Below are 72,089 nucleotides of genomic sequence, written 5' to 3' on the forward strand. Positions count from 1 at the left end.
TGTAGACTTTTCTTAGTAGTAAATTTGTTTGCAGATGTGTATGATGTGATAATTATGACTATGATACAGGGACTATGAAGCCTATAGAGATGTTATGAAGAAAATCTAATTTTTTGGAAGGATAGAAATATCTGTGCTAGTGAGACAAGTCTATTTATTGTAACATTTAACTTTGGAAAGGGAGAAACGAAGAAGATTTCAGAGAATTTTTATGCATGGAATACATATGTCACTATAGACGTTGCAGCCTATGGACTACAGATTGAGAATAAGCGTAAAGATAAAAAGCTAGAGAATTGAACCTATGCCTTGCAGACTATAAAAACGCGCAAGCTATTTCAAATAGATTCAACCAATATAATATGAATTATTAGAACTCAATCTGGAAGGGAATCTCCCATAGATACCTATTCAGTTTATGCTTTTCCTAAAGTAAGATTCCAATGCTTGCTACATCAAAATTTTTATTAAATAGTATTTTTTATCACACAAATCCATTCAAATAATAAGACTTTAATTCTAACGATCACATCAAGTTTTTGAATTAGGTTACTCCCATTAACCTTTGAACTATATATATTTAAAAGATAAATGATAATACTTGTTGTTATAATAAAAAAATTAAATAATCAAATTTCTTGGATTTGTAATGTCAAAAACATATGTCAACTCTAGATCTTGATCGCAAACGTAATGACACTAATAGATCTATAACTAGTAGACTCTTCTATTGCTCAAGACTTGACTATGATCTTAGAATCCTATTTTTTATTTTTTGCATATCAAAATCTAGAATCTTGACTATTTAATAAGCATACAAGATCAATAAAATATAAACTCTTTATTATTACCTCAATGATGCAAGACTAATAGGATCTAAAACACATATTCTCAAATTGCAATATGCATACATCAATTTCTCTCAACTCTACTTTGAACAACCCAATTGTGCCACACATCTTGATCATTCTAGCACCAAAAAGTTAATCTAGAGTCCTTATTAAGATTTTCAGACAGTAACATGAAGAAATCACTAGTTTCTTTTTTGTAGACAAATAATTTCAAGTGTTTCTCAAGGATAAGTACCTGAGAATCAAAATCTTTAGTAGAACAAGTTTGAAAATTTTTCTTGTAACAAACAAAAAAGAAATGATTTGCATTCAAGATCTCATACTTGAAACTCAATATTTTTGTGTGAATAAAAATGAAATTGATTAATGATCCATGATCAAATTTCTCTTTATCTTTGTTAGGTAATAGTCCTCTCATGCATGAACTAGTTCTACAACATAATCTATTTATTTATACAAGATTAGGCTTTAATTCACACAAAAATAATCCACCACTTTAGAGTTTCACCAAACACTAGATAATCCTATCTCCAATGGAAGTGCATGGATTCTCATTCAAGTATACAAATAATCTTACCATTTCACTTGCAAATCATTGTTTCCATATAATAAAGTGATGCCTCATCATGAGGTTCACTTAAGAATATGTAAGTATATCATGTGGGACTATGGGCTCAAAGAAGTGTATTTCTTATATCCCTTTTGAGGACCTCCTATTTAAGAAAGGCTATAAGTTGTATCTTATTTCATTGCACACATGTATCCATTTAACAACAAAACCATCATCTTATAATATCACTAAGAACTTGTGGGCCTAATCTAATAGCATTCACATAGTTAGTAGGACTATGATTTGAAAGCCCTGGCAATGAGACCAATCAACCTTGTTATAGTCGAAAATGTTGTTTCATGGAATCCATCGCCGTAAAACATCCTCAATAGTATAAGGCCTTTCCAAAATTCCCAAATTGCATTGAGCCACATTACGACCACAAAGAATGGAGAGAAGTAGTTCTTATTTGGTTTTGACTGCATTGCCTACAATATCATCAATAGCGAACAAGTCAAAGGATGATGTGAAAAGTCTTGTTAAATGGTTATGAAGCACACAAATGTATTAATTTTAAGAATGCATTCAAAACTATGCGACATTATCATGTAATAAGAGTGACGTAATTTGTATGAAGAAAAAAGAGCACTTGTAAGTATTTTTATATAAATTATCTGAAATAAAGCAACTCCTATTTTTATATAAATTATCTAAAATAAAGCAACTCTTAACGATGGCTTGCAAAATCAACTTCTTTTACAAAATAGTAATTTTTTGTCACCTAATCATTCATAAGATAAATATACTTATATATTGATGAAAATATCCAAGTAGAACAAATTTAACATATAACATTGTTCTTAGTAGAGTATTATTTTGTTATGTGTTATGTGGCACTTAGTATAGATGAACATTGTGTCCCATCACCCCCTAAGATCATCTTAAAGCTCCATTGTTGATGCACCTACCATGATGATAAACAATTGACCAATACTTTGGCCTAGCAAAACATGAAGTGAGAAATTCATAAAAAAGTAGTTATACTACCCCAAACCTCACCTTCAAGGTTGAAAGCATGGTGGCACAAATCTTCTACCTTTAGTAGTACTAGAAATAAAAAATGGGATCCTAGTAAAATTTTAATAATTACACTCAAATGTTCTTAGAGATGTGTATCTTTCAATTGTTATCTTCGAGATCTACAAATCAATACATAACACGGTAGGTAATTTTTGGTTTGACCTATGAACACCAAGGCACACATACATAATTAATGTCACAAGAATGCTAATCCTTTTCACAAAAGTGCCCAATGTGACATGTTTATTTCAACTTGGAGCATTAAAGAATAAGATACCTACTTTTAAATTCCAAAAGAGCCATTTTAGTTTACAATCCATATTGGATGAATTTAAGTTTGGTTTCAAAAGTAAGAGTTAGTCTAGATTACCATGTGCATTTCCTACCATCTCTTCTTAGACATTAGGTATGAGCCCACATCTAGCTACTACTAGGAACTATCCCATGTCAATAAGTGATTTTTTCCAAAACATGCCTTTTCAAATCCAAAGGATCAAGTAATAACTTGACTCCCCATTTGATAGCCCTAACACTTGAGATTCAAGATTAGTAGCATTGATAGGATGTTGTGAGGGTCTTCAATTGAATGCACCATAAACATCAATCTAGAAGCAACAGTCAATGCTAAAAGTCCTAATAATATTTGAAAATGGTTCTCTTTCTTGAAAATTTGATGACAAGTTGTAACTAGTTCATTGTTTGCTTGGTGTCCCTAAATGATTCTATTCAAGCACAAAAGTCCAATGGTGTTTTCTAAATAGTTTATTGTTTGCTTAGTCCATAATAAGTGATTCTATCATTTCTAAGAGTGCACCCACATGTAGACATGCCGAACATTTCAAATGTCAATAAGGTTGGGTTCACATTGAGCGACAGAAGGAAAAATGAAAGGAATGTCATCCAAATGTGTGTACAAATCTTCTACTGGACTCACACCCTCGAAAGAAAATTTTGGTTGCACTACAACAGAAACGAGGCATAGATGCACATGTTAGACACGCAAAGTCGGGCGCATCTATCAGAGCGTCTATAAGTGCGTGTAAATAGACGCGAATTTTGCGTCTATATATCCGCGCAAATAGACGCTAATATAGATGCGCCAGCAGACGCACAATTATTTAACCACCTAAAATTAGCAATTCACATAATTAAAAAACCAAAGTTAATAATTATTTAACCACTTGAAATTGATTCTTGAGCATGCACATGTGCGCATGATAAAAACCATAGAATTAAGAATACACATTGAATCATTGAATTAAAAAAATAGAGTCAATAATTACTTTTTCATTGCTCTCTAATGAATGGCAATTCCTCCAGTTGACAAGCCTGATATAAGTAATTAGCGGCAAGCGACAGAAACCTTACAATTAGTAGCAAGCATTGCAATATGTATCTCGTAATTTCTCTACGTACTTGAAGATGATAAAAGATACTTCCTTTTTATTAAGGAAAATTCAATTTAGCTTTAAAATTGACTATTGATTCTTGAGTATGCACGTGTGCGCATGATAAAAAGCATAGAATTAGGAATACACATTGAATCAATAAGCAAATTAAGTACGTTACAGTGAATGATCCATCTCATCTTCAATGAGATCAGCCCTTGCTAAACTATCTACTTCTAGGTCTATGTTACCAAGAGGTAACGAAACAAATAAGTCTATCCCACTATCAGATGTGTTGCTATATTGCTCAATAACTTCATCAATATCATCGACAATCACATTATTGTCTTCTTCTGCGTTTCCTTGAACATCCTCGGGAGGTTCATCTTGTACTATATCACGCATATCATCCATAATGATGTCATAATGCACATCATCATTAATTGTTGGATTATCATCTGCTATCTCCATGTTGGTAATATTACAATATATTAGTTTTGAATGATTAGATATAGGGATGACATACCACCATCGGTTATTGTTTACCATTGGATGATACACAACTTGTATTTGAAAAACAAAAGCAAAAAACTTAAGTACTTATTATATTGTGTATATGTATCACATGTATACATATAAAAAAATTAGCCTTTGCATATATACATGCTCGCATTGTTGAGGCAGTACTAATGTGTCATTCTTGTTTTGGTGAAATTTTGTAGAGTCAATGATTACAAAACCACTTGGATGACGTCTGATTGTGCAATGCTCACCATTTGTTACCACTTCTTTAAACCACTTCACATCCAGTACATATATAAAGAATCGTCTGAAGTCAAGCTTCAGAATATCTTGGATCAAGCCACAATAACCTTCCATGGTACCATTGGCATCCTCGAAGTGAGCAAGGACACCACAATCTTGGGTATTTCTCTTTCCATCTATACGTTGAGTTCGAAGATGTTTACCTCACACCAAAGTGCATTGAATAATGTGCACTAGTAGTAAAAGATAAAAGATCAAACATGTCAATTATTTATATAAAATAAAACTTATAGAAACAAATTAATTGATAGTATGTCTCACCTTTGACAAGCAACCTCGTGCGTATTCCCACTCTTCTTGAGATATCTTAATTTCCTCCTCTTTTTCCATTCTCTCCATTTCCTCATGTAACCAATCTATATCAATATGACGTGGGAGCGCATTTAGATGATCTAGAAATGAGACATTATGTCCATATCTAGTGCAAAATTCTTGTCTTTCGCTTTTTCTTCTTGCCCTTGCTTCATTATATAGTGTCACCCATTTACTCATTACATCACTATTGAGCACACAAAAACTATTTAACTTACTAAGTTCTTCTTTTGTTAGCAAAATACTCATTCCTTATCCTTGAGGTACTATAGAGGTCATCCTCAAGTCTTCATCATCTTTCCATAGTCGTGGTTGAGAGGGATCCACTTCAGCAAGATATTCAGAGATATAAACAAGGGATGATTGCACTAACCAATCCTCAGCCATGCTTCCCTCAGGTCGTGCGTTTTGCCTCACAAAATCTTTCAAGGTTTTCATGAAGCGCTCAAGAAAAAACATCCACCTTACATGAACTGCCCCACAAAGTGCGATCTCATCAATCAAATGTACAAGTAAATGTAATTGAGTAGTCAAAATGGATCGAGGAAAAATTTCCTCCACCAAACAAACCACCTCAACAGATAATACTCGAGCATCTTGCAATGTGTTTGGATCAATTTCCTTCGAGCTCACGTATCTGTCAAGATGTATTTGAGAATTGTTTATTTTTGTGTAGAAATTCAAAGATATATAATGAAAAAATACAATGTATAGACACCTCACAAGCTCTCCCATCTTATAAATGATATCACGTACATCTTTGGATACACAATGGGATATGCTAGTAGGAAGTACGAACTGAATGTAAACAATATTCATAGATCAAATGATTAGTTGAGAAAAAAGTCATCATACCCCAAATTTTACACATAGTTACTCCACCAATTACTATATTCATGGTTAGAGATACCCTTACTTGAATCATTTTGTACCAACCGTGGGACTTCAAACCAGATAGTTGCTCCACACCTCTTTTCTTTTTCTTTATGAAGGCTCCCTTGAGACATCTCATACATCCTGTGGGTGTTCGAAAGCTATATATTTGTTCCTTCACTATTTTTTCCTCGTTCTTTGACAACATCCAAGGTGCATGGGGTAGCTCAATCTTTCCTTTGGGTCCAATGCGTGGCCAGGCTCGTCTCATGCGACCAATGTTACGTAAATCCTCCCTTACATTAACTGAATCACGAGCCCCTATCAAGTGATCCCATAATGTAGATACAACATTTTTGAATATGTGCATGGGGTCCAACATGTGATTGATCTTGAGTTCAGACCAGTACGGAAGACGAAAAAATATAGAGAACCTAACAAACAAACAATATATTATGTAAACAATTCATCATGCTAAATACTTTAAAGTCAATCGAGAGAAATGCACTTCTTACCGACTCATGCCGAGTCGAGGGTGGCTGTCAGCATTAATCCATCTCTCCTTCCAATCTCGAATGGTTAGAGATTGTGGAGTCATTCCACTAGTAGGGAGAACGTATTTGGGATGGTCAATAGGAAGAAATCGATGATGATTGTTGTAGATAACCTTCTTTAAACATGCCCGCCTAGAGGAAACTAGAGAGGGACCGCAAATAGGACATGCATGATATCCTGACGTGATTAAACTTGAAAAAACAAGTGAATTAATAAAATTCAATTGATTCAAGTCTCTATTTCCATGCACTTCCACTGTGAGTAGGAACACCCATGGTAGATCTACATCTAGGTTGATAAAACTTCCATTGCTGTAATGTGAACCCGGCACAAGTCGAGGTTTCATTGTGTGGCATGCCCTTTGCCTCTCCGACTTACTAAAATTATAATCACCTTTACTTTCAAATACAAGTAGTGAATAAATGTGTGACACGATTCTAAGCATAAAATCCCAAAGGTGGCAGAACCTAAGGAAAGGCCACACAGAAGCGATGATCAAGGTGAGTCTCAAATTTAGACAAAATGAAAAGAAGATGGAGGAGATACCCATTCTCGGTAGAAGCTGTCAAAGTAGTAGCAACAGTGCCCGCAATGCTTAAACCCAAATATTGTATTGTCAAAGGGAATCCTAGGCACAATATCATTGCAGTACACTATCCAGGCTGCCATGCTTCTGTTCATGATCACAAGGCCTTTGACAAGGAAATGCAAGAGGGATTTGTGATGCCCATCCCATTTTTCCGTTATGCCTTGCAGATTGCACACAACCAAGGGACGGAGAGGTTCAACCGAGTGACACTCCTTCCTCCTCCTCCATCTAGTGGGGTATACACAAGAAGATGCTGGATAATTCGACCTTCCTAGCCAACGTGCCTCGTATGTAATCTCCTTGTAGGTGGATGAGAAGACCTTCAAGGCATACCCAAAAAGGTGCTAGCCAAAGTCGCCGTGCTCGAACATTACCAACGATATTGTGGTGAGAAGACTATAGAGGGCCTGGATGCGGGGGCAAGAAGAAATGAGAGAAGATGAGCAGTATTAACAGACCTTCTGAATGACCTCCGCAATTCAGTCACTGCATGGTTGCCAAATATGTATTTTCTTGGACGCCGCTGAAGTCATTGGCAGTATGGTGCAATAAGCCACTTAAGCCGTCTTCTCGAGGGCACTAATGACATTAATGTGGCTCTATTGTGGCACGATACTAGGACTGTTGGCAGGGTCGAGGACTGCCATACAACGATCAAGTTGGCAACACTCCAGGCTGCCATGCTTCTGTTCATGAAGTTGGCAAAGGACTGGCCGTCACCCACCCGCGGCTGCCCAAAAGTGTGAATAGCAGAAAGCCTGTGCAGCATGCCATTCTCCTCCTTTTGCTTGTTTTCCTTGAACATCAAGAGACCTGCAAACACCACTGCCAATGCCCCTCCTAAACTGTGCCCTGTAATCACAAGCTTTGCTTTTGGATGCTGCTGCAGCAAATATCCGAGTTCTCCGCTGATCATATCAAAGGCTATATTGCAGCAGTCGTGAAACGTCGGTGTCGTGGCGACAGATACATCTTGCCTGCTATCATTGACAAAGTGCATTGTGGGTGTTTCAACATGCAGTAGACTATCATTGAAGTCAAGGCCTGTCAATGGTGATTGGATGCCTGGGAGCTTCTGATTCACCCATGTGTGGCTCTTCATGCAGTTTTCTGTGAATTTTACCAATGACGGTTCCTTCTTCCTGTTCACAAGCCCAAGTGCCTCCAGGAAGCCCATGTGAATCCTACCCAACTCTGGAGCAACCTCGTACCAAGAAAAATCAAAGTCTGTGCTCCAGTCATCCGTATTGAATGGCTCGGTGCCTCGAAACGCCAAAACCACGAACTCTGCATCCTCAGGCTTGTCTGAGAATGTGAAGGCTTGTGTTGTATTACGTTGTGCATAGTCTGGAAATTCAGCAGGCTCAGAAAAATCAGCGAAGTTTATGACCAACATAGTACATCCAAAGTTGTGATACATTAACTCCATAAACATATTACTATGACAGTCAATGTGATATATAAGACTGCATGCCACTAACACATAATCTGCATATACATATTACTATGCCAGCTGTGATACATGAAAAGTTCTGCACAACAATGTTACAATTCCTAAACCTGTTACTGCAGTTCCAGTTAGTAAACAAGAATTGGCTTGAATTATAAGATTCCTGGGATGAGATGTTATACCGTTCCAGCAGCTGTAAAATTTTTGGAAACACATCTGCATGCACACAAAATTTGATCCTGATCAGACTCGCATATGAATACACCAAACTTACTCATCACAACAATATGGGACTTCATACACACACAACTTAAAATTTCAGATGGCTACACTGTACAGTTTTATCTGATTGACGTTCAAATGCCTGAGAGTGATTTTGTATGTTGCATCATATGATGCTAAGATTGCTTACATTCCATCGATTAGTCAAAACATCTTTCTGTACAGCTTCTGACTCGTATGCCAACTTAGATGCCATGATACACAGGTCAATGAACATCTTTGAATTGAATTCCTTGAACTTTGCTGTCGCATCTATGAGATCCACCCTTGGATCCAACCAACCAATGGCGGAGTAGTATGATGGTGAGTCCTTCGGAGGAAACCATATGATATCTTCCAAAACAACAGGGAGCGACAGTCAGATAACAGTGTTTCTGTCAGATTAGGAATTAATATTAGAGAGCATTTCTGCTAGTTTAGCAGCTGATATTGGTATGGAATCCAATGAGGTAATCTCTACATCAAACACATAATGACACCATAACGTATTGTGGCCCTCATGCTGCTCCGGGGCATCACTGTCCCGATCATAATGTCCAAATCCATGTTCCTCCATTGCCTCCAGTACTGATATCAAGTAGCTAGTTTGGATAGCTTAATCCAAGCTTATAATCCCCACCTGACGGCTTAGAGCAACCGTGTGATTTTGAGTTGATGATTGATCTCTTCAAAGATTTCTGAGAGCTGATAAACAAATTCTTTCTTGCAACGTCCGATCGATCAAGCAATCTGGCTTTGCAGAATCATTGGCTTATCCCTGTCGTTAATCATACTATCTAGCAGGAAGTATATGGGCTTTCTGAGCCTGCAGCAGAATTTGACCCAGTAGGTACAAAACCATGGAAGGAAAGGCCGCCGTGTTCTAATTAGAAGCTGGAAAATGTCAAATTTTCTGTAGGCCAACATCATCTGCAATGGATGAAGTCTATTGGGCTTATGCCCCACCAAAAAGACAGGGCATGCACATGTTCACGTATTCGCATAATGATTATGAGCGTGGGTCTATCTCGAATTTGGAGACACGCAACTAAGGTGAACCCCCACGTGAGACCGACCCGGTCAAGCAAAGGCAATCCTTAGGCGTGCCGACCTTACCAAGTCTCATAAGTTCAACCTTCTTGTGATTAAAGTTGAATGTTTTCTAGAAGCACACAACTCATACACATTGCCCCACCAATCTCTCACACTAACATACAACAGAACAAGGGTCCACGGCTACGCTTCAACATTCCTTGACAAGTAACTTTGATCGGTTTCTTACAACCACATACGAAAACTAGGTATCCCAAGTGCATAAAACTAGTGATTGCACACATATAACACTAGAAGAGAGGAACGACATAATGGAATAGACATATTCCATAGATACTACTAAACCTTACTAGATAGAAGAAGCATGTCAACTAGGGTTGCTGACTTCAAAAGTGCAATTTTGTGTGCTCTTACCATTTACCCTACTAGTTACTATCGCTAATATCCTATAAGGGGTCGAGGATTGTATTCAAGTTCAAGAAGCTTTGCACTCTAAATGTCTAAAGGTCCAATTAAAAGCCAAATGTATCACATTGGAGATGCTTGGAGAAAAACTTTGTTGCAATGATTTAAATGGTAAACAATAGAGGAAAATGATGGTTTCTATGGAATATGCAGCTAATGGGTACCTGATGTATTTAGGTCCCTTTGGTTGTTATTATTGGTTAGGAACACACAAGGGATTCAAAATACTCTATGTATTTAGGTCCCTTTGGTCATTATTGTTGGTTAGAAATGCACAAGGGATTCAAAATATTGTAAAAGATTGGAAGAGCTTTTAGATGTGGTTGTTACCATTTATTGAATGAGTGCTATCTTGGGCCTAGATAAGCCTTCTCCCCTTAAGGGGAATAGCATCTTTGATCTTGACATGGTTAGTAAACAAAACTTTACTTTAGTGAGAAGGGACATAAATACAAATTATGACTAAATCACTTAGATGTTTATCATGGGGGTGGTGAAATTGTTCAAGTTTGTTCAAGGTATATATGATGCTAAGTTGATCTAGGTATCGATATCAATTAGAGGATTGTGTAGACCATTGGTAAGTTCCTATATAAGGTGAAGGATTACAAAAATCCTCCATTGTCTATAGCAAGCAACCTTGAAGTGGCTTAATGTATCTTGCCTTAGTTTAAATGTCAATTACCTATTCTTCATTTACATAAGTCTTATTGGAAGAAAATAAACAAGGCCTTTAGGTTGGATTCAAATAGACCTGCATGGACAATTCCTTCCTTGAGAAAATGGGTTGTGGTGGTTTCACACTAGTAGATTGAACGATATTATGTCAATAAGGCTTTATCTCTCAACATGTAAAGTCGATTGGCACATGGGCTAGAAGCTTGCCAATTGCTTGTGAGACCACTTGTTCAATTGTCGATTAGTTCAACTATCCGTGCATTGGTGCCATGGGCGAGGCGTTTGGGTCAGACAACTCTTTTCTTTGCGATTGTTTTTTTCTTCCAACAAAAGTTTGCCACATCATCTAAACGACCTTGTTGTTCCCAACCATCCAAACTATTGTGTAACGGTCCTTTGTATGGACCTATGGTGGATAGAAGATAATAGGGCAACTGTCTCAAATTAAAGGAGTGCGAAGGGGGTCCCTTAGCAAGTAAAGGGCATGTGGCACATTTTTGCAACCCTGTTAGGTACCATATAAAAGCCAAAGGGGGTTACTTGGCATCCGAGATGTTAAAAGAGTGGAGATTGTGAAGTGGAGTGATGACAAGGCTAAAATGTGTAAGTAAGACAAGGGGTCGTACTCGTATTGCCAAACACGATGATGGAGGCTGCCCCATATTTCCGTGCCCCTGCAGGGCGGCTCAAGGCAACTGCACATGATCTTTTGGGCAAGGAGGGAGTACATCACACTTTAGAGCCGCCTATGAAAAGAACTCCTCTCGCGAAGGCCTGAATTTGCCATGTCATTCGACATGCCATGTTATGGATTTTACCTTTCATTTTTCTTAGGTCACTCTCGAAATAAAAATGAATATGATATGTATATATATATGTATATATATATGTATGTATATATATATGTATATATGTATGTATGTATGTATGTACGTATATATGTATGTATGTATATATGTATGTAAAGCTTTAAGGCTAGAAGTTAGAATGTAAGGTTAAGTTAAATTATAACTATTAGTAGTTACAATTTAATTTTACTAAAGTTGAGCTTGCTCGTATTTTTTATTTTTAAATATGTGAACCTTTTAGTTCTTTACCCGCAGGTGAAGACTCACCAGTTGCCACTCTAGCATGTTGTCACCTAAAACTACCGCCACCATCAGCTCAAAACGGCCGCCGCTGCTACTACAATTGTTAGGATTCAAAATAGCCACCACCGACCTGTTATCTACTAACCTTTGGCGCCTTTCTATTGGGTGGGTAACTACTAACAACTCCACCTACTGCAATTATTGTTAATCATATTCTAAAGTTTAAAAAAAAATTCACTAGTTTTTTCTATTATTTTAACTATTTTCTTCACTTATTCTTCAATGGAAAATTGGAATGCAGGGTGCAACATTTAGAGGAAAGAAGCAAGATCTTGAGGACCTGCCATATGCACAATTTGAAATGCAAGTTGGTTGCAGCATCAAACTTATGAATCAAAGGTAAACTTGGAAGCTAGTGTCTTGTGATGCATTATCATAAATAAATTAGGATTTAATGGAAATAATTAAGTGATGCATTTTCTATAGATACTATTGCATTTGAGCTTGGGATTCAAGACTCGAACAGCTTGAGAGTTACTTGTGAATTCATCTACGACGTTGATTGTCAGTTATCAGATTTCAAGTACAAATTTATAGTTCATTCTCTTATTGTATTGTATAATATCTATTCTACAATGTTTATACAAAATTTGATACAAATAATTATGTGACACATCCTTTACTTACTTCAAAACCTAATTTAGACATAGTCCCTTTCATAAGACCGAGGCTTTGGTATAGGTCCACACTATCTTAAGGATATTTTTACAACATCTTTATGTAATAATGGACCTAAGGCAACTAAACTACCCTCTTCTATGGTATTAATATGTGGGAATATCTCATTCTCTTCTTCTATGTATGAAATCTATTTGGAATTGCTTACATGTATCCTTCGAATGTAATACTTCTACTATACGCTTTGGTGGAAATAAAAAGGTAATGCATTAGGTATATGTTTTTCAAGATTTGAACCAAAATTAATCTAAGTGCCTTGCATAAGACCAAGACTCTGATATAGGTCCATGCTATGTTAAGGATTCTTATGATATATTTTTCTAATAATAGATCCAAGGTATCTAAGCTATCCCCTTATTTTATTCATAGATGGAAATATCTCATTCTCTATCAAGTATTCTAGGCTTATGATTTCTAGTTTGGGAATCTTGGTTCAATGTTTTCTTTGCCCATACCTTGGGCAAGTGATACATTTCCCCTTTGATAATCCTCATGATTCAATGGTTATAGTTATGGCTTCATATTGTAGCTCACATTATGTACAAATGCTTTTGGATTTTGAGCTTGGGATTGAGACTCTTTAGTTTCTTGTGGATTCACCTATATGCACATATATTTGCTTTCTAGATACATAGTTACAAAGTTCTCTTATTATTGAGCATGAGTTCTAGTTGAAGTGTTTATATGTATCATCAAAATGTAATATTTATTTATATGGTTTGTTTATGTAAAAATAGATAAATCAAGGATGGATACATCGGGACCTCAAAAGGGTGTGGCTAGAAAAAGAATGGCAAATCCTTCTATCACATCTTTCTTTTCTAGAAGTCAAAATATTTTTGCAAGGCAAGAGGGTACGATGTTGGGGGACAATAATGACAAACCTCAAGGGGAATCTAGTGTCAATATAACTCAAGAAGGACCTAATATAGAGAATGAAAATGTAATTGTGGAAAATGATCAGATGAAGAGCTCATCTCGTGGTGATGCTTCTTCTAAAAGAGTCAAAAGAAAGTGGCGACACCAGTGGACTTTGCTTCATCCATGGGCTTATATATGCAAAAACATGTGTAATGAAGAAAGGATAAAATGTCAGTGGTGTGAAGATGCTGGTAAAGTGAATACCTACACTTAAGTTGGTTCTCAGAGCATCCAATTAGCTGCATTGAATGATCATGCAAAAACTACTGATCATATTAATGTTATGCGTGCTCAAATTGTGAAGACAAAAATTGGCAATGATGGTAAAGGACCTATGGATCATGGAGTGGACACAATAGTCCATAGTGAGCTAAATCGTATTATATCATGTATAAAACTTGTATACTTTTGTGCATGTGACGATTTACCACTAGAGAAATATCCACAATTGTGTAGGTTGCAAAGAGAGATTTCCACTCCAAATATGCCTACATCCGACGAATATGGATCATATGTCAATCTAGTTTCACGAAGAGAGATGTTATTGGCTATGGGAGACCATGTAAGGAAGTAAATGTACGCAGAAGTATGTAAAAGTACCTTCTTTTCTATGCTCATTGATGAGAGCAGTGATTGCACCTTGGAGAAACATTTGATTATTTATATTTTGTATATCATCAATGGAGGCAAAGGAGATGCAATTTGTAGTTTTACGCAATTATTGTCAGTGGATAATGGGACGGCAAAGTGACACACTTTCAAGCAGTAATTCCACGTATTATGGGCATACATTGTATTGCACATTAACAAGCATTGGCTACAAAGGATGGATTTATTTCACGTCCTCATGTATTTTCTTTTGTTGATAAAGTTGCAAACAAAGTGTATGCATGGTTACGTAGATCAACAAACCACCACACTTGGAGCTATGGAAGATCATGCATGAGTATGATATTATGGATGCAAAGATGTTGCGAATTCATGCAGTTCGATGGCTTTCCAGAAGTCAAGTCATGGAAAGGTTTGTGAAAATCATGCATGTTATTCTTGAGCAATGGAAAATACATGAGAAAAAGTGGTATGGATATGCTACAAATTTTGTGGTGCAATTTATTATACATCTTCTATGAGATGTGCTTGCAGAGTTGAATAAATTAAATTCAGAATTTCAAAGGTAAGAGATGGATGTCACTATGATTGGTGCACTTATTGACTTACTTTTGAAAAACTTAAAAAAAGATATCTTATATCTGATGATGATAAGTTTGGTATTGGGTCAAAATATCTTACTGAATTTCTAAAGATGGCAAGCAATGGAAAGTTGGAGTATACGGACCCTAATGGTGTTGTACATGTACATGTATTGAAGTACATTCCAACTCCCAAAGTGTCTAAAAAGAATGAAAAATCTAAGGCTACAAGTGATTCAGAAAGCGAGCATGAGGAATTAAACTTGAATATATCCCTTGAAGGTGATGCAAATGAAGAAACAGGTTCTCTAGTTGAATGTATCTCTATTGCACGAGCACATGTGCAAAACATTCTAGATGCTAGTTCGACTAGCAGGTTTGAGGATTTATCAATATTCAATGCATTCAAGATATTCAATCCTCCTTCATATCATATGGATTCCATTGTTCGGGATAAAATGACTCAACAATGGTTACTAGAAAGACTAATCAACAAACTCAATGTTGATAGTCAGACAGTTGACATTAGAAGGTGTATGAATGAATGGGAGGATTTTGTTAGCATGTTATATCGAGTTGCTCGAAATAGAGGTATGCATGATGCTTGGGAAGTTTGCAACATTAGAAAGACATGGTGGGATTTATATCCAAGTATGATGCATCTATGGTAGACTAGCACGGTCATCCTAGCATCTTGTAAGCACGGATTTTCAAGGCAGAATTTGATAAAGAGTAACTCAAGATGTGGCTTATGCCTCAACACTTTGGATGCCTTAATGTTACTATCCATTGATGCGCGTGAGAGCTCTCAAATTGATTGGAATGATGTTTGGGATATTTGGAAGTGAGCAAAGAATAGAAGGGCAATGCCACTAGAATGATTGAACGGATTCATGTTATTGTCGGTTCACTTGTGGATTTCATTGAGCAGACGGGCTCATTGTTCCTACTAGAATGATTCATGTGATTGATACTTATGCAATGGGGTTTATATCATCAATGTCTCAATCATCAAATGTCTATGTTATGATTGAAGTATTAATAGTAAGCTATATAGTCATGAGATTGAAATTGGATTTGTCTATTTGATGTTATGACCTACGAGCATTCAAAATCATGTTTTATTAATGTTGATTGAGACTTTTTAATTGTACTTTTCATTTACATATTGTGCATGCCATGTGACTAGCACGAATTGTCTATATCATGTGTCCTTTGAGAGACATTATCAAAATGGAGGAAGACGCGGTCCATGGAATCAATCCAATGTGGCGGACTTCTCGCTTTGATCAAACACTCTGATGAAAGCCAAAGCACCGGGAAATCTCTCTTTGTGTTTGCTATGTTCTCTGACAAAGCACAAGGCAGCAGGCAAAGCGTCACTCAACGCCCTTGTCCACCAGCAGGATAAGTTTCCTACATTTTATTGGATACCTAGATGCAATAAATACATTGATACATGAAATAAATACATGATCGCATAATGAAAGTGATTGGTACAATCATGACAAGATATCACTAATACATAGAAAATGTCTACACAGATCATGTGACAAAAAAATAAAGGTGTGTCAGCTTCAGGGATCCAAGGGCGAGCTACATATCCTCGCCATCCGAAAGCTCATCCCGCCACAAAGGAGTATCGAACGAACTCTGCAAAAAAAGAAACAACAACACATCAGTCCACCATACAATAATGCATTCTAATTAAACATAGTAACTATGGACAAGAAAGATGAGTGACTTACAGGGCCGTCGCGTCTATACAATCGGTGGATCCATAAAGTGAGACTATGTCTCTCTGCATATTAGGTCTCAAGGCCGGTCGGATCGTGATTCGTAATGGAGTGCTGCAAAGAAAACAAAATACTAACTATTAGAAGCATGATTGTCAGTACAAAGGATATTGCAAAAAAATAAACAAGTAAAACAAAGTAAAAACTTACAAAGTCCTCCAAATATGTCTTGTGGCCACCACTCCCAAGATGGTGGACCACTCCGGCCTCGAGTCGTGCCCTCGCCACCTCGCACTGTTGACTCCAACATCCTGGAGAATCTGTAGCCTCCTCCCTCAGTCGGCGCTAGTCGTATGCGTCTAACCACTCGGGCTTTGCAGCCCCACTCTTGGTGCCTTGCGTGTGTCGGATTGTGTATGTGGCATATATGCACGCATGCAATCCATCATCCAGTCCCTAGAAAATCTATCTACTGAGGCTGGAACCGAAAACTCCTCATGCAAGGATGCTACTATGTAGACCTTGCTCCCCTCCGGTATGTTCTTCCAATGATCTAAGACGTTGTGATGAAAAACTTGTTGGCACAACTCTCTCATGCGAGCCATCACCCTACTCCCCTCATCATTCATGATGATGGGGCTCCTGACCTATCATCGACTAGATATGCATATCCCCCTGGGGTCTGCCTAAGATGGGTCCTGTCCCATCTACAACCACCCTCCTGGGCATATCCAAGAGACCCCTGTGCATTTGGTGTACCAATCGGGGTAATATCTCTCGGAGTGGCACCCATAAGGGTGCCACCTACAGACGGATGAGCAAAAGCCGGAGTAATTGGAGTAGACGTCCCCACAGGTGTGACAAATCCTAGAGGTGATGCAACTCCAGCTGAACGACGAGACAGAGACACCGGGTCCATGCTTCCATAGCATCCACCTGAGCCTGAGCCATGCTCCCTGTAACCTCCATGAGAGCGAGGAGTCGCACATGTATCCTGTGTTGACCGCAGGCTCACTACCTCCGTATCTCTGCAGCATCCCCCTGACCCTGAAGCACTCCCTCCCTTTGGCCCAAGTCTAGAGCGTCGAGCTCGTCTGCTCGAAGCTGAAGCATCCGATTGCGCTGAAGTAGATCTAGTAGAGCGCCCTAACCAAGATCGAGATAGCTCCTGGTCTGCTATATCTTTGAATCTTGCGATCTAGTCTGGAGACATGCGTGTGAAGATATCCTGTAACTCCTCATCGCTCATCCCTTGACTCATCTTGAAAATGTCACATGCACAAACAAAAAATGATGTTAGAATAATCAATTTAAATCATACAAAGCACAGTAATACAAATCCTAAAAAAAGACCTCACTTAAAATGCATATCTTATGTACCCTTATAAGCGATTGATCAACGAATTGAGTAAGTGGATGCTCCAAGTATGAAGTATCCTATGGTCCCATGTCAATCTCTTGACACAACTCCACATACACTGGAAGGTCGATAGACATGTCACCACAAAAGGATGAGTTCACCTCGTTCTCAAAGAATTCTTGGACTCCTGTATTTCCATCATTGTTAGCCGATACTGGCTCCAAGATTTCGGTGGCCTCCACCCCTTGTAATATCGACCCCTCTATTTGCATATTGTCTTCATCTATGCTAGGAACATCACTTTGATCATATACTCTCGCACTTCGGGGAGATGAATGTATAATATACCACCATCGAGGTTGTTGGGGGTTTGGATAGAAGATTACATGTTTACAAACACATAAAAGAGAGATTAAACTATTGTGACATGTATCATGTTGTAATACAATTCACAAACAAATGAGTCCATGCACTTGTTCACAATGGGCCGACAACACAAAGGTGTCACACAAATCCGTCCATTTTTTTTCAAAATCTATTTCGAGAAATCCAAATGGACCTTGTCGAACAGTTGCTCCAGCTCCTCCAAGTACCACTTTGAACCACTGCACATCGAATAGTATCATGGAGAAGCTACGGTAATCCACCGTAACAATACTTTGCAAGTTTTCAAAATACTCCATCTCATCTATAACTGTATTTGGATCCGTTGCTCGTCGCCAACTCTCTTGCTCGAACCTTGCCATGATACCACAGTCCATTGTGGAGCACATTTTGTCAATACGCTCCACACGAAAATGCCATCCGCGCGACCATGGTGCACTATATATTTTGTACTGTACATTGAAACACTCAAATCAAATGTCGCATATAAAATATGGATACGACAAATCCTAAACACCTCATCACCTTTGGACTACATCCCCTCGAGAATTCCCACTCCTCCATTGAGACCTCTCTCCCTTTGCGAGATGCTGGTCAAAGCTCCATGCAACCATCGCATTGACATGAACTGCGGCATCTCCTCCATGCCTCGGGATATCAAATTGGTTGATGACGCGTACTACGTCAAAATTCAGATCGCGCTTCCTCTCGATCTTACCTAGCGATCTAGTACTTGGCGAGCCACGTCTCCATAGAGGCATGATGCAACATACAAAAGCGATTCACCTTCTCCTCCATTGTAGCATCCATTCTTTTTTCTACCCCATTTCTAACCACCACATCTCCAGTCAGTCTATTATCATCCTTCAGCGACCATAGCATTTTATTGTCTGGATCTACCATTCGTAGCCAATGTGAAATATGCACTAGCACCTCAGACACCAACCAACCTTCAGCCATGCTACCTTCTGGCCGAGCTCATTGTCACACAAAGCCTTTCAGGGTTTTCACGAAGCACTCCAAGAAGAACATCCATCTCGTATGAACAGGTCCAGCAATCCCCACTTCATCTACAAGATGCACAAGAAGGTGGATTTGTATCATGAGCATGCTGGTGGGAAGGTATTTCTCAAAGAGACAAACCGTCTTCACTGCTCCCCGCCTTGTGAATTCAATAGAGGATGTCTTAATCTCCTTCTGTGAGATCCATTGTACCAAAGTCAATAACTTGTAAATGGCCCCACGTATTTCTGGAGTAAGACATCCTACGATCGTGATCGGTAGTACAAACTGCCACGAATGAGAAAGCATTATGAATAATGGCTACATTTCAAATAGCAAAATGCACACGCATATTACAATCCATTTGTAGTACAAATCTGACATATCTTGTGCCAGTCATGGGATTTTAGCCCTGATAGTCGGTCGTCTTTAGAAAATGCAGACCTGAGAGAACGCATCATACCCATTGGAGTGCAGATAGACTTGACTATTTGCTTCACAATGCGCTCTTCTTTAGTGGACAAAACCCAAGGAGCGCGATGTCGTAGAGATCGTGCAAGAGCTGCAGAACACAGGGTTCAAGATACAGCAAGGAAAGAGGCTAACAAGAAGATCTCAATTTTTGATGCCAAAGAACACTATATTGCTTATCAAGTTCGTAGAGTTACAACAAAGAAACTGCCAACAAACAAATTTTGTTCAAGTCCTTCAGCATGTAACTTTTGGCTTTACTCCATGGCTCTTAAGCAAGCTCAAACTTGTAGGCCGCTAACAAAGGTAGACAACAGAAGGTTCACAATTAGTCTTCAAGCCCATGTATAAATCAGAGCAACATTAAGGGCCACCTGTACCTCAGCATTACTGAACTCCCATAAACCTAGGTGAAATTTTATTCATGTATTTCATGCAGAAGTGTGTCATCAACAGGTGTTGCTTTGTTCCATCTCTAAAGAGCTGTAACAAACACTTGAAGTATATGAGTTAGAGGGCTTCCACCAAGGGTATGTATAAGTGTGTGTGGCTTATCAAGTTGTTCCCTGTAAAAAGAACATACAAGTCTACACGGTCCACAGCTCGTAAACAGTCATTCACTTTAAGGAGCATCAGTAAAACTCGTGGCAACCTCCCAAGAAGCCCCCAGATCTCAGAAACATATTTCGATGCATACATCTGGAGCAGGAAGAGTACACAAAGGATGAAATAAATTGGAGCTACATTGAATTTGTTGATAATCAGGACGTGTTGGATATGATAGAAAAGAAACCTTTGGGAATAATTGCTCTACTGGATGAAGCCTGCATGTTTCCAAAAGCAACACATGAGACATTTGCAGGGAAGCTTTTATGGATTTTGCTCAAGGGAAGGAAACTAATTCTTCAGTGCTAAAAGATGAGAAATCCAAGTTCCATCTAAAAATGGCGGCAGAATTGCTGATGTGTGATGAAAAAAGCGCTGCTGGAACTCAGCAGATCTTTCGGGGTACATGGCATCGAAAAAGGAATCAATGGAAAAAGCTAGCCTAATTCGGATGCAGGGAGATCGCGGAGCTTCTTCGGAGGGGTGCTGATAATGCGGACATGAAGCTGATTGATGAGATTAACCAAGGAGCTCTGTGACATCGAAGGAGGGGAAACGAGAAAAAGTGAACAATGCTAAAGGTTGTTGTGTCAGAGAAGGCAGTGCTGAGCGCAGAGCTAAGATAGAATAGTGGAACAGGGAGCGGGAAGAACAGCAATCTTCAGCATATGTTAATGCCAATGGAGGTTATGGGCAATACCAGTACTTTGATTGCGAAGATGGTTTCAAATTTATCAAGTGCTATCTGTCAGCGTCTGTTTATTTACTGTCTGCTGCGCTGACGATATTTCTCATGATGACGATGCCGCTCCCAAACAGCCTGGATGCGATAACAATTTCCAGTTGGTTAAAGTTCTTTATTCAGTAGATGAGAAAGCCACCAGAGAATTGGTGGGTTTGAGCGCCTGGTTTGGTGCTACATTGGCTAAAAGCAAAGCAGAGGCAATAACTGCATTTCTGGTGTTGGCAAATTCTGCAGATAGCTGTTCAAATTTCTCTACCCAGATTACAGGATATGCTGCTTTGGCTGCCCGAGGAAATTGCACTCTCACCCAAAAAGTGCGAGAGTCTCAAGCAGCTGGAGCTATAGCATTGCTTGTAATCAATGATCAAGAAGAACTGTATAAGATGGTCTATTCGGATGCTGACACTTACACAGATATAACAATACCCTTCCGGTTCATCAGCTCCCTTACCCTGATTGTGCCTTCAATCCGCTACCATGTTTGGTAGGCGCCCCAGCTGCAGAAGGGATAATAGCTCTATGCATAGCATTCATCATATGAGCAAGTGAATTAGTGGCACCTTGAGGCAAGGTACACATCCTCACAAGACCAATAGGTGTCCGCATAGTAGTAATATCCCTGCTTTCCAAGGCAAGCTGAAACTGGTCATAACCAAAATACAAGTCACCTAGGGAATAGATGGCTCGTCCTGCAAAAGCCTTAGCAAACTCATCCACAACTGGACCTGTTCCCACATTCCTGATTGTCACTTTATTCACGGTCTGCATATCCTGAATACATCTCAAGGTACCATTCTTCTTTGGTACAGTAAACCACCTGTTAGAATAGGGCGCAGAAGAGGGTTCCAAAATTCCCATCTTAATCTTCTCATTCAGCAACTCTATTAAATTTGGCAAGTGTGCTCTAGGCACATGTATAGGACGTATATTCCATGGCACATGAGGAACAGTGAAGATGACCATAGGCGCAACCAATTCGGGACTAATGCACCCAATTTCATGAGAAAAGAAAGCAAATGCCTTACCATGTCGTCCAAGTATCTCTCTAAAACATTCTTTTTCCACTGGAAGCAAGAAATCATCATTTCCAATCTTCAATTCTGCAAGAGTTTCAGCTGTAAATTCATGTCCAATATTTGCAGGATCTCTCAACATAGGCTGCTTCATAACTTTTTCTATCTGTTCATCACTATCAAGAGGAAGTGGCCCTGCAACCGGCTTAACCTTCTTATCAACTGTTTTATACTTCGTGTCAACCTTGGCATCAGTCAGGCACTCTTTTCTTTGCTGCAATTTCTGCAAATTTTCAGTAACTCTCAACTCTGTTGGCTGAAAGATTTCAGCCCTTTGCTCTATGGACTGCATGGGTGTAGTCTGAAACTCTGTATGCTGAAATTTTTCAGCATTAAACTCTGTTGGCTGAATGGTTTCAGCCCTCTGCTCTATGGACTGCCATGATGCAGCCTCATACTCTATATGCTGAATTTTTCCAGCATTTAACTCTGCTGGCTGAAAGGTTTCATCCCTCTGCAACTCTGAAAGCTGATCAAGATCAGCCATAGATTCGGTTTGCTGAGTTTTCTCAGCCTCTATCTCTGTTTTCAGTATAAAATCAGAAATTTCCTGATACATATCCAAGGTTTGCACAGGTATGATCTTTGAACCCTTACATACATCAGTTTTCAGCATATTTTCCATCTCAGACAATGTATCTGCCTAAGACATTCCTTCATACAGCCCATCCACATGCTCTTCTGCTTGCAAAATACCTGCAGTCTTCAACTCTCTCTCCTTTCGACCAATGTACTGCCTGGCAACTCTAGACAAATCTGAAATTTTCTGATAACTCACTGAACTATCTGAAGAAAAACCAACAAAATTAGTGGAGAAAGATGGGCTGCCAGGAGGCGAGATCTCCTCTTTTCTCCGCTCCGTACCACTGGCGTCTCGCAAGACAGCGGTACCTATTGAAAATCCAACTCCTTCGCAGGTAGTGGTGCCTCACGCAAGGAGTCCCTGTTTCTCGGATGATTTACTCCAACAGTCATAAACTGAACAGCTCGCATACCATCCTTACTACGTATCCGTGCATAGGCTGAACCATCATCCATCACTTTCGTCTCTATTCTTACTTCTGTAATGAAAGGTTGTCCAAGAATAATCGGATAAGAGCAAGAATCCTGAACAAAGCAATGATAATCCTCTTCAACATTACCAATAGAAATTCTGATGCTTGGACAAGGAGCATACATATCACCAGAAGTATTATTGGCTGCTCTCATGTGCCAGCCATGCTCTGCATCCATAGGCAACTTGCCACTCTCATAAACACCTCGAGCAATAAGATTAATCTCAGAACCATGATCGACTAAAGCGACCAAAGGAATCTGTTTCTCTCCAATCCTTACCACCGTCTCAGTGGTTGCTCTAGCCCAATGACTGTGTGAAAAATGCCTGCAAGGAATGAGGATAGGGGTATCATCATCTTCATATTGCATAGGCTGAACTATTTTCTCCAACTGCGGATTGACAGAAGCATTCTCAACCATCACTGCATCATCATGCTCTTCCCCAAGAGCTCCATGCCATAACCCGTGTAAAGCAGGTCCTTCCATTGCATGTCGTTTCCTCCGCAAAAGATCCTGCATCTGATCTTGTATTTCCCTTCTAGCAATCCCAAGGGCTTCTCCAATAGTAAAAGTGACTTCACTATTTAAAATTCTTTCATGAAAAATCTTACTCATATCCGTCTGCATATCAAGGTCTGACAAGAGCTTGAATCCTGGCTCCTTTCTTGGTTGTCTCTTTTCTTTCATCTGCTTGTCTGCCATAGGTTGTTCAGGACCTGATTGAGCTGGAGAACTCGTCATAGGTGGAGCTGTAACAGGTGGTGAAACAAAGTCACCCCCTCTAGTCTTTTTGGAGGTGCTGAGACCCTCCTCATCTCTTCTTCTCTTTTCCTCAACCATGGCATCTAAACCCTGTTGTTTCGTCATATAAGCAAAAATAGAATACCTGTCAACAAGAGAATCCCATCCCGTTTCTCCTCAAATGCTAGAGCCCACACAAGTCATAGTGGATGCTTGAACTTTCCCTCTTCTCGCTATCTCCAAGGCGGAGGACCATAAGGTAGAGTCTCCATCTGATTTCTGCTCAAGCTAGACTCCATAAGCTGAAGCATCTCCTCTAACACTCTCATAAGCTGATCGCGCAGCCATATCATCAACGAGCTTCTTCATGCCTCCGTTACCAAAGTTCGTTTCAAGAGGAGCACCAGTCTCTGTCAGCCATATCTTCCCATCTTGTCCCCAAAACACTACGTTCTTCTTACGCACTTCCTGAAAAGCATCACAATCTCTACAGTGTTGGTGCTCTGTACTATCGCACCAAATACATCGTCTCCCTTTTCTTTGGCCAGCTGGAAAAGCAGTCACTAGAGGAGGTGCTACAGTAGGTACTGACATAAGTTGCTCTTTTAACTTCCCAACTTCAGCTTTGACTGCCTCTATCATCAAATCTACCAAGCCTTTAATAACATCATCTACGGATAAGGGCACTGGAGCAGCAGGAACTGGTGGATTTACAACAGGAGGAGTAGGCTTAGGCATAGAACTTGCAGCAGGGGTAGAAGTAGAGGTCTCCAAGGATTTTTCAGAAGCAGATCCTGTATTACGATGCAATCGTACCCTCCTGCACTGCTTCTTAACAAGCGCATTCACAGCATCAATGACATGTCTCCACTCGATCTTTAAACCTGAATCAGTAGCCTGATCTTCCAAAAGATCGTTCAACTTTTCCTGTAAATCAGCATCAGCAGCTTGTAAAAATAATTCCACTTTCTGCATCTCCAAAGCTTGTTGCTCAGTTCCATCCAACTGATCATAGTGGCTCTCAAACTCTCGCAGAAGGGCGGTAACTGAAAGTCCCTTATTAGGCATAGAAACCCATGCTAAGAAATTCCTGCGGTTCATAAGACGTGTATCCTCTAAGAAATATTCATCTTTTAATGCCTTCTTAAACTCTCTCCAACCAGCATGTGTTCCTTGAATTTCTGAAATTCGGACTTCAAGAGCGCGCACCACGGTCCGCAAGAAGTAGCGGCTCCAAACATCTTGAGAAACCCCAAAAAACATCATCTTTTCTTCATACAAATGCAAGTATGTTGAAACTTGTTGGCTGTTGAACTGCTTCATCTCCTATTGGACAGCTTTCAAGGTATCACTATCGTGTTTCGCGTGAGCTTGCTGCTGCATATAGGTTGTAAATGACTGAAACAGATGCTTCATGACATTCTCGTCCGTCATCTCTTCTTGCGAGTCTCCCATCTTGCTGAAATCTGACGCAGCAATTTCACGTCGGGTTCACCAGAAATGTCGTAGAGATCGTGCAAGAGCTGCAAAACACAGGGTTCAAGATACAACAAGGAAAGAGGCTAACAAGAAGATCTCAATTTTTGATGCCATTAAAGAACACTATATTGCTTATCAAGTTCGTAGAGTTACAATAAAGAAACTGCCAACAAACAAATTTTGTTCAAGTCCTTCAGCATGTAACTTTTGGCTTTACTCCAAGGCTCTTAAGCAAGCTCAAACTTTCAAGCCGCTAACAAAGGTAGACAGCAGAAGGTTCACAATTAGTCTTCAAGCCCATGTATAAATCAGAGCAACATCAAGGGCCACCTGTACCTCAACATTACTGAACTCCCATAAACCTGGGTGAAATTTTATTCATGTATTTCATGCAGAAGTGTGTCATCAACAGGTGCTGCTTTGCTCCATCTCCAAACAAATGTAACAAACACTTGAAGTATATGAGTTAGAGGGCTTCCACCAGGGGTATGTATAAGTGTGTGTGGCTTATCAAGTTGTTCCCTGTAAAAAGGACATACAAGTCTACATGGTCCACAGCTCGTAAACAGTCGTTCACTTTAAGCAGTAGCAGTAAAACTCGTGGCAACCTCCCAAGAAGCCCCCAGATCTTAGAAACATATTTCGATGCATACATCTGGATCTCAACCTTTGTATGGATGGTTTTTTATGGCCACCTTACAGTAGGCTTTCTTCAGCTCATCCTGGGAGCAGGATTTTGAGACACCTAGGATGTCATAATACTTGCTATTATCCCTTCTGCGGGGCTGGGGTGCCTACCGAACATGGCAGCGGATTAAAGGCATAATCAGGGCAAGGGAGCTGATGAACCGGGCAAAGGACAAAGGGTATTGTTATATCTGTGTAAGTGTCAGCATCCGAACAGACCATCTTATACAGTTCTTCTTGATCATTGATTACAGGCAATGCTATAGCTCTAGCTGCTTGAGACTCTCGCGCTTTTTGGGTGAAAGTGCAATTTCCTCGGGCAGCCAAAGCAGCATATCCTGTAATCTGGGTAGAGAAATTTGAACAGCTATCTACAGGATTTGCCAACACCAAAAATGAAGTTGTTGCCTCTGCTTAGCTTTTAGCCAATGTAGCACCAAACCTGGCGCTCAAACCCACCAATTCTCTGGTGGCTTTCTCATCTACTGAATAAAGAACTTTAACCAACTGGAATTTGTTATCGCATCCAAGCATTTTGGGAGCGGCATCGTCATCATGAGAAATATCGTCAGCGCAGCAGACAGCAAAGAAACAGACGCTGACAGATAGCACTTGATAAAATTGAAACCACCTTCGCAATCAAATTACTGGTATTGCCCATAACCTCCATTGGCATTAACATATGCTGAAGATTGCTGTTCTTCCCGCTCCCTGTTCCACTATTCTATCTTAGCTCTGTGCTCAGCACTGCCTTCTCTGACACAACAGCCTTTTGCATTGTTCACTTTTTCTCGTTTCCCCTCCTTCGATGTCACAAAGCTCCTTGGTTAATCTCATCGATCAGCTTCATGTCCGCATTGTCAGTACCCCTCCGAAGAAGCTCCGCGATCTCCCTGCATCCGAATCAGGCTAGCTTTTTCCGTTGATTCCTTTTTCGGTGCCATGTACCCCGAAAGATCTGCAGAGTTCTAGCAGCGCTTTTTTCATCACAGATCAGTAATTCTGCCGCCGTTTTTAGATGGAACTTGGATTTCTCATTCTTTTAGCACTGAAGAATTAGTTTCCTTCCCTTGAGCAAAATCCATAAAAGCTTCCCTGCAAATGTCTCATGTGTCGCTTTTGGAAACATGCAGGCTTCATCCAGTAGAGCAATTATTCCCAAATGTTTCTTTTCTATCATATCCAACACGTCCTGATTATCAACAAATTCAATGTAGCTCCAATTTATTTCTTCCTTTGTGTACTCTTCCTGCTCCATTTTAAACACATGTTGATTGAAATGTTGTTGCAGCTTTTCATTCGTAAGATTGATACAAAGGTTCTCAAAACTGTTGGTCTTGAAGCTTTCAAATCCATAAATATCAAGAACACCTATTAAGGTCTTTGAATCCAGATCTTGACCTATTGACTTATTCACCTTGTAGACAAGCCAATCAAATAGACGAGAATATATAGTTTTTGCCAATGTATCACGATTTGTTAATGCAGAGAGAGGGTCCATTGTTTTCTTTATGTTTTCATCCCTTGTGACGACGATTCTTGTGCATAATGAGTCCAATAGGCCTTGTTCACGTGCAACCTTTATCTTCATAGCTTAAATGTCGGCTTCTACAAAGCTTCATTTGATTCCATGGTATCCTGCACTTTTCTTGGAATTCATCATTGAAATTGACAACATAATATTACTCTTTGGCATCAGTTTTTCATATTTTTCTGACACACACACAACATGCATACAAACTGAAACACACACGAAAAGATAACACAGATGCACAACAAAAATGGAGGTGTTTACGGCTCGTATGCGCAGCAGCACGACATCCACCCCCTCTAAACCTGCGCATCCTCCGGATGAGCCAACTATCCAGGATCATCCAAGTCCACAAACAGGTCCAGTCCTTCATCAGTTTTTGGTAGACCTGTTTCTCCATCAGCTTCGTCATCCATATTTTCTGCTTCTTCTGCTAGAATTTCTTCTAACTGCTCTTCTTCTTCCAATGCTTCAAGTGCATACTCGTCATCTTCTCTTCTCTTGAAAATCTTGACTCGTTTTCCAGTAATGGGGACCCTCAATATCGTCCCATCCAATTCAGCCAACTCATAGGTAGCATTGTCAAAAACCTGTTTCACCTCATATGGTCCAAACCATCTTTGAACCATTTTTCTCATGCTACTATGCTGATTCTCTAGGCTACTGTCATAGACTAGAACCCAATCTCCTTCTTTTATGGCTCTAGGCCTCAAGCGATGCGTGAAATCAAACCTGTCCTTGTTTCTAAGTTGGGCTGCCTTCAAACGATCAACTGCTAGCTGCATATCTTCTGCCCTTCTCTCTAGTTGTCGAATCCGAAGAGCTAGAAGCTCCTCTCTTGATAAATTCTCATGCCATGGAAGAGCACTCCATGTGAGAGCACAAATTTCAATAGGCATGACAGGTTTTTGCCCATACATCAACTCTGTAGGCATATATCCAGTAGTCACGCTATGTGTAAGAGCCAACTTAATCCCAAGCCGTGATAAAAATTCTCTAGCTTCGTCTGCATCTAGCTCTCCATGATCAGCTGTAATCTTGCCTATACATCCATACCTGCAAAATATTTCTTCCAACAAGAATTTACATATTGTAGTGGTGGTCTTCATCCGGATAGATCTGTCTTCAACATAGTTTGTAAGATCCTCCCTGGCCAAGACAAGATATCTCATCTGCCAAAGTCCCACTGGCAAAGTAACCAAGTCTACCACCCACTTATAATGCATACATAGTGGATAGGTCGGATGCAACTCATCACGATGCCACACTAAAGAGTAAAGCTGACAATCCCTGCAAGTCTCCACAAAGTGGGAAACATCCTTATACATCCCTTTCCACCAGTATCTTTCTTTGATTTTCTCATAGGTAGCCCACACACCTCTGTGTCCTGCCCAAGAACTCTCATGAAACTCTCACATAATTTGTATTCGCATCGTTGCCTCACAAACTACTCTCAAGGGTAGGCCGCCTCTCTTCTTTGGGTGCTTCCAAAGAAAACCATCTTTCAAGAAATACCCATAAGCCTTTCTTCTGATTTTCTTGAATACATCATCTGTCCAATCAGCTCTTCGAGTCAATGAACTCAGATACTGACCAATTTGCAGCCACTCGTCAACATAGAGTTCTTCAGTAAAGGCTTCAATAGTAGATACATGACAATCATGAACAAGGACAGAAGCTGCAAACTCTGTCTCATCATCTTTTGCAAGCATTGACTCCTCATCCTTATATCTCGCTCTAGACAGCATGTCAGCAACAGGATTATCTTTTCCTGCTATGTGTCGAAATTCTAGATTCAATGATTTGATGTAGGCAATCCACCGAAGCATCGCTATATCTAGAGTCGAACAGCTAGTAATCATGCCAAGCAAAGGCAAGCAATCTGTTTCCACAACAACTGAAGCACTAATAAAATACCCTTTATCACACTTCAGTGCAGTGACTACTCCCCACAACTCTCTTTTAATCTGCGGATATCTCCTCTGCCACTCATTAAGAACTTCAGCTCCAAAGCCGATTGCATATTTGTTTCCATCAGCATCATCCTGTCCCACTGCCCATCCTATGCCAATAGGGCTGGTATCAACTGTCAACATGATTGGCCGTCCACACTGATAATCCGCCTTGCGAAGAGTAGAAGCTGACTGCAACAGCTTCTTAAGTTTACGCATGGCTTTTGAATGCTTCTCATCCCAATGAAATTTCTGCCCCTTTCGAAGCAGCTGATAAAGAACATCTGCTATGTGAGTAAAATGAGGAATCCAAATCATGTAAAATACACAAGCTCCCACAAATCTCCGCACCTCTGAAGTAGTCAAGCAATACTCTGCAATCCTGCTTATCACATCCACCTTTGCAGGTGAAGGCTTCCTGCCATAATAACCAACCATATGCCCAACTATGATGACTTCATTAACACCAAAGACAGATTTCAGCCTTGAAAGAGTCAAATTCACTTCCTCTAATCGTGTCCATATTTTCGCACAAGCAACCAAGTGTTCAGCCACCACAAACTGTCTACAGCCTTGCAAATCAAGACTCTCATTCTTTTCTTCTTCTGCACAACCCTTAATAGGCACACCAGCTAAGAAAGGCATGGTATATTGTGGAATATAGTCTCGCAGAACTCTATGCATAGCATTCATCATATGAGCAAGTGAATTAGTGGCACCTTGAGGCAAGGTACACATCCTCACAAGACCAATAGGTGTCCGCATAGTAGTAATATCCCTGCTTTCCAAGGCAAGCTGAAACTGGTCATAACCAAAATACAAGTCACCTAGGGAATAGATGGCTCGTCCTGCAAAAGCCTCAGCAAACTCATCCACAACTGGACCTGTTCCCACATTCCTGATTGTCACTTTATTCACGGGCTGCATATCCTGAATACATCTCAAGGTACCATTCTTCTTTGGTACAGTAAACCACCTGTTAGAATAGGGCGCAGAAGAGGGTTCCAAAATTCCCATCTTAATCTTCTCATTCAGCAACTCTATTAGCTTTGGCAAGTGTACTCTAGGCACAGGTATAGGACGTATATTCCATGGCACATGAGGAACAGTGAAGATGACCATAGGTGCAACCAATTCGGGACTAATGCAGCCAATTTCATGAGGAAAGAAAGCAAATGCCTTACCATGTCGTCCAAGCATCTCTCTAAAACATTCTTTTTCCACTGGAAGCAAGAAATCATCATTTCCAATCTTCAATTCTGCAAGAGTTTCAGCTGTAAATTCATGTCCAATATTTGCAGGATCTCTCAACATAGGCTGCTTCATAACTTTTTCTATCTGTTCATCACTATCAAGAGGAAGTGGCCCTGCAACCGGCTTAACCTTCTTATCAACTGTTTTATACTTCGTGTCAACCTTGGCATCAGTCAAGCACTCTTTTCTTTGCTGCAATTTCTGCAAATTTTCAGTAACTCTCAACTCTGTTGGCTGAAAGATTTCAGCCCTTTGCTCTATGGACTGCATGGGTGTAGTCTGAAACTCTGTATGCTGAAATTTTTCAGCATTAAACTCTGTTGGCTGAATGGTTTCAGCCCTCTGCTCTATGGACTGCCATGATGCAGCCTCATACTCTATATGCTGAATTTTTCCAGCATTTAACTCTGCTGGCTGAAAGGTTTCATCCCTCTGCAACTCTGAAAGCTGATCAAGATCAGCCATAGATTCGGTTTGCTGAGTTTTCTCAGCCTCTATCTCTGTTTTCAGTATAAAATCAGAAATTTCCTGATACATATCCAAGGTTTGCACAGGTATGATCTTTGAACCCTTACATACATCAGTTTTCAGCATATTTTCCATCTCAGACAATGTATCTGCCTAAGACATTCCTTCATACAGCCCATCCACATGCTCTTCTGCTTGCAAAATACCTGCAGTCTTCAACTCTCTCTCCTTTCGACCAATGTACTGCCTGGCAGCTCTAGACAAATCTGAAATTTTCTGATAACTCACTGAACTATCTGAAGAAAAACCAACAAAATTAGTGGAGAAAGATGGGCTGCCAGGAGGCGAGATCTCCTCTTTTCTTCGCTCCGTACCACTAGCGTCTCGCAAGACAACGGTACCTAATGAAAATCCAACTCCTTCGCAGGTAGTGGTGCCTCACGCAAGGAGTCCGTGTTTCTCAGATGATTTACTCCAACAGTCATAAATTGAACAGCTCGCATACCATCCTTACTACGTATCCGTGCATAGGCTGAACCATCATCCATCACTCCATTCTTGCTTCTGTAATGAAAGATTTTCAAGAATAATCGGATAAGAGCAAGAATCCTGAGCAAAGCAATGATAATCCTCTTCAACATTACCAATAGAAATTCTGATGCTCGGACAAGGAGCATACATATCACTAGAAGTATTATTGGCTGCTCTCATGCGCCAGCCATGCTCTGCATCCATAGGCAACTTGCCACTCTCATAAACACCTCGAGCAATAAGATTAATCTCAGAACCATGATCGACTAAAGCGACCAAAGGAATCTGTTTCTCTCCAATCCTTAACACCGTCTCAGTGGTTGCTCTAGTCCAATGACTGCGTGAAAAATGCCTCCGAGGAATGAGGATAGGGGTATCATCATCTTCATACTGCATAGGCTGAACTATTTTCTCCAACTGCGGATTGATAGAAGCATTCTCAACCATCACTGCATCATCATGCTCTTCCCCAAGAGCTCCATGCCATAACCCCTGTAAAGCAGGTCCTTCCATTGCATATTGTTTCCTCCGCAAAAGATCCTGCATCTGATCTTGTATTTCCCTTCTAGCAATCCCAAGAGCTTCTCCAACAGTAAAAGTGACTTCACTATTTAAAATTCTTTCATGAAAAATCTTACTCATATCCGTCTGCATATCAAGGTCTGACAAGAGCTTGAATCCTGGCTCCTTTCTTGGTTGTCTCTTTTCTTTCATCTGCTTGTCTGCCATAGGTTGTTCAGGACCTGATTGAGCTAGAGAACTCGTCATAGGTGGAGCTGTAACAGGTGGTGAAACAAAGTCACCCCCTCTAGTCTTTTTGGAGGTGCTGAGACCCTCCTCATCTCTTCTTCTCTTTTCCTCAACCATGGCATCTAAACCCTGTGTTTTCGCCATATAAGCAAAAATAAAATACCTGTCAACAGGAGAATCCCATCCCATTTCTCCTCGAATGCTAGAGCCACACAAGTCATAGTGGATGCCTGAACTTTCCCTCTTCTCGCTATCTCCAAGGTGGAGGACCATAAGGCAGAGTCTCCATCTGATTTCTGCTCAAGCTGGACTCCATAAGCTGAAGCATCTCCTCTAACACTCTCATAAGCTGATCGCGCAGCCATATCATCAACGAGCTTCTTCATGCCTCCCTTACCAAAGTTCGTTTCAAGAGGAGCACCAGTCTCTGTCAGCCATATCTTCCCATCTTGTCCCCAAAACACTACGTTCTTCTTACGCGCTTCCTGAAAAGCATCACAATCTTTGCAGTGTTGGTGCTCTGTACTATCGCACCAAATACATCGTCTCCCTTTTCTTTGGCCAGCTGGAAAAGTAGTCACTAAAGCAGGTGCTACAGCAGGTACTGACATAAATTGCTCTTTTAACTTTTCAACTTCAGCTTTGAGTGTCTCTATCGTCAAATCTGCCAAGCCTTTAATAACATCATCTACGGATAAGGGCATTGGAGTAGCAGGAACTGGTGGATTTACAATAGGAGGAGCAGGCTTAGGCATAGAACTTGCAGCAAGGGTAGAAGTAGAGGTCTCCAAGGATTTTTCAGAAGCAGATCCTGTACTACGATGCAATCGTACCCTCCTGCGCTGCTTCTTAACAAGTGCATTCACAGCATCAATGACATGTCTCCACTCGGTCTTTAAACGTGAATCAGTAGCGTGATCTTCCAATAGATCATCCAACTTTTCCTGTAAATCAGCATCAGCATCTTGTAAAAATAATTCCACTTTCTGCATCTCCAAAGCTTGTTGCTCAGTTCCATCCAACTGATCATAGCGGCTCTCAAACTCTTGCAGAAGTGCGGTAACTGAAAGTCCCTTATTAGGCATAGAAACCCATGCTAAGAAATTCATGCGGTTCATAAGACCTGTATCCTCCAAGAAATATTCATCTTTTAATGCCTTCTTAAACTCTGTCCAACCAGCATGTGTTCCTTGAATTTCTGAAATTCGGACTTCAAGAGCGCACACCACGATCTGCAAGAAGTAGCGGCTCCAAACATCTTGAGAAACCCCAAAAAACTTCATCTTTTCTTCATACAAATGCAAGTACGTTGAAACTTGTTGGCTGTTGAACTGCTTCATCTCCTGTTGGACAGCTTTCAAGGCATCCATGGCATCACTATCGCGTTTCGCGTGAGCTTGCTGCTGCATATAGGTTGTAAATGACTGAAACAGATGCTTCATGACATTCTCGTCCGTCATCTCTTCTTGCGAGTCTCCCAATCTTGCTGAAAATTGATGCAGCGCTTTCACGTCGGGTTCACCAGAAATGCCATAGAGATCGTGCAAGAGCTGCAGAACACGGGGTTCAAGATACAGCAAGGAAAGAGGCTAACAAGAAGATCTCAATTTTTTATGCCAAAGAACACTATATTGCTTATCAAGTTCGTAGAGTTACAACAAAGAAACTGCCAACAAACAAATTTTGTTCAAGTCCTTCAGCATGTAACTTTTGGCTTTACTCCAAGGCTCTTAAGCAAGCTTAAACTTTCAGGCCGCTAACAAAGGTAGACAACAGAAGGTTCACAATTAGTTTTCAAGCCCATGTATAAATCAGAGCAACATCAAGGGCCACCTGTACCTCAGCATTACTGAACTCCCATAAACCTGGGTGAAATTTTATTCATGTATTTCATGCAGAAGTGTGTCATCAAGAGGTGCTGCTTTGTTCCATCTCCAAATAGCTGTAACAAACACTTGAAGTATATGAGTTAGAGGGCTTCCACCAGGGGTATGTATAAGTGTGTGTGGCTTATCAAGTTGTTCCCTGTAAAAAGGACATACAAGTCTACATGGTCCACAGCTCGTAAACAGTCGTTCACTTTAAGTAGCAGCAGTAAAACTCGTGGCAACCTCCCAAGAAGCCCCCAGATCTCAGAAACATATTTCGATGCATACATCTGGATCTCAGTCTTTGTATGGATGGTTTTTTATGGCCACCTTATAGTAGGCTTTCTTCAGCTCATGCTGGGAGCAGGATTTGGAGATGCCTAGGATATCATAATACTTGCTATTATCCCTTCTGCGCGGCTGGGGCGGCTACCGAACATGGCAGCGGATTGAAGGCACAATCAGGGCAAGGGAGCTGATGAACCGGCCAAAGGACAAAGGGTATTGTTATATCTGTGTAAGTGTCAGCATCCGAACATACCATCTTATACAGTTCTTCTTGATCATTGATTACAAGCAATGCTATAGCTCCAGCTGCTTGAGACTCTCGCGCTTTTTGGGTGAAAGTGCAATTTCCTCGGGCAGCCAAAGCAGCATATCCTGTACTCTGGGTAGAGAAATTTGAACAGCTATCTACAGGATTTGCCAACACCAAAAATGCAGTTGTTGCCTCTGCTTAGCTTTTAGCCAATGTAGCACCAAACCTGGCGCTCAAACCCACCAATTCTCTGGTGGCTTTCTCATCTACTGAATAAAGAACTTTAACCAACTAGAATTTGTTATCGCATCCAGGCTGTTTGGGAGCGGCATCATCATCATGAGAAATATCGTCAGCGCAGCAGACAGCAAAGAAACAGACGCTGACAGATAGCACTTGATAAATTTGAAACCACCTTCGCAATCAAATTACTGGTATTGCCCATAACCTCCATTGGCATTAACATATGCTGAAGATTGCTGTTCTTCCCGCTCCTGTTCCACTATTCTATCTTAGCTCTGTGCTCAGCACTGCCTTCTCTGACACAACAGCCTTTTGCATTGTTCACTTTTTCTCGTTTCCCCTCCTTCGATGTCACAGAGCTCCTTGGTTAATCTCATCGATCAGCTTCATGTCCGCATTGTCAGTACCCCTCCGAAGAAGCTCCGCGATCTCCCTGCATCCGAATCCGGCTAGCTTTTTCCATTGATTCCTTTTTCGGTGCCATGTACCCCGAAAGATCTGTCGAGTTCCAACAACACTTTTTTCATCACACATAAGCAATTATGCCGCCGTTTTTAGATGGAACTTGGATTTCTCATCTTTTAGCACGGAAGAATTAGTTTCCTTTCCTTGAGAAAAATCCATAAAAGCTTCCCTGCAAATGTCTCATGTGTCGCTTTTGGAAACATGCAGGCTTCATCCAGTAGAGCAATTATTCCCAAAGGTTTCTTTTCTATCATATCCAACACGTCCTGATTATCAACAAATTCAATGTAGCTCCAATTTATTTCTTCCTTTGTGTACTCTTCCTGCTCCATTTTAAACACATGCTGATTGAAATGTTGTTGCAGCTTTTCATTCGTAAGATTGATACAAAGCTGCTCAAAACTGTTGGTCTTGAAGCTTTCAAATCCATAAATATCAAGAACATCTATTAAGGTCTTTGAATCCAGATCCTGACCTATTGACTTATTCACCTTGTAGACAAGCCAATCAAATAGGCGAGAATATATAGTTTTTGCCAATGTATCACGATTTGTTAATGCAGAGAGAGGGTCCAGTGTTTTCTTTATGTTTTCATCCCTTGTGACGACGATTCTTGTGCATAATGAGTCCAGCAGGCCTTGTTCACGTGCAACCTTTATCTTCATAGCCTAAATGTCGGCTTCTACAAAGCTTCATTTGATTCCACGGTATCCTGCACTTTTCTTGGAATTCATCATTGAAATTGACAACATAATATTACTCTTTGGCATCAGTTTTTCATATTTTTCTGACACACACACAACATGCATACAAACTGAAACACACACGAAAAGATAACACAGATGCACAATAAAAATGGAGGTGTTTACGGCTCGAATGCACACCAGCACGACAGTGAGGTAGCTGCACGCGACCATCAACACTCGATTGCGGCCAAAGCGCCTCCATCTTACCTACCTCCTTCAAATCCATTTGTGCCCCTATAGTGTCTTTCTTTCCTATGATGTGGTCCCATAGTAAGCTGCCCACATTCTTGAAAATATGCATGGGATCTAGCAAGTGGTTGACCTGTAAGTGGGTCCAATATGGCAGCTCGTAGAAAACTGAGAACCGCCGCATTCCGTTTGGATGTGACTCCGCGTGGACCATTTTCAGCTCATACCAGCTTGCGGTGTTCATACATGTTGGAGTTCGTCCAAGAAAACCTTCCTTGAGTTCATGATTCTCTGGCAAGAAAGCGGCGTATCCTTGATATACCATCTTCTTCATGGTTCATGACCTTGAGGAGTCTAACTGTGGCCCGCACAATGGACATGCATGATAACCTAAGGTAACCACACGTATTCCAACACCACGACCCAATGAATACAAGCTTGAACTAGATAAAATATAGATATTACCAATAAGAATGGAGGCCTATTCACCTAAGTACTCTCCGAATCTCAGAAAGTCATGCATTGTCCACATGAGAATGGTTTGAATATTGGCAGACTGCTGACCATCGCGCTCGCTCTTATCTTGCACGGTGACCCCCTCCTCCCACAAAATCTTAAGCTCATTGAGTAATGGACAAATATACACGTCCATATTTTTGACTTTGTAGCGGCCGGGGACGAGTAAGCTAAGGATGAAATGTCATTTCTTCGTAGAACGCCATGGACCATGACCACGACCACGACCACAACCACGACCACGATGACTACGACCACAACTATGACTACGACCATGACCACGATCACGGCTACAACTACGAACACGACCATGACTACGACGACCACGACCACAACTATGACTAGGACTATGACTATGACCACGGACACGACCACGACCAGGACCACGACCACGATGACTATGACCACGACCACGACCACGGCTACGACTATGACCACGACCACCATGACCACCACTACGACTACGACTACGACTACGACTATGACTATGACTACGACCATGACTACGACCATGACCACGACCACGACCATGACCACGACCACAACCACGACGACTATGACTATGGGTAGCTTGCACTCACTAAGAATAGGATTGGCGATTCACCTCATCTTCTCTTCATCATCAATAGAATTCTCCTTTACCATTTACAACTCGCCCATCTTCTCTCCACACTATTGCATACTAAAATCTCTATGACGGCATGAGATTGGGACCTCCACAGATCCCAAAGCATGATCTCTAGCTTGATGGTTGCATATATACTACTACTACTCATGGAATAAACCTTAAAATAGTTATCATGCTCAAATATATACTTGTTAGAGCAGTAATTTGTTCCTAAGACTATTCTAAGGAAGAAAGAGGGTTAATGAAAAAAGAGTGTTCTTCCTTGCAAGTGATTTTATATTATATTTATTAATTAAAATTGATAGTTGAAGATGAGTTTCCTAAGAGATCTTGTGATGATGCCATTTTAGTTTTGCAAAGCATATGAATGATGCTGTTTTAATTTTTTGTATTTGTCTTTTTAAGAAGAGATTGATTTTTATGGAATATCCAAAGTTATTTTTGGATTTACATTATGAAAAATGAATGTTTTTCATATTGATAGGCTGATTGCCTTCGTTGTATATTTGCGTGGTGGAGGCTAGGACAAGCCCCATGTATGAGAGGTCTCTTTGCAAGAAGAACATTATGCTAGGAGGCACAAGTATGCTAGGGCTCTCTAGCCATATATCCCTTAGGTTTGTTGAGGATCAGCCTAACCCCTATGAGCCTAGGATGAGCTTATTATAAGGTTCTATTTACTTTTCTCTCTTTCTCTCCCTCTCTCATCCTCTCCCTCCCTCACCCTGACCCTCTCTTTCTCTCTTTCCCTATTAGGTTTAATGATTTTTCTCTCTTTTTCTCTCTCCTCTCTCTCTCATTTCTTTTTCTCTCTCCTTTCCCTCTCTCATTTTCCCCTCCCTCACCCTGACCCTCTCTTTCTCTCTTTCCCTATTAGGTTTAATGATTTTTCTCTCTTTTTCTATCTCCTCTCTCTCTCTCTCTCATTTCTTTTTCTCTCTCCTCTCCCTCTCTCATTTCGCTTTCTCTGTTTCTCTCCCTCTCTCATTTCTTTTTCTCTCTCCTCTTCCTCTCTCATTTCCTCTCCCTCTCTCACCCTCACCCTCTCTCTCTCTTTCTCTATTAAGTTTAATGATTTTTCTCTCTTTTTCTCTCTCCTCTCCCTCTCTCATTTCCTTTTCTCTCTTTCTCTCCCTCTCTCATTTCCTCTCCCTCCCTCACCCTCACCCTCTCTTTCTCTCTTTCTCTATTAGGTTTAATGATTTTTCTCTCTTTTTCTCTCTCCTCTCCCTCTCTCATTTTTTTCTCTTTCTCTATTAGGTTTAATGATTATTCTCTCTTTTTCTCTCTCCTCTCTCTCTCATTTTTTTCTCTCTCCTCTCCCCGTCTCATTTCCTTTTCTCTCTTTGTCTCCCTCTCTCATTTCCTCTCCCTCCCTCACCCTCACCCTCTCTTTCTCTCTTTGCCCATTAGATTTAATGATTTTTCTCTCTTTTTCTCTCTCATTTTTTTCTCTCTCATTTCCTCTCCCTCCCTCACCCACACCCTCTCTTTCTCTCTTTTCCTATTATGTTTAACATCTTTTCTCTCTTTTTCTCTCTCCTCTCATTCTCTCATTTTTTTCTCTCATCTCCCTCTCTCATTTCCTTTTGCTCTCTTCCTCTCCTTCTCTCATTTCTTCTCCCTTCCTCTCCCTCTCTCATTTCCCTATGATGTTTTCGTCTCCCCCCCTCTCCCTCTCTCATTTCCCTATTATGTTTAATGTCTTCCTCTCCCTCTCTCATTTTCTCTCCCTCCCTCTCCCTCCCCCTCTCTTTCTCTCTCCCTCCCTCTCCCTCTCCCTCCCTCTTCCTTTCCCATTTCCTCCCCCTCTCCGTCTCCCTCTCTTTCTCTCTCTCTCCCTCCCTCTCCCTCTCTCATTTCCTTCCCCTCCCTCTCCCTCTCTTTCCCTCTCTTTCTCTCTCTCTCCCTCCCTCTCCCTCTCTCATTTCCTCTCCCTTTCAATATACACAAATTATACAAAAAGGAGAGAGAGAGAGAGAATGCACTCTCCCTTCCTCTCGTTCTCTCATTTCATCCCCCTCCCTCTTCCTCCCTTTCTCTCCCTCTCTTCCATTTCCTCCCTCTCCCTCTCCCTCTCTTTCTCTCTCTCTCCCTCCCTCTCCCTCTCTCATTTCCTCCCTCTCCCTCTTCCTCTCTTTCTCTCTCTCTCCCTCCCTCCCCCTCCCTCTCCCATTTCCTCTCTCTCCCTCTCCCTCTCTTTCTCTCTCATTTCCTCTCCCTCTCTCAATATGCACAAATTATATTAAAAAAAGTAAAAGAGAGAGAGAATGCACTCTCCCTCCCTCTCCCTCTCTCATTTCCTCCCCCTCCCCCTCCCTCTCTTTCTCTTTCTCTCCCTCCCTCTCCCTCTCCCTCTCTTTCTCTCTCATTTCCTCTCCCTCTCTCAATATACACAAATTAAACCCTAAACAAGTAAAAGAGAGAGAGAATGGACTCACCATAAAGATTTGAAGGAGGGTTTGAAGGCTCCTCTTCTCAATGGCGGCTCCTCTTTGCGACGGCGGTTCCTCCTCTCCTTCACGAACGACGGCAGCAGAGACGGCGGTGAGAAGCCTTCTTCCTCTCCCTCTCTCACCCTCTATGCAAAACGGTCTCTGTCTCTCTCTCTCTCTCTCTCCCTCTCGAAAACTTTCACGAATACGCGAAATGAAATGCGATCGCCGCTATTTTGCGTCGGTATGGCCTACTTTCCTTGTAGTGCATGGTCAATCTCCTTACTTGAAGATGACTTTTTTCCTAGATACTATATAAGCAATCTCCCCAAGTCCCACTCTCAAATATGGGATTAAGATTTAGCCACTTGGTCAAATCTTTACTCCTTATTTGAAAGTGGAACTTGGGAGATTCCCAATTTCTCTAATACGGTGTTTATCTATGAATATCTTGTACAATGGAAGAACTTCCCACAAGACGATGCCAAATAAAGATCCAATAGTGCTAAGATGTGACAATTAGAGTTGCATTTCCATTGCTAAAACTCCAATTTTTCATATACACACCAGACACATTGAGATTCAGTATCACTATGTGTATGATTTGATTGAAGCTGATTAGACTACAAAAGAGGAGGAGAATATAAGTTCTTCGACTTTATCATCTAGTGAAGAAGTAGTTCACTATGAATCTATCCCAAGAGCTAGCCCTACCCTTAAGGAGGAGGAAGCATCATCTTTGGATGATGAGGAAAGAGTTCATCAACCTACAATCATGCCACCAGAAAAGCCATTGCCATGATGGGTAAAGCAACTCTATGATTGAAGTAATCCTATGCCTACCACGGTTGAGGAAAAGGCAGATGGACCAAGGAGGTATCTGAGAATAGAGGAGCAAAGAAAGGCTCCTACTCACATATCCAATATGGCCTTGATGGTTGAGGTTATGAGAGAAATAAAGGAGCCATCACACTTGGAAGAAACACTTGCCGATCTAGGATGAAGAGTAGCTATACAAGCTAAGTATGACAACATAATGAAGAATGATACATGTTGGGAGCCAGTTGATTAGCCCGAAAAGAGGAAGATTATTAGCACCAAGGAGGTCTAGAAGGTAAAGTACAAGGGTGATGGAAGCTTAGAAAAGTAAAAACCTAGATTTGTTGCACATGTATTTTCATAGGTTTAAGGACGAAGTGGCTAGTTTACCAAATGGATGCTAAATTAATATTCTTGAATGAAGGCCTCAAGGAGGAGGTACATATACTATTTGTTGCAGTGTGTAATTTCTACATGATATTAGAGCCTAGGGGACTTTGAGGAGTGAAGAGTATGTGAGAGACAAGGGCTTCAATAGTGAAGAGGAGAAATGTCATTTGCTATATCAGTAGTAGCAGTGTTAGCACATCAGGTGGTGGTATTATTGTATCAACAATTCAAGCATTGAGGTTTCGTCCATCAACCTTTAGTGAAGGTAAGTTAGATGGTATAAACTACACTTTTGTAGGAGTTTAAAAGTGTGCATATCCAGCTTGATTCTTACAAGCTTCTAGAGACGATACTGGGGACTAACCCAAAACCACAAGCCATCCCTGCCCATGAAATTTGGTTGTTATGATTTCTCCAAATGTAGATCTTCTACGAGTTTGGAAATGAATGAACATAGATGTATTGTGTACCTTAGTTGTTACATAGCTATTCTAACAGTGTTTTGATCTTGATTCAACAAGTACAACACCAATGCATCAGAGGCTTGGAACATTTTAAGGAGTTAGTATGAAACATAAAATCAAACAAGGATTCAAAACTTGGAGAATCAACTAGCAGTAGAGACTTTGCTGAAGAAGAGGTAGCTCGAATATTTATTACCCGGATTAAGAATCTGTGTAATCATATGGTTAGTGCTAGGATATCAGAGACTAGTGAAGAGCTATCTCCGAGGTGTCTTCAAATTTATCTACCAAAGGTTGATAGATTAGTTACTACCCTAAACACTTAGGTGAGACCAAGCTTTGACATTTGAGGAGTTTTGCAAATATGGTGTCTCTACCAATGGTGATAAGAAGAAGAAGGGTGGTACTAAAAAGTTTCAAGGAGAGTACTTCTACTAGAGAAAGGACATGCAATTGCAGATTTTTGTGTCAAGAAGAAAAATGGAAAGAATGGCACCATGAAGACTAAAGGGAAGGAGACAACCAATATGGTTGAAGGAGAGTTGGAGTTACTCATGGCGACCATTGAGGAAGTGTGTTACTTGATGTACTTCTACTAGAGAAAGGACATGCAATTGCAGATTTTTGTGTCAAGAAGAAAAATAGAAAGAATGGCACCATTAAGACTAAAGGTAAGGAGACAACCAATATGGTTGAAGGAGAGTTGGAGTTACTCATGGCGACCATTGAGGAACTGACCAACACAAAAGGGCTATATAGTTCTATGAAGCCTCTGCAAGAATCCATCACTGTGATAGTTGGAAATGATGTAAGATACCTTCATGAGGGCACAAGTACTATTTCCTTTGTTGTTGCAAATGGTGAACAAAAAAATCTTTCAAATGTGTTGTATGCTTCAAACATTAAGAGAAATCTACTATTAGTTGCCTCAATAATTGATCCTAGCCATGAGATGAGGTTCACTAAGACAAATACATAAATCGTGGACACTGTTGGCAAAGTTGTTGGAAAATGAGAAAGAAGAAACAACATGTATGAGCTAAGTGCTCTTACAACCACCACTGCTGTGGGCACATGTAAACTTAAACATGAAAGATTTGATCACATTGGTTTCACAATGTTAAAGAATGTACATAAGAAATGTATGGTTACTCACCTACTTGCAATAATTGAGATGAAGAGACCATGTGAAGCTTTTATGATGGGTAAGTAGTAAAGAAAGGCATTTTCATAAGAAAGCAAGAATAGAGCAAAGGCTCCTCTAGAGTTGGTGCATACTAACTTGTGCGGTAAGTGCCTACACAAGCCTTAGGGGATCTTCTTATTTTATGTTGATTGTACGACGAGTATAGTAGGAAGATGTGAGTATACTTCCTTTGTGATAAGGCTCAAGATTTTGGTAAGTTTAAAGAATGGCTAAAACTTATTGAGAATGATACAGGGAAAAGTATAAAGAAGTTAAGAACATATAATAGTGGTGAATTCAACTTAAAAGAGTTTTGAAGACTTTTACAAGAGCACAGGGACTAAGCGTCAATTGACGATGCTTCATAAACCTTAGCAAAATCGCATTGTTGAATGCCAAAACCACACCATGGTGGTAATGGCAAGGTGCATGCTTAAGGGAAAGGGAACTGGTTTTGGGCAGAAGCTGTTAATACTACGATCTGCATTTTTAATCAGAGTTACACAAAGGCTCTTAAGGGAAAAACTCCTCACGAAGCCTATTTTGGTAAGAAACCATCTGTCTCACATTTTAAATTATTGAATGTGAATATTATGCACATGTTCCAAAGGATAAGAGAAACAAGTTAAAACTAAAAAGTATAAAATGTATCTTCTTGGGTTATAGTGTTGAGCAAAAGGCTTACAAATTGTATGACTAAGGGGCAAAGAAAATCATAGTGAGTAGTGATGTGCTATTCAAGGAGTAGCCACATTCAGTGGAGGAGGATAATATAAGTTCTTCCACTTTATCATCCATCAAAATAGTCCAAGATAAACCTATCCAAGGAGCAACCCCTATCCTTAAGGAGAAGGAAGCATCATCTTCAAATGATGAGGACAAAGTTTACCAACCTACAATCACACCACCAGAAAATCCATTGCTATAATTGGTGAAGCAATTCTATGATCACAGTAATTGTATGCCTACCATAGTTGAGGTGAAGGCAGATGGACCAATGATGAGGTCTCTAAGAATAGAGGAGCAAAGAAAGGCTTATGCTCACATAGTTAATATGGCCTTGATGGTTGACTGAGATTATGAGAGAAGTAAAGGAGCCATCAAACATGGAAGAAGCACTTGCCAATCCATCATGGAGAGCAGCTATGCAAGTTGAGTATGACAACATAATGAAGAATGAGACTTGGAAGCTAATGGGTTGGCTTGAAAATAGGAAGATTATTAGAACCAAGTGGGTCTTGAAGGTATATTATTAAACTGATAGTAGTTTAGAAAAGTACAAAGTGATATTAGTTGCATAGAGATTTTCACAAGTTGAAGGATTTCATGTTCAAGAATCACTTGCTCGAAGTGCTAGAATGACCACTATTCGCATAATACTCATAGTGGCCACTCATGAAAACTAGGCTAAATTACCAGATAGATGTTAAATCAGCGTTCTTGATTGGAGACCTCAAGGAGGAGGTATATGGGGCTTACCACCAGGACTTGAGGCTCCCTATTCTAAGAACAAACTTTGTAAGATAAAAAAGGCATTGTATGGACTAAAACAAGCCCCTAGAGCATGGTATCATCAGATAAATAACTTCTTTTTCGGCTTAAATTTCAAAAGATGCGCCTTAGATGCTACCTTGTATGTTTACAAGGATGGTGAAAAGTCTATAATGATTGTCCTATATATGTAAGACCTTATTATTATAGGTGACTATGAAGATATGATCCATCAGACTCGAAAGGCTTTGAGCGTTGAGTTTGAAATGATGGACTTAGGCTTGTTACAGTATTGTTTGCGTATTGAAGCATATCTAGCAAAATCTTTATCTCTCAAAAGAAGTATGTATGGGAGATCTTAAAAGCATTTGGCATAACCGAGTGTAAGGAGATAGCTACACCTATGGAGGTCAATGTGAAGTTATCCATTGAGGATACATTGGCACTACTAGACATTGGGAGATACAGGAGTTTGCTTGGCAACCTCATCTACTTATGTAGCATCAATCTAGATATCAATTTTAATGTTTTGAGCAGGTTCTCAAACAAACTTCGAGAAAGTTATTGGGAAGTTAGGATGCGGGTGCTTAGAAATTTGAAGGGAACTCTTGACTATGGTATCACATACCGTTGCAAAAGTGCTCTTAAGGTGAATTGTGAATGAGATTGGGAAGGTGGCTATGATTTGAGGAAATAAATTTCTAGATATTGTTTTGCTTTAGGTCCTTGAATCTTCTCTTGGATTAGTAAGAAGTAACCAACTGTGGCATTATCTTCTGTCAAAGTAGAGTACAAGAGGGGGCTTGTTTTATTGCATGTGAAATAGTATGGTTAAGGAGGATCCTATGGCATATGTGAGTATAGGATGAAGATCCAATAATGCTAAGATGTGATAACCACAAATGCATTGTCATTGCCAAACAAAGCTACGAATACCAAGCACTCGTCGTATATCCCCAAGTGCTATATTTGACTATTATTTTTAATATTAAAATAATATTCAAACATCATGTCATGGACTTGTAAAGAAAAATTACATCTTTAAGAGTAGGACTTTTTCATATAACTTCATGCATAGAAAAATTTTAACAAAAGAGAAATTCTTAATCGCAAATTCCAAAGATTAAATTGGATTATACAATATGTAGTAGGAATAGGATGTAGGGAAGTTACTGCACTACCCGAAAGAATTTATGATTTTATTGCATCAAATAGGTTTTACTAAGAACTAGATTCAAGGACAATTATTTTTGTAATAATAAAATTTTTAAGGAGTTAAAATTTTGAATCCATTTTGTATTAAATTGATGGAACCTCATGTTACAACTATATATATCATCTCTCACTTGACTTGGGTCTCACCTATATATACTAACTCTACATCAATATGAATCATTCTTTGGGAGCATGTCTTGTGTATCTCTCTCGTACTCTCTCTCTCTCTCAACATGGTATCAGAGCTATGGATGTGTAGCAACAACAAGGAAGATAAGTTGTTTTATTGTTTATACTTGATTGAATTCTTTGCACAAGTGATGATTTGATACATGAACTTGTTCAAATTAGAAGTATTAGTTAATTTTGTCTTTAAAAACAAAACCAGATCCAGATGTGTAGCTCTCGTCGTGCTCTCGAATCTTGTCAAAACCGCTTGTCAATCGGAGTTCTGGATCAAAAGTTATGACAGTTCAGGATTCAAGACAGCAATTCTGCTCGAATCTGCGATTCTTTATTTAAAACTGTATTTCTAATTACAGTTCGTTAATCCCCAATTATAGTTTATTAATCGCTCGTCTTCGTTAATGATGTTGATTACGACAAGCAAACATCTTGCTATTTTTAGCGATGTTTTATTATCGTTCACGTTCTTTGCTCGACCGAAATAACACTTTTCTTATATGCGTCATCTCGTCTTGCACGTTACGCCTCTCTATTTCGGGCTTTCTTTTTAGTCACTCAATACTTTTCGCCGTTCTTACGTGCATATCCCTATTTTGATTGTCATGCGTCTCAACTACGCTCGTCTTGATCATGGTTTGCAGATTCTGCGATCTCATCTTATTTGTTTTCTCTCGACATACAGGCATGGCCAATTGCGTAATTGTTAATGGATATCCGTCTGGCCAACGTTCGGTTCCCTTCTTCCAAGGACAAGGCTTTCCTGGGTGGAAAGCAAAGATGATGCTAATTCTTGAAGGTGACGAATTATTTGATATTGTTTTGGGGGACCTGTCTTGCCCAGTTCAACCTATTGATGTGATGAATAACAATTCTGTGATTACTGATGGTCCATTATTTGAACAATGGAAAATTGATCATACCGATTGGATTCGTCGTGACAAAGCGGCTCGTCGTTATATATTGTCTGCACTTCCTGACTCACTTATGTTGGATGTCTTTCATCTGGAAACCTCTCATGCTATTTGGGAGTATCTTATCTCAACGTTTGAGAAGAAATCGGTCACCGAAATTTTATATCTCCACACTTGTTTGAAGAATCTTCAATATAAGGTTGGTACTTCTATGCACTCTCATATCGAGGCTTTTAAAGACATTATCAATCAGCTCGGTGCTGCCGGCGCTCCTGTTGCTAAAAATCAGATTGTTACTCAACTTCTTCATACCATCAAAGATCCTTTATATGACAATATCATCACTATTTTGTCTAACAAGGATGATATCCACTTTGATAAAGCATGTATATCTCTTATTGAATATTCTCAATGTCATGAGCATCATTTGGAAAAATCTGATGCTGTTTTGGTCACTCGCGAACAAAGGGATTTTGATGCTGCTTTTGTTGCTCGCAAGCGTCCTGCTTCACGTTTTCAGTAGGGTGGACGCTCTAATCCAGGTAGTAAATCTTCTCGTCTTGCTTATCCTAACAAACATTGTTCTTACTGTGATAAGAAAGGTCATGTGGCTTCTGATTGCTGGGCACGTCAATATGATGAGGAGCATGGAGTTACTACAAAGCAACCTCGCTCGTTCAAAAGTTTTTCTCCTTGTGATTATTGTGCACATACAGATCATCCATCTCGTCGTTGTTATAAACGAAGATATGATGAAGAACGTTCTCGAGCTTATATTGTTCAACAAACTTCAACTGATGATGATCATACTCATCAGGAGCTCAATTTCGTCCATTATGATATCTCTCCAGAAAAGGTACTTCATGTTCATGATGGTTCTCTATTCATCGTTGATTCAGGTGCCACTGGAAACATGACATATCAATCGCAGTGGCTTCACAATTATCATTCTCTTCCTGTCAAGAAGTTTGTTTACCTTGCGGATGATACGACTTGTCAAGTCAAAGGAGTGGGTGATTTATATCTGGGGACTGTTTCATCCACTAGAATATTAAGAGGAGTTCTTCATGTTCCAGATTTGCAAAGAAATCTTCTTTCTGTTGCTCGTCTAGTTGATCTTGGTTTGTTTGTTGGCTTTGATCATAATCAATGTCGTATAGAGAAAGACGGGCATACTATAGCAGTGGCTCCTCGACATGGTAATCTATTTGAGCTATCATTGAACGATACAGTTGCAAATGTTGTTACTGCCCCCTGGAGATGCAGATTGCAAATTATGGCATCAACGATTTGCACACTCCGATTTTGCCAAAATTCTTGATCTTCATCGTCATGGTCTTGTGCAAGGTATGGATCTTAAATCTCATCCACGTATGGGAATATGTGAGTATTGTCTCACTGGTTGAGGCATGTATCATTGTATTCAAGAAAACTTTATAGTAAATTATTTTTGTATCGTAGGTATGTGTAGGGGCTCGGGTTTTTCCCTTGTTCTCCCCAAGGGTTTTTTCACTCGCAGCCAGAGACCTTTGTTTGAGTGGGGATGTTACAACTATATATATCATCTCTCACTTGACTTGGGTCTCACCTATATATACTAACTCTACATCAATATGAATCATTCTGTGGGAGCATGTCTTGTGTATCTCTCTCGTACTCTCTCTCTCTCTCAACACCTCATATCAATAAATACGAACACAGTTCTTTGACAAATCTTGAGATGAAATTATTAGAATCCTTTTCATAATAAAATATCCAAGGGTTTTGAATCTAGTGAATTATCACGAGATAAGAACCTACAGAATTCCGTTAAGAAAAAAGAATTTTTTTAATCACGAGAGCTACTTAAAGAAGTTTTGGAAGGACTGATGGGTTGTCCGAACTCTCAAATATGGAAGTTTTCGAAAAATAAACTCTTGTTAAATTTTATCTTGGGCCGATCCCAAGGGGAAGAGTAATCCGAGAGGATTATTGGAAGATATTTCCACTTACACTAAGTCTAGCCTTAATATTGAAAAGGGTTTGTCTTGCAAGTAAATTCGTTAAAAATTGTTGTGTATAATACATTTGAAGTAACTTGTTTGTCGTTGTAAGTTAGTTTTTGTTTTTTCTTAAATTATCAATATAACATATGGGTAATTGGGTACAGATTCTCGTAACTGAGGTAGTACTTCGATGAGCACAGACCCAACTGAGGTAGCGTTCCCTGATGGTGCTAGGCCTCCCTAAAGTGAGCGTAAATAAAATCTACTCCAAGGGATTTTATTTTCACGTTAGTATATGGATAGATCATGACACGAAAGGTCCTATTGTAGGAAATTCTAATTGGTAGGAGGAGACGAGAATACCAAGGGGCTCTAGTCACAAATTCCTTAGAGTCTTACGAATTGTCAATTCCACTTCAAACCCAGATAGTATTCTCGAAGTCTCGATACTAGTCTAGGGAGTGAACTTGGTGAGAATAATACATTCAGGATGATATTATGTCCAGTCAAGAGTTTCGTAGCAAGACAACTTAATTATTTTACAACAGGAAACATTGTAAAAAGACATTTTTCTTAAAGGAACTATAATTGATAAAGAATTTCTTTACATTGTTTTTGTGTCGTGAAATAGAGATGTGTGACGAACTAGTGCTAGAAGATAATCAAAGAAGCTATCTTTATATGTCAAACCTAAAGTGGTAGGTAATTAGGGAATTCAAAATACTCTATTGAGAGAAGTGGATGGATGGACCCTTGACAAGGTCCAGACCTATAGCCCGGTTGTCTCAGTTAGCCCAAGAGCTTTTCTCATAAAAATTACATTAGCAAATAAGCAAACAAATGGCCATTACATGTTAGAAAAAACCCAACTTGTATTTTTTTAGGGAGTTGGAATGGGAATTTGCCTTACAAGTAGAAGGGTTGATGTGCTACACTCTCCTTCATCTCCCATTCTCTTTAAACCAAGTGCAATGTAAGTTTGCCTCAATTCGAGTAATCTTGTGAGAAGTGAGAACTCGAATTACTGACGCTAGCTGACTAATAGGTGACTTAACCGATATTAAAAACCCAAAAAAGAAAACGTGGCAATAAGGAAGCAGCTCGAGCGAGCATGGTATAAAGATCTACAAATAAAATAGGCCAAATTGAAAGATCTCGGGAGATCTTCTCCTTTGTAGACTTTGCTTAGTAGAAAATTTGTTTGCAAATGTGTATGATGTGATAATGATGACCATGATACAGGAACTATGAAGCCTATAGAGATGTTATGAAGAAAATCTAAATTTTTGGAAGGATAGAAATATCTGTGCCAGTGAGACAAGTTTATTTATTGTAACATTTAACTTTGGAAAGGGAGGAACGAAGAAGATTTCAGAGAATTCTTTTGCATGGACTACATATGTCACTATAGATGTTGCAGCCTATGGACTGCAGATTGAGAAGAAGCGTAAAGATAAAAAGCTAGAGAATTGAACCTATGCCTTGCAGACTGTAAAAACGCGCAAGCTATTTTGGATAGATTCAACCAAAATAATATGGATTATTAGAGCTCAATCTGGAAGGGAATCTCCCATAGATACCTATTAAGTTTATGCCTTTCCTAAAGTAAGATTCCAATGCTTGCTACATCAAATTTTTTATTAAATAGTATTTTTTATCACACAAATCCATTCAAAGAATAAGACTTTAATTTTAACGATCACATCAAGTTTTTGAATTAGGTTACACCCATTAACCTTCGAACTATATATATTTAAAAGATAAAATGATAATACTTGTTGTTATAAGAAAAAATTAAATAATCAAATTTCTTGGATTTGTAATGCCATAAACATATGTCAACTGTAGATCTTGATTGCAAACGTAATGACACTAATAGATCTATAGCTAGTAGACTCTTCTATTGCTCAAGACTTGACTATGATCTTAGAATCCTATTACTTATTTTTTGCATATCAAAATCTAGAATCTTGACTATTTAATAATCATACAAGATCAATAAAATATAAACTCTTTATTATTACCTCAATGATGCATGGCTAATAGGATCTAAAACACATATTCTCAAATTGCAATATGCATACATCAATTTCTCTCAACTCTACTTTGATCAACCCAATTGTGTCACATATCTTCATCATTCTAGCACCAAAAAGTTAATCTAGAGTCCTTATTAAGATTTTTAGATAGTAACATGAAGAAATCTCTAGTTTCTTTTTCGTGGACAAATAATTTCAAGTGTTTCTCAAGGATTATAAGTCCTTGAGAATCAAAATCTTTAGTAGAACAAGTTTGAAAATTTTTCTTATAACAAACAAAAAAGAAATGATTTGCATTCAAGATCTTATACTTGAAACTCAATATTTTTGTGTGAATAAAAATGAAATTGATTAATGATCCATGATCAAATTTCTCTTTATCTTTGTTAGATAATAGTCCTCTCATGCATGAACTAGTTCTACAACATATTCTATTTATTTATACAAGATCAGGCTTTAATTCACACAAAAATAATCCACCATTTTAGAGTTTCACCAAGCACTAGATAATCCTATCTCCAATGGAAGTGCATGGACTCTCATTCAAGTATACAAATAATCTTACCATTTCACCTGCAAATCATTGTTTCCATATAATAAAGTGATGCCTCATCATGAGGTTCACTCTAGAATATGTAAGTATATCATGTGGGCCTATGGGCTCAATGAAGTGTATTTCTTATATCCCTTGTGAGGACCTTCTATTTAAGAAAGGCTATAAGTTGTATCTTATTTCATTGCACACATGTATCCATTTAACAACAAAACCATCATCTTGCCATATCACTAAGAACTTTTGGGCCTAATCGAATAGCATTCACATAGTTAGTAGGACTATGATTTGAAAGCCCTGGCAATATGAGACCAATCAACCTTGTTATAGTCGAAAAAGTTGTTTCATGGAATCCATCGCCGTAAAACACCCTCAATAGTATAATGCCTTTCCAAAATTCCCAAATTGCATTGAGCCACATTACGACCACAAAGAATGGAGAGAAGTAGTTCTTATTTGGTTCTGACTGCATTGCCTACAATATCATCAATAGCGAACAAGTCAAAGGATGATGTGAAAAGTCTTCTTAAATGGTTATGAAGTACACAAATGTATTAATTTTAAGTATGCATTCAAAACTATGCGACATTATCATGTAATAAGAGTGACGTAATTTGTATGAAGAAATAAGAGCACTTCTAAGTATTTTTATATAAATTATCTGAAATAAAGCAACTCCTATTTTTATATAAATTAGCTAAAATAAAGCAACTCTTAACGATGGCTTGCAAAATCAACTTCTTTTACAAAATAGTATTTTTTGTCACCTAGTCATTCATAAGATAAATATACTTATATACTGATGAAAATATCCAAGTAGAACAAATTTAACATATAGCATTGTTCTTAGTAGAGTATTATTTTGTTATGTGTTATGTGGCACTTAGTATAGATGAACATTGTGTCCATCACCCCCTAAGATCATCTTAAAGCTCCACTGTTGATGCACCTACCATGATGACAAACAATTGACCAATACTTTGGCCTAGCAAAACATGAAGTGAGAAATTCAGAAAAAACTAGTTCTACTACCCCAAACCTCGCCTTCAAGGTTGAAAGCATGGTGGCACAAATCTTCTACCTTTTGTAGTACTAGAAATAAAAAATGGGATCCTAGTAAAATTTTAATAATTACACTCAAATGTTCTTAGAGATTTGTATCTTTCAATTGTTATCTTCGAGATCTACAGATCAATACATAACATGGTAGGTAATTTTTGGTTTGACCTATGAACACCAAGGCACACATACATAATTTAATGTCACAAGAATGCTAATCCTTTTCACAAAAGTGCCCAATGTGACATGTTTATTTCAACTTGGAGCATTAAAGAATAAGATACCTACTTTTACATTCCAAAAGAGCCATTTTAGTTTACAATCCATATTGGATGAATTTAAGTTTGGTTTCAAAAGTAAGAGTTAGTCTAGATTACCATGTGCATTTCCTACCATATCTTCTTATACATTAGGTACGAGCCCACATCTAGCTACTACTAGGAATTATCCCATGTCAATAAGTGATTTTTTCCAAATCATGCCTTTTCAAATCCAAAGAATCAAGTAATAACTTGACTCCCCATTCCATAGCCCTAACACTTGAGATTCAAGATTAGTAGCATTGTCAATAGGATGTTATGAGGGTCTTCAACTAATTGAATGCACCATAAACATCAATCTAGAAGCAACAATCAATGCTAAAAGTCCTAATAATATTTGAAAATGGTTCTCTTTCTTGAAAATTTGACGACAATTTGTAACTAGTTCATTGTTTGCTTGGTGTCCCTAAATGATTCTATTCAAGCACAAAAGTCCACTGGTGTTTTCTAAATAGTTTATTGTTTGTTTAGTCCATAATAAGTGATTCTATCATTTCTAAGAGTGCACCCACATGTAGACCTGCCAAACATTTCAAATATCAATAAGGCTGGGTTCACACTGAGCAACAGAAGGAAAAATGAAAGGAATGGCATCCAAATGTGTGTACAAATCTTCTACTGGACTCACACCCTCGAAAGAAAATTTCGGTTGGTGGAAGATGTTCAACTTTACATGTGGTAAAATCTAATTCAACAAAAAGTGTTCACAAACTTTTGTGATTGATTGATTTTAAAGAATGAAACGCGTATTTCCATGCACTTCCACTGCGAGTAGGAACACCCATGGTAGATCTACATCTAGGTTGATAAAACTTCCATTGATGTAATGTGAACCCGGCACAAGTCAAGGTTTCATTGTGTGGCATGCCCTTTTTCTCTCCGACTTACTGAAATTATAGTCACCTTTACTTTCAAATACAAGTAGTGAATAAATGTGTGACACGACTCTAAGCATAAAATCCCAAAGATGGCAAAACCTAAGGAAATTTCACACAGAAGTGATGATCAAGGTGAGTCTCAAATTTAAGCAAAATGAAAAGAAGATGGAGGAGATACCCGTTCTCGGTAGAAGCTGTCAAAGTAGTAGCAACAGTGCCCGCAATGCTTAAACCCAAATATTGTATTGTCAAAGGGAATCCTAGGCACAATATCATTGCAGTACACTATCCTGTAGTAGTCAACACTCCAGGCTGCCATGCTTTTGTTCATGAAGTTGGCAAAGGACTGGTCACCCACCCGCGGCTGCCCAAAAGTGTGAATAGCAGAAAGCCTGTGCAGCATGCCATTCTCCTCCTTTTGCTTGTTTTCCTTGAACATCAAGAGACCTGCAAACACCACTGCCAGTGCCCCTCCTAAACTGTGCCCTGTAATCACAAGCTTTGCTTTTGGATGCTGCTGCAGCAAATATCCCAGGTCTTCGCTGATCATATCAAACGCTATATTGGAGCAGTCGTGAAACGTCGGTGTCGTGGCGGCAGATACATCTTGCCTGCTGCCATTGACAAAGGACATTGTGGGTGTTTCAGCATGCAGTAGACTATCATCGAAGTCAAGGCCTGTCAATCGTGCTTGAATGCCTAGGAGCTTCTGATTCACCCATGTGTGGCTCTTCATGCAGTTTTCTGCGAATTTTACCAATGACGGTTCCTTCTTCCTGTTCACAAGCCCAAGTGCCTCCAGGAAGCCCATGTGAATCCTACCCAACTCTGGAGCAACCTCGTACCAAGAAAAATCAAAGTCTGTGCTCCAGTCATCCGTATTGAATGGCTCGGTGCCTCGAAACGCCAAAACCACGAACTCTGCATCCTCAGGCTTGTCTGAGAATGTGAAGGCTTGTGTTGTATTACGTTGTGCATAGTCTGGAAATTCAGCAGGCTCAGAAAAATCAGCGAAGTTTATGACCAACATAGTACATCCAAAGTTGTGATACATTAACTCCATAAACATATTACTATGACAGTCAATGTGATATATAAGACTGCATGCCACTAACACATAATCTGCATATACATATTACTATGTCAACTGTGATACATGGAAAGTTCTGCACAACAATGTTACAATTCATAAACCTGTTACTGCAGTTCCAGTTAGTAAACAAGAATTGGCTTGAATTATAAGATTCTTGGGATGAGATGTTATACCGTTCCAGCAGCTGTAAAATTTTTGGAAACACATCTGCATGCACACAAAATTTGATCCTGATCAGACTCGCATATGAATACACCAAACTTACTCATCACAACAATATGGGACTTCATACACACACAACTTAAAGTTTCAGATGGCTACACTGTACACTTTTATCTGATTGACGTTCAAATGCCTGAGAGTGATTTTGTATGTTGCATCATATGATGCTAAGATTGCTTACATTCCATCGATTAGTCAAAACATCTTTCTGTACAGCTTCTGACTCGTATGCCAACTTAGATGCCATGATACACAGGTCAATGAACATCTTTGAATTGAATTCCTTGAACTTTGCTGTCGCATCTATGAGATCCACCCTTGGATCCAACCAACCAATGGCGGAGTAGTATGATGGTGAGTCTTTCGGAGGAAACCATATGATATCTTCCAAAACAACAGGGAGCGACAGTCAGATAACAGTGTTGATTTGTCAGATTAGTAATTAATATTAGAGAGCATTTCTGCCAGTTTAGCAGTTGATATTGATATGGAATCCAATCAGGTAATCTATACATCAAACACATAATGACACCATAACTTAGACAAAACAAAGAGACTGCAACAATGAACACAGATTGCTTATAAAAGACCAACATTTGTGATTCATCTGAGAGAAGATATAGCTATTAGATAATACAGCCTCTAGCTTGCCATGCACTTTGAATAGCTTAGCGCTATCGGTGTGTGTTTATTATCATGAGACATTGAAATTATAAAACCCTTAATTGAAAGGAATAGAAGTAATCTCAAACAAATGGATAAACTCTGGAGCAACAGACATGCCTGGCAATTTTAATGGATACTAGTGGTTCTTTGGGGCAACTCAAAAGCAAACGAACTAGCTAGATATCCTGCGTGGTAGTTAGCAAAGCAAACCTCAGGAAGCTGGTCATGATATTTGAGAGTAGTTTGGGGTATCTCAAATGCAAAGAACTAACCAGATATCAAGGAGAATGCCTGATACAAGTTAGCAAAGCAAGGCTAATTATAAACACAGATTTAGTTACTCAAATGAAAGAGCAGTATGCAAACTGCAGAAAGAACTGCTTGAAGGCCAGGGATGAAGGGGGTAGCAAATATAAACACAGACACAGTCATGGAAAGGAGAAGCCTTATCTCTAATTTGTAGATTAATCATCCACGAACACTGTTGATCCTACCTTGTGGTATAACACACGTACCTTGGCCAAATACGAAGCTGAAAAGGATGCCGAGGAAGCCACCATTGATAAAGTAGAAGTTGAGAAACCATTCGATGGCGGCACCAAGCAGGCGCAAAGGGAACCGAAGAGAGTGGAGGAGCTGAAGTAAGATGAAGGAGAGCCTGCATTGCCACATACCTGCAAGCTTGCGAGTCAGCCTTGCAGAATACGAGTACAACAGCCCATTGGGCACGCCTTCATGAATAGGAGACAGGGCCTTCCATGCCTTGCTCCATGGCCCCAACTCAGTAATGAGCATAAAGGGCCGACGAGCCGCACCATCACCACACGTATTGTGGCCCTCATGCTGCTCCGGGGCATCACTGTCCCGATCATAATGTCCAAATCCATGTTCCTCCATTGCCTCCAGTACTGATATCAAGTAGCTAGTTTGGATAGTTTAATCCAAGCTTATAATCCCCACCTGACAGCTTAGAGCAACCGTGTGATTTTGAGTTGATGATTGATCTCTTCAAAGATTTCTGAGAGCTGATAAACAAATTCTTTCTTGCAACGTCCGATCAATCAAGCAATCTGGCTTTGCAGAATCATTGGCTTATCCCTGTCGTTAATCATACTATCTAGCAGGATTACGCCAAGTTTGCTTTGATCCTTGTTCATCTAGTAATATGGGCAATCCGGAACCTGTTCTTAAGTATATGGGTTTTCTGAGCCTGCAGCAGAATTTGACCCAGTAGGTACAAAAGTACCATGGAAGGAAAGGCCGCCGTGTTCTAATTAGAAGCTGGAAAATGTCAAATTTTCCGTAGCCTGCCAACATCATCAATGGATGCGTCCTCATTTCCATTTGTGATTTGACGTCGTCGAATTCTGAGATTTGTGATGGATGATGACTATCGCCTTCCTTGCAAGCCACCGACCAGCAGATTGTGTGTGATTTTTATGTACTGATCCTGATCATCTTCCTTGCAAGCCACCGACCAGCAGAATGTGTGAGGTTTTTGTGTGATCCTGATATTCATCTTCCTTGCAAGCCACCCGACCAGCAGCAGCAATTCATTGCATAGGTATCTATGAAGTCTACTGGGCTTATGTTCACGTATTCGCATAATGATTATGAGCGTGGATCTATCTCGAATTTCGAGACACGCAACTAAGGTGAACCCCCACGTGAGACCGACCCGGTCAAGCAAAGGCAATCCTTAGGCGTGCCGACCTTACCAAGTCTCATAAGTTCAACCTTCTTGTGATTAAAGTTGAATGTTTTCTAGAAGCACACAACTCATACACATTGCCCCACCAATCTCTCACACTAACATACTACAGAACAAGGGTCCACGGCTACGCTTCAACATTCCTTGACAAGTAACTTTGATCGGTTTCTTACAAGCACATACGAAAACTAGGTATCCCAAGTGCATAAAACTAGTGATTGCACATATATAACACCAAAAGAGAGGAAAGACATAATGGAATAGATATATTCCATAGATACTACTAAACCTTACTAGATAGAAGAAGCATGTCAACTAGCATTACTGACTTCAAGAGTGCAATTTTGTGTGCTCTTACCGTTTACCCTACTAGTTACTATCGCTAATATCCTATAAGGAGTCGAGGACTGTATTCAAGTTCAAAAAGCTTAGCACTCTAAATGTCTAAAGGTCCAATTACAAGCCAAATGTATCACATTGGAGATGCTTGGAGAAAACTTTGTTGCAATGATTTAAATGGTAAACAATAGAGGGAAATGATGGTTTCTATGGAAAATGCAGCTAATGGGTACCTAGCATGTCTCAAGCATGGAAATACTTGATGTATTTAGGTCCCTTTGGTTGTTATTATTAGTTAGGAACACACAAGGGATTCAAAATACTCTATGTATTTAGGTCCCTTTGGTCATTATTGTTGGTTAGGAATGCACAAGGGATTCACAATATTGTAAAAGATCTGAAGAGCTTTTAGATGTGGTTGTTACCATTTATTGAATGAGTGCTATCTTGGGCCTAGATAAACCTTCTGAAGGAGAATAGCATCTTTGATCTTGCCATGGTTAGTAAACAAAACTTTACTTTAGTGAGAAGGGACATAAATACAAATTTTGACTAAATCACTTAGATGTTTATCATGGGGGTGGTGAAATTGTTCAAGTTTGTTCAAGGTATATATGATGCTAAGTTGATCTAGGTATCGATATCAATTAGAGGATTGTGTAGACCATTGGTAAGTTCCTATATAAGGTGAAGGATTACAAAAATCCTCCATTGTCTATAGCAAGCAACCTTGAAGTGGCTTAATGTATCTTGCCTTAGTTTAAATGTCAATTAACTATTCTTCATTTACATAAGTCTTATTGGAAGAAAATAAACAAGGCCTTTAGGTTGGATTCAGATAGACCTGCATGAACAATTCCTTCCTTGAGAAAACGGGTTGTGGTGGTTTCACACTAGTAGATTGAATGATATTATGTCAATAAGGCTTTATCTCTCAACATGTAAATTTGATTGGCACATGGGCTAGAAGCTTGCCAATTGCTTGTGAGACCACTTGTTCAATTGTTGATTAGCTCAACTATTGGTGCATTGGTGCCATGGGCGAGGCGTTTGGGTCGGGCAACTCTATTCTTTGTGATTGTTTTTTTCTTCCAACAAAAGTTTGCCACATCATCTAGATGACCTTGTTGTTCACAACCATCCAAACTATTGTGTAATGGTCCCTTGTATGGACCTATGGTGGATAGAAGATAATAGGGCAACTGTCTCAAATTAAAGGAGTGTGGAGGGGGGGTCTCTTAGCAAGTAAAGGGCATGTGGCACATTTTTGCAACCCTGCTAGGTACCATATAAAAGCCAAAGGGGATTACTTGGCATCCGAGATGTTAGAAGAGTGGAGATTGTGGAGTGGAGTGATGACAAGGCTAAAAGGTGTAAGTAAGACGAGGGGTCGTACTCGTATTCCCAAACACGATGATGGAGGCGGCGCCATAGTTCCGTGCCCTTGCAGGGCGGCTCACGACAGCTGCACGTGATCTTTTGGGCAAGGAGGGAGTACATCACACTCCAGAGCCGCCTATGAAAAGAAGTCCTCTCGCGAAGGCCTAAATTTGCCATGTCATTTGACATGCCATGTTATAGAATTTACCTTTCATTTTTCTTAGGTAACTCTCGAAATAAAGATGAATATTATATATATATATATATATATATATATATCTCATAATTGTAATAGGGATAATAAATGAATACTTACCCAAAGTTAAAAGCTTTAAGGCTAGAAGTTAGAACATAAAGTTAAGTTAAATTATAAATATTAATAATTACAATTCAATTTTACTAAAGTCGAGCTTACTCGTATTTTTTATTTTTAAATATGTAAACCTTTTAGTTCTTTACCCGCAGTTCAAGACTCACCAATTGCCACTCTAGCGTGTTGTCACCTAAAACTGCCACCACCATCAACTCAAAACAGCTACTGCTACTACAGCGCTCAAGAGTCAAAACAGCCACCACCGACCTGTTATCTACTAACCTTTGGTGCCTTTCTATTGGGTGGGTAACTACTAACAACTCCACCTGCTGCAATTAGTGTTAATCATATTCTAAAGTTTTAAAAAAATTTCACTAGTTTTTTCTATTATTTTAACTATTTTCTTCACTTATTCTTCAATGGAAAATTGGAATGCAGGATGCAACATTTAGAGGAAATAAGCAAGATCTTGAGGACCTGCTATATGCACAATTTGAAATGCAAGTTGGTTGCAACATCAAACTTATGAATCAAAGGTAAACTTGGAAGCTAGTGTCTTGTGATGCATTATCATAAATAAATTAGGCTTCAATGGAAATAATTAAGTGATGCATTTTCTATAGATACTTTTGCATTTGAGCTTGGGATTCAAGACTCAAACAACTTGAGAGTTACTTGTGAATTCATCTACGACATTGATTGTCAGTTATCAGCTTTCAGGTACAAATTTATAGTTCATTCTCTTATTGTATTGTATAAGATTTATTCTACAATGTTTATACAAACTTTGATACAAATAATTTTGTGACACATCCTTTACTTACTTCAAAACCTAATTTAGACATAGTCCCTTTCATAAGACCGAGGATCTGGTATAGGTCCACACTATCTTAAGGATATTTTTACAACATCTTTATGTAATAATGGAACTAAGGCAACTAGACTACCCTCTTCTATGGTATTAATATGTGGGAATATCTCATTCTCTTCTTTTATGTATGAAATCTATTTGGAATTGCTTACATGTATCCTTCGAATGTAATACTTCTACTATACGCTTTGGTGGAAATAAAAATGTAATGCATTAGGTATATGTTTTTCAAGATTTGAACCAAAATTAATCTAAGTGCCTTGCATAAGACCAAGACTCTGATATAGATCCATGCTGTGTTAAGGATTCTTATGATATCTTTTTCTAATAATAGATCCAAGGAACCTAAGCTATCCCCTTATTTTATTCATAGATGGAAATGTCTCATTCTCTATGATCAAGTATCGTAGGCTTATGATTTCTAGTTTGGGAAGTTTCAATGTTTTCTTTGCCCATACCTTGGGCAAGTGATACATTTCCCCTTTGATCATCCTCATGATTCAATGGTTATAGTTATGGCTTCATATTGTAGCTCACATTATGTACAAATGCTTTTTGGATTTTGAGCTTGGGATTGAGACTCTTTAGTTTCTTGTGGATTCACCTATATGTACATATATTTGCTTCAACTAGATACATAGTTACAAAGTTCTCTTATTATTGAGCATGAGTTCTAGTTGAAGTTTTTATATGTATCATCAAAATGTAATATTTATTTATATGGTTTGTTTATGTACAAATAGATAAATCAAGGATGGATACATTGGGACCTCAAAAGGGTGTGGCTAGAAAAAGAAAGGCAAATCCTTCTATCACATCTTTCTTTTCTAGAAGTCAAAATATTTTTGCAAGGCAAGAGGGTACAATGTTGGGGGACAATAATGACAAACCTCAAGGGGAATCTAGTGTCAATATAACTCAAGAAGGACCTAATATAGAGAATGCAAATGTAATTGTGGAAAATGATCAGATGGAGAGCTCATCTCGTGGTGATGCTTCTTCTAAAAGAGTCAAAAGAAAGTGGCGACACCAGTGGACTTTGCTTCATCCATGGGCTTATATATGCAAAAACATGTGTAATGAATAAAGGATAAAATGTCAGTGGTGTGAAGATGCCGGTAAAGTGAATACCTACACTCAAGCTGGTTCTCAGAGCATCCAATTAGCTGCATTGAATGATCATGCAAAAATTATTGATCATATTAATGTTATGCGTGCTCAAATTGTGAAGACAACAATTGGCAGTGATGGTAAAGGACCTATGGATCATGGAGTGGACACAATAGTCCATAGTGAGCAAAATCGTATTATATCATGTATAAAGCTTGTATACTTTTGTGCATGTGACGATTTACCACTAGAGAAATATCCACAATTGTGTAGGTTGCAAAGAGAGATTTCCACTCCAAATATGCCTACATCCGACGAATATGGATCATATGTCAATCCAATTTTAGGAAGAGAGATGTTATTGGCTATGAGAGACCATGTAAGGAAGCAAATGTACGCAGAAGTGTGTAAAAGTCCCTTCTTTTCTATGCTCATTGATGAGAGCAGTGATTGCACCTCCGAGAAACATTAGATTATTTATATTTTGTATATCATCAATGGAGGCAAAGGAGATGCAATTTGTAGATTTATGCGATTATTATCAATGGATAATGGGATGGCAAAGTGACACACTTTCAAGCAGTAATTCCACATATTATGGGCATACATTGTATTGCACATTGACAAGCATTGGCAACAAAGGATATATTTATTTCACATCCTCATCTATTTTCTTTTATTGATAAAGTTGCAAACAAAGTGTATGCATGGTTATGTAGATCAACAAACCACCACACTTGGAGCTATGGAAGATCATGCATGAGTATGATATTATTGATGCAAAGATGTTGTGAATTCATGCAGTTCGATGGCTTTTCGGAAGTCAAGTCATGGAAAGATTTGTGAAAATCATGCGTGTTGTTCTTGAGCAATGGAAAATACATGAGAAAAAGTGGTATGGATATGCTACAAAATTTGTGGTGCAATTTATTATACATATTCTAGGAGATGTGCTTGTAGAATTGAATAAATTAAATTCATAATTTCAAAGGCAAGAGATGGATGTCACTATGATTTGTGCACTTATTGACTTGACTTTTGAAAAACAAAAAAAAAAGATATATTATATCTTATGATGATAAGTTTGTTATTGGGTCAAAAGATCTTACTGAATTTCTAAAGATGGCAAGCAATGGAAAGTTGGAGTATACAGACCCTAATGGTGTTGTACATGTACATGTATTGAAGTACACTCCAACTCCCAAAGTGTCTAAAAAGAATGAAAAATCTAAGGCTACAAGTGATTCAGAAAGCGAGCATGAGGGATTAAACTTGAATATATCCCTTGAAGGTGATGCAAATGAAGAAACGGGTTCTCTAGTTGAATGTATCTCTATTGCACGAGCACATGCGCAAAACATTCTAGATGCTTCGACTAGCAGGTTTGAGGATTTATCAATATTCAATGCATTCAAGATATTTAATCCTTCTTCATATCATATGGATTCCATTGTTTGGGATAAAATGACTCAATAATGGTTACTAGAAAGGCTGATCAACAAACTCAATGTTGATAGTCAAACAGTTGACATTAGAAGGTGTATGAATGAATGGGAGGATTGTGTCAGCATGTTATATCGAGTTGCTCGAAATAGAGGTATGCATGATGCTTGGGAATTTTGCAACATTAGAAAGACATGGTGGGATTTATATCCAAGTATGATGCATCTATGGTACCCAGCAAGCACATCTTGTAAGCATGGATTTTCAAGGCAAAATTTGATAAAGAGTAACTCAAGATGTGGCTTATGCATCGACACTTTGGATGCCTTAATGTTACTATCCATTGATGCGCGTGAGAGCTCTCAAATTGATTGGAATGATGTTTGGGATATTTGGAAGTGAGCAAAGAATAGAAGGGCAATGCCACTAGAATGATTGAACGGATTCATGTTATTGTCGGTTCACTTGTGGATTTCATTGAGCAGACGGGGTCATTGTTCCTACTGGAATGATTCATGTGATTGATACTTATGCAATGGGGTTTATATCATCAATGTCTTAGTCATCAAATGTCTATGTTATGATTGAAGTATTAATAGTAAGCTATATAGTCATGAGATTGAAATTGGATTTGTCTATTTGATGTTATGACCTACGAGCATTCAAAATCGTGTTTTATTTATGTTGATTGAGACTTTTTAATTGTACTTTTCATTTACATATCATGTGTCCTTTGAGAGACATTATCAAAGTGTCGCGAGTCCTGAATGGAGGAATCAATCCAACGTGGCGGACTTCTCGCTCTGATCAAACACTCCGATGAAAGCCAAAGCACCGGGCAATCTCTCTTTGTGTTTGCTACGTTCTCTGACAAAGCACAGGGCAGCAGGCAAAGCGTCACTCAACGCCCCTGTCCACCACGATAATTGTCGGACTGTCCGCACAATTTTCTTTTACCTCGCCGCGTGGTGGCCTGGTGGTGCGCAAGTTAGCCCTTGAGGTGTTCTAGGACTAGTCGGGATATACATTTTATTGGATACCTAGATGCGATGACCAGCCTTTGGGGCGTGGATTCCCTTGCCCCCTATAAACTAGTGAGTGGGCCAATTCCCACATGTGAAAGCCTCAGCCTCACTCTGACGTGTCATATGCATATTATTGGATAGATGCAACCAACAACCTTCTGGGCGGTGTGGGTTTATGGCCACCAATAAGCTGGTGGGCCAAGATACAACTGGTCTTGCCACGTCAAATTTCCCACATTAACCATCCGCCAAGATGTGAAAGCCTAACTGTGACACGTCATATTGCAATTGCCCACTTTTTCGCCTTCCCAATCTTGTTCACTTTGATCTGAATCCCCATATGACAAAGTGCTGGGATCGTGAAACACTTAGAAGTGATAACCTTTTGCCCATTCTCACTATGTTTCTTTTTTGGAGAGGCTTCTTCTTTCCACCATGTGGAGTAGCTACAACCTACTAGGATAATTGACATATTTAGTCCCATATAACAACTCCCTAGCTATGAATCTCGTTGAGAGGCATACACATTTTATTGGGATAGATGCAAGAGATAGCCTTTTGGGTGTGGGTTTTCTGCTACCCAATAAACTAGGGCCAAGATACAAACGGTCTCACCACATCAAGCTTCCTTTATTAACCATCCACCTAGATGTGAAAGCCTACTAACTCTAACGTGTCATATAGGGATTTCCCACCCTTTTTCCTTTCCAATCTTGTTTGCCATGATCTGAATCCCCCCTATGACAAAGAAAAAGTTAAGGATGCTCTGAACACCATTGTTCATAAAAGAAGACATGCAGTGACTTGTTGAGTGACCTTGTTGCTGGGTAAGCTTTTTTAAAGGACGAGAATCAAGATTTCTCTAGCACAAGATAAAGGTGATAAGACTTGAAAAGATTCAAATCTCAAGTAAGTACAGAGGTTTCAGAAGACTCCATAGAGGTGGTTTGATTGGTAAGTTGGGGTTCTTGGCCATGAGTGTCGGATATAGAAAATTAGATTTCAATGTGGCCAAGTTGTCTTTGAGCATAAGGTCTTTAGCTTTTCTTTCCCTATAAGTGACTTGTTCGGTATTAATGGCCATCATAAAACATCCACCACAATGCCAAAGAGAGAATTCTTAGGAATAGAACTATCAATCACATATTCAAGAATTTGGGAATTTTTATAAAGTTTAGGAATTCCTAATGTGATTAATATTTAAACACATCACTACAAGATATAGGCCTTATACCGACGTTAAAAGCGACGAAAATGTAAATAACAAAATTTGCCCCCGTCATCACAAAAAGCATCGTTATTGGCGACGCCATAGAACAGTCGGTAATAGCATTGCTATTGGCATCGGCATCAAATACCGACTGTTCTATGGCGTCGTTATTGGCGACGCCATAGAACAGTCGGTATCAACGTCGTTATTGGCATCGGTATCAAATGCGACGTTGATACAGACGCCAATAACGACGCTGATACCAACAGTTTGTGACGAAAGTAACGACGCCAATAACGACGCGAGTAGTAAATTTGCGACGCTAATAGCGACGGTAACGTGGGGAAAAAAAAATTTGACAGGGCAGTATAGCACTGCGTGCTTTATTTGAGCCATACAAAATAGTTTCTGCACTGTGTACAATGCTCGTGCAAACAAAACAAAGTATACTGAAATCATAACACTAATACATGAAATAAATACATGATCGCATAATGAAAGCGATTGGTATAATCATGACAAGATATCACTAATACATAGAAAATGTCTACACAGATCAGGTGACCAAAAAATAAAGGTGTGTGAGCTGCTGGGATCCAAGGGCGAGCTACATATCCTCGCCATCCTAAAGCTCGTCCCACCGCAACAAAGGAGCATCGAACGGACTCTACAAAAAAAGAAACAACACATCAATCCAGGATACAATAATGCATTGTAATTAAACATAGTAACTACGGACAAGAAAGATGAGTGACTTACAGGGCCGCCGCGTCTATGCAATCGGTCGATCAATGAAGTGAGACCGTGTCTCTCTGCACATCGAGTCTTAAGGCCGTTCGGATCTTGATTTGTAATGGAGTGCTCCAAAGAAAATAAAATACTAACTGTTAGAAACATGATTGTCAGTACAAAGGATGTTGCAAAAAAATAAACAAGCAAAACAAAAGAAAAACTTACAAAGTCCTCCAAATATATCCTGCGGCCACCACTCCCAAGATGGTGGACCACTCCGACCTCGAATCGCGCCCTCGTTGCCTCATGTTGCTGACTCCAACGTCCTAGAGAATCTATAGCCCCCTTAGTCGGCGCCAGCCGTCCGCTTCTAACCACTCGGGCTTTGCAGCCCCACTCTTGAGTGCCTTGCGTGAGTCAAATCGTGTGTGTGACATATATGCACATATGCAATCCATCATCCAACCCGTAGAAAATCTATCTACTGAGGCGGAAACTCCTCGTGCAAGGATGCTACTATGTATTCCTTGCTCTCCTCCAGTATGTTCTTCCAATGATCTAAGACATTGTGCCGAAAAACTTCTTGGCACAACTCTCTCATGCAAGCCATCACCCTGCTCCCCTCATCATTCATGATGATGGCTTCTAACCTATCATCGACTAGATATACATATCCCCCTGGGGTATGCTTAAGATGGGTCCTCTCCCATCTGCGTCCACGCTCCTGGGAATATCTAGGAGACCCCTGTGCATCCGATGTACCGACCGGGATAATATCTGTTGGAGTAACACCCATAGGGGTGCCACCTATAGACGGCTGAGCAAAAGCCAGAGTAACTGGAGTAGACATTCCCACAGGTGTGACAAATCCTGGAGGTGATGCAACTCCAGCTGAACGACGAGACGGAGACATCGGGTCCATGCTTCAACAGCATCCATCTCAGCCTGAGTCACGCTCCCTGGAACCGCCATGAGAGTGAGGAGTCGCACCTGTATCCCATGTCGACCATAAGCTCTCTGCCTCCGTATCTTTGCAGCATCCCCCTGACCCTAAAGCATTCCCTCCCTTTGGCCCAAGTCTGGAGCGTCGAGCCATTCTGCTCAAAGCTAAAGCATCCGATCGCACTGAAGTAGATCTAGCAGAGCGGCCTAACGAAGATCGAGACAGCTCCTGGTCTGCCATGTCTCTAAATCTCACGATCTGGTTTAGAGACATGCACGTGAAGATATCCTGTAACTCCTTATCGCTCATCCCTCGACTCATCTTGAAAATATCATCTGCACAAACAAAAAATGGTGTTAGAATAATCAATTTAAATCATACAAAGCACATTAATATAAATCCTTAAAAAAAGACCTCACTTAAAATGCATATCTTATGTACCCTTATAAGCGATTGGTCAACAAATTGAGTAAGTGGATGCTCCAAGTATGAAGTATCCTATGGTCCCATGTCAATCTCCTGACACAACTCCGCATACACTGGAAGGTCGATAGACATGTCACCACAAAAGAATGAGTCCATCTCGTTCTCAAAGAATTCTTGGACTCCTGTATTGCCATCATTGTTAGTCGATGCTGGCTTCAAGCTTTTGGTGGCCTCCACCCCTTGCAATATCGACCCCTCTATTTGCATATTGTCTTCATCTATGCTCGGAACATCGCTTTCATCATATACTCTCACACTTCGGGGAGCTGAAGGTATAATATACCACCATCGAGGTTGTCGGGGGTTTGGATAGAAGATTACATGTTCACAAACACGTACAAGAGAGTTTAAACTATTGTGACATGTACCATGTTGTAATACAATTAACAAACAAATGAGTCCATGCACTTGTTCACAATGGGCAGGCAACACAAAGGTGTCACGCAAATCCGTCCTTTTTTTTTCGGAATCTATTTCGAGAAATCTAGACGGACCTCGTGGAACTGTTGCTACAGCTCTTCCAAGTACCACTTTGAACCATTGCACATCGAATAGTATCACGGAGAAGCTACGGTAATCCACCGTAACAATACTTTGCAAGTTCTCAAAATACTCCATCTCATCTATAACCATGTTTGGATCCTTTGCTCGTCACCTGCTCTCTTGCTTGAACCTTGCCATGATACCACAGTCCATTGTGGAGCGCATTTTGTCAATACGCTCCACACGAAAATGCCGTCCGCGTGACCACGGTGCACTATATATTTTGTATTGTGCATTAAAACACTCAAATTAGATGTCGCATATAAAATATGGATATGACAAATCCTAAACACCTCATCACCTTTGGACTACATTCCCTCGAGAATTCCCACTCCTACATTGAGACCTCTGTCCATTTGCGAGATCCTGCGGTCAAAGCTCCATACAGCCATCATGTTGACATGAACCACGGCATCTCCTCCATGCCCTCGAGATATCAAATCGGTTGATGATGCATACTACGTCAGAATTTATATCGTGCTTTCTCTTGATCTTGCCTAGCAATCTGTGGTACTTGGCGAGCCACGTCTCCATAGAGGCATGGTGCAACATACAAAAGCGATTCACCTTCTCCTCCATTGTAGCATCCACATTCTTTTTTCTACCCCATTTTCAACCACCACATCTCCATTCAGTCTATCATCGTCCTTTAGCGACCATAGCATTTTATTGTCTGGATCTACCGTTGGTAGCTATTGTGAAATATGCACTAGCACCTCAGACACCAACCAACCTTGAGTCATGCTACCTTCTGGCCGAGCTCATTGTCACACAAAGCCTTTCAGGGTTTTCATGAAGCGCTCCAAGAAGAACATCCATCGCGTATGAACAGGTCCAGCAATCTCCACTTCATCTACAAGATGCACAAGAAGGTGGATTTGTATTGTGAGCATGTTGATGGGCAGGTATTTCTCAAAGAGACAGACCGTCTGCAGTGCTCCCCGCCTCACGAATTCAATAGAGGACATCTTAATCTCCTTTTGTGAGATCCATTGTACCAAAGTCGACAACCTGTAAATGGCCCCACGTATTTCTGGAGTAAGACATCTTGCAATTGCAATCAGTAGTACAAATTGTCACAAATGAGAAAGCATTATGAATAATGGCTACACTCCAAATAGCAAAATGTGCATGCCGATTACAATCCATTCGTAGTATAAACCTGACATATCTTATGCCAGTCATGGAATTTAAGCTCTGATAATTGGTCGTCTTTAGAAAATGCAGACCTGAGAGAATGCATCATACCCGTCGGAGTGCGGATAGAATTGACTACTTGCTTCACAATGCGCTCTTCTTTAGTGGACAAAACCCAAGGAGCGCGAGGTAGCTGTACATGACCATCAGCACTCGACTGCGGCTAAAGCGCCTCCATCTTACCTACCTCCTTCAAATCCATTCGTGCCCTTATAGTGTCTCTCTTTCCTGTGATGTTGGTCCCATAGCAAGCTGCCCACATTCTTGAAAATATACATGGGATCCAGCAAAGTGGTTGACCTATAAATCGGTCCAATATGGCAACTCGTAGAAAATTGAGAACCGCCGCATTCCATTTGGATGTGACTCCGTGTTGACCATTTTCAGCTCGTACCAGCTTGCGGCGTTCATATGTGTTGGAGGTCGTCCAAGAAAACCTTCCCTGATTTCATGATCCTCTGGCAAGAAAGCAGTGTGTCCTTGATATTCCATCTTCTTCATGGTTTGTGACCTTCGGGAGTCTAACTGTGGCCTGCACAATGGACATGCATGATAACCTGATGTAACCAGATCTATTCCAACACAGGACACAGTGAATACAAGCTTGAACGTGGTAAAATATAGATATTACCAACGAGAACGAAGGCATGTTCACTTGAGCCCTCTCGAATCCCGGAAAGTCATGCATTATCCACATACGAATGGCTCGAATATTAGCAGACCGCCGACCATCACGCTTGCTCATATCTTGCATGGTGACCCCCTCCTCCCACAAAATCTTAAGCTCATCGACTAATGGACGAAGATACACGTCCATATTTTTTACGTTGTAGCGGCCGGGGACGAGTAAGCTAAGGATGAGATGTCCTTTGTTCGTAGAAATCCATGGACCACGACCACGACTATAACCATGACCATGACGACCACGACGACCACGACCACGACTACGACCACAACTACGACAATGACTACGACGACTACGACCACGACCATGACCACGGCTACGACTACGACCACCATCACCACCACCATCACTACCACCACGACCACGACCAAGACTACGACTACGACCACGGATAGGACCACGACTAGGACCATGACCACGATGACCACGACCATGACCACGACCGCAGCTACGACTACGACCACCACCACCACCACCACCATGACTATGACTACAACTACGAATATGACCATTACTACGACTACGACCATGACCACGACCATGACCACGACCACGACCATGACCGTGACCACCACCATGACTATGGGTAGGTTGCACTCACTAAGAATAAGATTGGCGATTCACCTCATCTTCTCTCCATCATCAATAGAATTCTCCTTTACCATTTACAACTCACCCATCTTATCTCCACACTATTGCAGACTACAATCTCTATGAGGGCATGAGATTGGGATCTCCACAGATACCAAAGCATGATCTCTAGCTTGATAGTTGCATATATACTACTACTACTCATGGAATAAACCTTAAAATAGTTATTATGCTCAAATATATGCTTGTTAGAGCAGAAATTTGTTCCTAAGACTATTCTTAGGAAGAAATAGGGTTAATTATAAAAGAGTGTCCTTCCTTACAAGTGATTTTATATTATATTTATTAATTAAAATTAATAGTTGAAGATGAGTTTCCTAAGAGATCTTGTGGTGATGCTGTTTTAGTTTTCTGTATTTGTCTTTTTAAGAAGAGATTGATTTTTATGGAATATCCAAAGTTATTTTTGGATTTACGTTATGAAAAATGAATGTTTTTCATAATAATAGACTGATTGCCTTTGTTGTATATTTGCGTGGTGGAGGCTAGGACAAGCCCCATGTATGAGAGGTCTCTTTCTCTCTTTCTCTCCCTCCCTCACTCTGACCCTCTCCCTCTCTCATTTCCTCTCCCTCTCTCACCCTGACCCTCTCTTTCTCTCTTTCCCTATTAGGTTTAATGATTTTTCTCTCTTTTTCTCTCTCCTCTCCCTCTCTCATTTCTTTTTCTCTCTCCTCTCCCTCTCTCATTTTTCCCTCCCTCACCCTAACCTCTCTTTCTCTCTTTCCCTATTAGGTTTAATGATTTTTCTCTCTCCTCTCTCTCTCTCTCTCTCCTCTCCCTCTCTTATTTCTCTTTCTCTCTTTCTCTCCCTCTCTCATTTCCTCTCCCTCTCTCACCCTCACCCTCTCTTTCTCTCTTTCTCTATTAGGTTTAATGATTTTTCTCTCTTTTTCTCTCTCCTCTCCCTCTCATTTCCTTTTCTCTCTTTCTCTCCCTCTCTCATTTCCTCTCCCTCCCTCACCCTCACCCTCTCTTTCTCTCTTTCTCTATTAGGTTTAATGATTTTTCTCTCTTTTTCTCTCTCCTCTCCCTCTCTCATTTTTTTCTCTAACACCACGACCCAATGAATACAAGCTTGAACGAGATAAAATATAGATATTACCAATAAGAATGGAGGCCTATTCACCTAAGTACTCTCCGAAAAAGTCATGCATTGTCCACATGAGAATGGATTGAATATTGGCAGACTGCTGACCATCGCGCTCGCTCTTATCTTGCACGGTGACCCCCTCCTCCCACAAAATCTTAAGCTCATTGACTAATGGACAAATATATACGTCCATATTTTTGACTTTGTAGCGGCCGGGGACGAGTAAGCTAAGGATGAAATGTCATTTCTTCGTAGAACGCCATGGACCATGACCACGACCACGACCACAACCACGACCACGATGACTACGACCACAACTATGACTACGACCATGACCACGATCACGGCTACAACTACGAACACGACTATGACTACGACGACCACGACCACAACTATGACTAGGACTATGACTATGACCACGGACACGACCACGACCAGGACCACGACCACGATGACTATGACCACGACCACGACCACGGCTACGACTATGACCACGACCACCATGACCACCACTACGACTACGACTATGACTATGACTACGACCATGACTACGACC

At 39.8% G+C, this 72,089-nt stretch overlaps 1 protein-coding gene and 1 pseudogene across 1 annotated transcript; both read right to left on the reverse strand.

Moving 5' to 3' along the window:
• Positions 1 to 1,633: 1,633 nt before the first annotated feature.
• Positions 1,634 to 9,311, reverse strand: LOC148026973 (triacylglycerol lipase OBL1-like; annotated as a pseudogene).
• Positions 9,312 to 26,470: 17,159 nt separating this feature from the next.
• On the reverse strand, positions 26,471 to 56,698 carry LOC148026974 (triacylglycerol lipase OBL1-like). The gene is made up of 8 exons (XM_087690364.1): positions 56,317 to 56,698; positions 55,317 to 55,519; positions 55,087 to 55,120; positions 53,999 to 54,801; positions 51,790 to 52,038; positions 27,260 to 27,459; positions 26,670 to 26,808; positions 26,471 to 26,581 (listed from the first exon to the last, which is right to left on the reverse strand). The coding sequence occupies exons 1-8, from the start codon at positions 56,696 to 56,698 to the stop codon at positions 26,471 to 26,473; spliced, it is 2,121 nt and encodes a 706-aa protein (XP_087546490.1).
• Between the last annotated feature and the right edge of the window lie 15,391 nt (positions 56,699 to 72,089).

The sequence above is a fragment of the Lygodium microphyllum genome, chromosome 13 (genome assembly GCF_053477565.2).
Source record: "Lygodium microphyllum isolate KBCC chromosome 13, Lygodium_microphyllum_v1.1.10, whole genome shotgun sequence".
Lineage (NCBI taxonomy): Eukaryota > Viridiplantae > Streptophyta > Polypodiopsida > Schizaeales > Lygodiaceae > Lygodium > Lygodium microphyllum.

What these genes read in the sequence shown, in the direction of transcription:
- LOC148026974 (XM_087690364.1), bottom strand. Translation starts at nt 56,698, where the DNA reads ATGGAGGAACATGGATTTGGACATTATGATCGGGACAGTGATGCCCCG. An exon ending in TTTTGACTAATCGATGGAAT is followed by an intron (nt 55,121 to 55,316) that starts GTAAGCAATCTT and finishes GTGTGCATGCAG; the next exon opens with ATGTGTTTCCAAAAATTTTA. An exon ending in ATTTTACAGCTGCTGGAACG is followed by an intron (nt 54,802 to 55,086) that starts GTATAACATCTC and finishes CTGAATTTCCAG; the next exon opens with ACTATGCACAACGTAATACA.